The sequence below is a fragment of the Amblyomma maculatum genome, chromosome 7 (assembly GCF_055883805.1).
Source record: "Amblyomma maculatum isolate TAMU_Amacu chromosome 7, ASM5588380v1, whole genome shotgun sequence".
Taxonomy (NCBI): Eukaryota; Metazoa; Arthropoda; class Arachnida; order Ixodida; family Ixodidae; genus Amblyomma; species Amblyomma maculatum.
This window is the reverse complement of record NC_139350.1, coordinates 1,842,471-1,914,559: the sequence shown is the minus strand read 5'-3', so window position 1 is coordinate 1,914,559 and position 72,089 is coordinate 1,842,471. Positions and strand designations below refer to the sequence as shown.

The 72,089-nt window shown below is 45.1% G+C and overlaps 2 protein-coding genes across 2 annotated transcripts; one reads left to right on the top strand and one right to left on the bottom strand.

Moving 5' to 3' along the window:
* Positions 1–38,005: 38,005 nt before the first annotated feature.
* Positions 38,006–48,496, bottom strand: LOC146182591 (BEN domain-containing protein 5-like). Its single transcript, XM_084609563.1, has 8 exons — positions 48,480–48,496; positions 48,348–48,402; positions 46,097–46,144; positions 45,631–45,702; positions 45,397–45,444; positions 44,936–44,986; positions 41,639–41,867; positions 38,006–38,141 (listed from the first exon to the last, which is right to left on the bottom strand). The coding sequence occupies exons 1-8, from the start codon at positions 48,494–48,496 to the stop codon at positions 38,032–38,034; spliced, it is 630 nt and encodes a 209-aa protein (XP_084465689.1). The 3' UTR covers positions 38,006–38,031.
* Positions 48,497–70,102: 21,606 nt separating this feature from the next.
* LOC146182590 (uncharacterized) lies at positions 70,103–71,954 on the top strand. The gene has a single exon (XM_084608870.1). It carries the CDS (start codon positions 70,356–70,358, stop codon positions 71,613–71,615), a length of 1,260 nt encoding a protein of 419 aa, XP_084464996.1. The 5' UTR covers positions 70,103–70,355; the 3' UTR covers positions 71,616–71,954.
* Positions 71,955–72,089: the final 135 nt, after the last annotated feature.

The window sequence follows — 72,089 nt, the reverse complement described above, 5'->3', positions numbered from 1 at the left end:
GCTTGTATTATCGTCCACGCGGCACATTGTGCTACTACAAAAATTCGAGCGAAATATTGCACCCCTACGTGATGTACAGAGCCTGCGGTCGAAATTCGAAAGCCACCTTAAACTTTTAGTTTCACTCTCTCTCTCTCCTGTGTAACGATCTACGTATTAACATGTCTGAAGGCTTATTGGTCACTTATTGGAGACTCATGCATCTATTATACAATAGAACTAATTTAAAAAGTTGAAACATTAACTTTTAGCTTAATACAAATGTTATGGGTGTATAATAGAGAATTGAGTGAGTGTCCACCATCTACACTCATCAATGCAAGATTGGCCCCAGCAGAATCAAACAAAAATTAGACGCAGGAGTAAGCACTTCCAGCATTATACCTCGTGCTAACCTTAAATAATAGCTTGCTTTCGAAATTCATGCTTTTAATAGAAAGGCTCAAATTTCATACTGTTTGTTTTTCAGGCATTTTTTAGGAGCTGATTAAATCATTTATGTATTAATTTAACGAAACATAATGCAGTGTTCTCACTTGTATTTCTAAACCGTCAGCGGTTTATTACATCAATGTCCCGAATAGTTGTAAATTATGTTAAACCCTAATTTATTCTTCAGAGAACCACACAATGCAACATAAATGCAAAAAATGCCGTGGGTGAAATTATCATCTTTTTTTTGTGCGGCGGTAGCAGCGATTTCGGCGCTTAATATTGTCGAAACATGCAACCGAAAAGACAACAAATCTTCAGGAAAAAAGGAGCAATCACTTGCATGGTGCAAATGCGTAAACAAAATGTAAATGGCGCAAATACAACAGGTATTGCAGCTGCTGTCAAACCCGAGCACTTGCCGGTTGAACCCCAGAAGCAATGCTGCTTGGGATTATAAACAGTGATCCTACCAGTTTTCACAATGCTCATTTTTCTGCTAAAAGTTTACACTGTACCGATCACAGTTCGGAAATGCGCGACTTGCAGTCTAAGTTAGCTCCAAAAGTACAAAACTGCGGGGCTAATCAGTCGCGCCTTGGATAATAACCAAATAACGGCTGCCGGCCACTACTGGAAAAGGAAGGGACCATATTCGTTTCGATACGAGGTCCAAAACTGATCAATTGTGAAGTGTTCCTGCAAAGTAAAAAAGCTAATGTATGCTGGTAGTATCTTCACCGCTTGTCCGCCGTTCTTTACAATGCTGTGCAGCCATGTAAACATCACTTTATTTACACTTTTCTAACGCTGTGGGCCACTAGATTTGTATTCTTAAACATAGACAGCAGCCCTCTTCCGCAATCCCATCCGCCTCTTCCTCACATAAGTGCAGGTTCCTTAAATCCTACAACCATACTTTACGGCCATTTAAATCACTAAAAAAGGAGGTACACTGTAAAAACAAAAACACCTTATTAGGTGTTTTCGCATGTCTATAACTAACACCCATGCACCCTTGAAAAAAAGTGGCTTCAGAGTGCCAGTACACCCTCAAAGACGGTGCTTCGGTTGGTCATAACACCCTTTTATGGGGCCAGTGCACTGGGGTGTTTTCATCACCTTTACACCCTATTGCAGGCTGGAAGCAGTGGCATTGCACCCTTACACCCCTTGATAAAAATCAGTGCGGATAACGTCCATATATTGCATTCCCTAATTAGGAATTACTTTTGCCACTACACGTTCCTTAATGCTTTTCCTATGTGCACATTTGCAATCAAGCTTAATGGTATTTCTTTTAACCACCTGCAATGCCAAATGAGCATGTAAAGAGATGCTGCATGCCATTATTTTGACATCTCGAATGGCCCATGCCAGTATGATTGTTTTTTCAAATTCACAGAGCATGTTACAAAAAAATGTCACACAGAAGGAAACTGGAAGTCTTTTATTCGACATAGAAGGGTCAGGGTTCGAGCTAGTGGATGCTCGGGTCCTGGTGGAGGGGGGGGGGCAGGGGGGGCACTTGTGTTCTGTTTCTTCATTGATGCGCGCTATGGAACCTCCTTTATTCAACAATACTGCCACTCTCCACCGAGAGCCTAGCAGACGGGCAAAACATACATGGTATGTACGTAAATACCTAAAAAAATGAAAGAAGCAAAACAGTTCCAACAAATGCAGACAACAAAGTATACATTTTTTTTCAAAAACAGAACCGAACAATGAACACAACAGCATGATGACATTTCTTAAAAAACAACAACAAAACTTTTCGTCCTATGCAACAATAATCGCAGTACACAATATTAATACCATGCTTTGTCAGTGTCAACGCGTGCGCCTGCATAAAATTCGGCCTTAAGCGATGAAATAAAGCGTCGTGCAGCGCATCTTGGCTTCGACACGCAGACGCCCAAAGAGAGGTGCTCTATAAAGCAGCACAAATTGTCGCACCCCTTGTCATATGTCAGATTGAACAGCCAAAATCGACCCATTATTGGAACAATACCCTAAGTAGAGTCGATGACTCGAAGAAGCTTCCGCTGCTGAATGAAGGGGAAATGCTCTTCAGCTTCTTTGATGCTGCTCCCAGTATATCCGACGCACGGCGTGGCAGGCTCTTCTTCCTGTTCCTTGATAAAATTGTGAAAGAAGTGCATAACAGAGCAGCTGTATAAATATGCACTGCACCTGGCAAAAAGCAAATTCAACATATTTTCTACTCTATATTTAGAATACGCCAATGCCCCTTTAGTGTACAGCAGTATGCTGGAAAAGGGCCCTATCGGAAACCACTGGTGGTTATCTCACAATTAACAATGCAGAGTATACTGTTATGGTTAGTTCAGGAGGCACAAAGCCAGCAGTCTGATCAAGTCATAAATGAGAGCACATAAGGTCAACCCATTTTTATTCATGCAGCATGCTGTTGCATGGTAATTTTAGATTATGCAAGCTATTTTTCAAACAAAAATGGCTACACTCATCAAAAGCACCTGGCTTAGAGAACTTCTATGCTGCTCCACGAACTTTTCATTTCACATGAACTGGAATGCTTATTATGATCGTGAAAAATGTAAATCAACAATAAACAGCACTGGAGCACGGTGTTTACTACTAAAATATTAACAGCTGGCTCAATTGAAGGCTTCACACAAGGCCTACAGCATATCCTGCACTGGCCAAGTAGATACTGCAGAACCAAACAAAAAATAACGTGGAAAGAGCATACTTAGTGATGGGGCACTAAAAAAAAAAAAAAAGTGCATGTAATACATAACACATAATGCATTTCTGAACTTTTGCACGTCTTCTTGTGCGAAGTATGAACCAGCCAAGCCCTAGGTCATCGCAATGCTTCCTGAAGTGTTTACATTTAAGGTTTAGTAACAAGGAAAAAGTGTTCTCGCTGCTCTATGTGGCAGTTCTGAAACTTCATCACACATTATTCATTGAAAGTGTACACTGGAGCTTTGAGTTGAGCGACAATTACATGTGCAACAGCAGAGCATTATCAAACAACCAAACAGCAGAAGCTCTAAAAAATGTCAACATTGAAGCATGGCATGTTAAAACATTTTCCACGCATAGCACATTGTATGCATAGACATCCAGAACATCAGTGGTGAGCCTCAAGAGGCGGCAGGAAGCTCAAGTGTTCAAGAAGTTGTAATCGTTATAGCAGCAGGCAGTCTGAGCACTTTGAAATACTAAAGGTTCGAATACTAAAAATATGTTAACTTGAAATGCAAAAATAACAATTTGTATTTATTGAGAATGTTTACTATAAATGAGAATGTCTATGACAGTGCCACATGGTTAATGCATTAAATGTTAGCATCTGTAGTTGAAGGCATTATATTTATACAGCATGAACCTTGAAACACAGCAGTATTTTCTCCCAACCAATGTGGTAAACCTAATCTCACAAGAATTAAAATTATTACATCATTTCAAACTTGGCTAGCAAATTACAGCATTTTTTAAAAACAACTATTAAACTGCATTACCCACCTTCAGAAGCCTGTAGGATAAGACAATGTGGCAAATATTTCTTTTGAAGCAGTCTCAGATTATATATTCCAGACATTAGGAACATGTTAGGTACTAGCATGCATGAGCAGGTTGAGAGACCCCTTTCCAGCAAATGCTAAACTCCACCAAGCTGCCTGCAAGAGCCACCTGATAAAGCACTGCTGGCCCACTGCAGCAGAGTGCTTAGTCAAATGGCACACTGCACCAATCTTGACATTACCAGTGCTTCATCAGGTGATTCTTGTATTCAATACGACGTGGTAAGCATGTGATGGCAGGAGTCTCTTAAAAGTGCTTTTGATTGTACTTACAGTGCAAATAATCCTTTCACAGCAAAGAATTCACAGTTGTGATGAAAACTTGTGTAGTATTTATATTTGAATTATGAATCACTAATACATATTACAAGTTAGACTGTAAACCATTTTAGAAACAAAGAAAATTCGCTAATAATGTCGGTTTCAAGTAGGCTTCCTGAATATTCAAATGACAAAGAGAAAACTTACAAATGATACAAACAACATCCAGAGCTCCCGGCTGGTTCCCAATGTTTGCCAAGAGTTGCAGAATGCATACTGTCTGTACATCTACAGTAGAAATAAGCCACACAACAATGGTGTACATCATTGCAGGTAAAAAGAGACAGCCGAGTTTTGAGGCGATAATTTATTGTCTAATTTAGGAAGGCAAATAAACAAAATTGAAAACATGTAGAGGCACGCAAACTGAAAGCCAAACATCTGACAGCAAAAATTAGCAAAGCTTGTGAAGATTTGAATCAGGTATCGCCTAATTCTCTGCTACTAGTTGACCAGATTTGAAAAGGCTGCAGCATTACAATGGAGAAGAACAATAGGTAATTTAAATTTAGCTAATGCGAAAATTGTTACATATGAAGAAATGCACAGGCTAGTTATGGTTTTATTATTCTTTCTGATGCTCAGCCATGTTTTAGTATATCTATAAAGCAATGCAAAATGGCAAAAATGTAGGCATTTAGCGAAAAACTGCCAATTAGATAGCACATGCAGCAAACAGAAGGAAACAGCTTAATACTTACGCTTCTTTCTTCTTTCACGCATTCCCTCAGAACATACTTCGAGCACCCGGGCAATGTCCTTTTTTCTTGCACGAATGGTGTCCTTCAAAACCAAGACAAGTGTCTTGTAAGGCCAATTTCAACTGCCTCTTTGCCGTCCTTCTTGATCAGCATGTTGACGTCATGTAGGAACTGCAAGTTTGTGTGAATGGTAGCCATAAAGAATTCATTTTACTCAATGTTTCAAGTAACTGAATATTAAAAATCATTGTACGAAAGATAAGGCAATTGATGCCTTTGTACATATCTGAAAAAAAAAAAAAACTGGCATTAGCAAACAGCAAATACAAATATTTACTAAGGTTAGAAAACTGCAAAAACCAGCAGTATTTTGCCACTCATTGCCAAACTGCAAGCAATATTAAGGAAAGTCTAATATAAAAAATAACAAAGCAAAAATTATGATCCTCCTTCCTTCAACTTGGCACACGGCTGAATGGCAATAAAATATGTAATATATCTCTAAACTAAGGGTCCCCGCTTAGCTTTCAAAAATAGGCGTCAATACTTAGAGACAATCTACAGACATGCATCGTTAGCATATGAAAGTCAAATTGTTTTCTGGTCCCTTTAAATCAGTAAACTGCTTTCAACACATACATTACAATTTTTTTTAATAACAGTAAGTCACAAATTTGCCTGCAATATGCGCACTGTGATGAGCAAAGAAGGTAAACATATGCGACTAAGGCTATGATAACCGCTTCATATGTACATTTAAGCAAAAGACAAAAAAATGTAAACATCTGGTCAGAATGAAACTCTGTAATAGCAACATCCGGTACAATATTTGGCCACAGAATTCAAGCTGTCGACCTCTACTTGAATGCTGAGGCATCAGTATCGAATATCCATTTATTCTAGTCTAAATACACTACAAAAATCAAGTAATGCGGTCAAACAGTTATGTTGAAATGTGACCACAAAAATAATAAAAACTGGATGGTTTGAACCACATCAGCTGACTTAGCACGTGTACAAGTGCCGTATTTGAAGTCTTGCTGAAAATAAACTATGTACCTAAATGATTCTTCAAGAACGAAAGTAAACGCCATAACAAAAGCAGCATAATAAAAATGCAAATTCACACTCCACGCAACCGCAAAATATGGTACTCGTAAAATGAAAAATGCTCCCATTGTGATTAAAAAAGGCAAATCCAGACGCGGGGAAGTTAACATAGGCTGATGATAGCGGCATATAGTTTACGCAGTTTGGAATAAGCAATTATGCAACCAGGCCGGCCGGCCAGCGCACTTCGATGCCGAGAGCACGAGTGCAGAGGCGTGCCGCGCTGAACGGCCGCCGAGAACGAACATAGCCTCCTCGAACAAAAAAGTTTAAACAGAAGGGCTGCGGGACGACGCTCCCCGAGCAGCAGGACGGTGCGCGCCTATGCTCCAAGTAAATAAAAAAAAAAGGGGGGGGGGGTGGGGGAGGGGGGGTCGCAGCGCTCCGAGTGAAAGAAGACGACGAAGCATGAAAGAGGTTTCAGGAGAGCGAGCGCGAAGTGTAAGAGATAAGGGAGGTGGAGGGAGGGGGGAGTCGAGAGTGCTAGGAGAAAATAAGGTAGTACGCCAACATGACCTTGCCGCACGAACGGAAACGGTAGAACAAAACCGAGTCGTTGCAAACTGAGCGCAAGTATCAAACTGTCAAAAAACGAAAATCGTTTTGTGAACCTCCTGCGTGCACAAAATGCAAGGAAACGTAGCACATACATTATTTCTGTTCAAGAAAGTTGAGACTGATGTTCTTGCGCGAAATCTGCGTAACTCGCCGCGACATCTACCACATGTGCGATGTCATTTTGGCTGTCTCACGTTTTCATTTCAGCACATTCTGGAGCGTTCCGGCACAAAAAGACACAGAATGCAACAATCCGGTAGGACACTGTTCCCACAAAGCGCAATATGCGTGAGAATAGGCTTACCTTTACAGACGATTGCGTCAGCCACAAAGTACGCTGTCCGCCTTCGTATCACCGGCACCGAACCAACCAGTGCGATTTCAGCGCGAGTGCAATGTAGTTGGCGCATATACCTCTTAGTCACGCAGAAAAAAAATCGTCCATGCCTTCTTCTTTCGAACATCTCAAACATAAAGCGGTGCAGCAGTCCTTCGGCCTGAGCAAAGCAAAAAGAAGCCCGGCCACTTGCCGACACGATAAATGCCCGTTAGCATTAAACACCACATGTAGAAGGCACTTCACAAGCGTACACACTTCTGTAACACATATGCATGGGAAATGCAACACATTTCACGAGGGTACACAATCGAAGAAGCACATTCATCATTCGCCAAAACGTAGTCGAAACGCACCCCACAATGCTAACGGCCATATTGTGAAATTTGAAAAGAGCGTTCGTAGCTACCGGCGGCCTCCTGGCGGTGAAATTTTGTTTCAGTTTCTGTTTCATTTTTAGAAAGCACTCGTGTGTAATTTTAATTTTAGCGTTACTTTTGGTGCTTTATTTAGGTGTTGGGTTATATTAGCAGCGCCGCTTGTGTATAAAAGGCGACGAAGTTACAGAGCCATATACCCCCACCATGTTAGGTGATATTGCTTGCCCGTAACACCCTAAGGCATATTCTCCAACCAAAGCACCCCTTTGGCATGCAAGAGGTGATTTCCAATGGAACGAACACCCTAGACTCAGGGTGTAAGGGCGTTTTGAATCAGACAAATGCCCAAAAAGGTGTTTTTGTTTTTACAGTGTATCATCGAGCCAGTAAACGGGTGCATGTTACAGAATCCAAGGGAATGGATGCTGGCCTCGAGAAAAAGATAATCAGTGCAATAAAAACAAAACCGCCGTATTGCGCGCTTTTAACATAATTGAACCTTGCGCTGTTTGCCCCTTTTTAAAATATTGTCAAGGTCAATCAGTCTTGCAGCCCTTAAGAAAAGCACAATATTCGACTACGAAATTCCTCAGACTACCTTGAACAAAGGCCTTTTCCGACTTTGCCAACACAGCTTTCTATGACTGCAAGTGCCCAGCCGTGTTGGCTGAGGGGTCAGGGCACTCGACTGCTTGTCCTGAGGAAGTAGGTTCGATTATGACCACGGCAGCCGCGTTCAGATGGAGGCGAAATGTAATGCGCCCGTGTACAGTTGAATATCCGTACTCATTAGAAAAAAACCATAGGCGGTAGAAACTTCTGAAGTCCTTCAATACGGTGCCCATATGGCTGCCGATACGACGTCCCATACGGCGGCCCTTCAATATGGCGAGATCGCCTTGAGTCTTTAAACATAAAAAAGTAATGATCACAAGGCCAACATAGGTTACAAGAAACGCAAGCTAAGATTTACCTGGTTGCCTTATGTCCATTCATCTGCACTGTACAAATAGGAGAGCGGTCGTGGTAAGCAAATATCTGAGCAAGTTAGTACGAATGCATAGCTCCCAAGAGCGCCGAAACACGAACACAGAGAGAATAGGGACACAAATGGCGCTCTCCAACTTCGTAACTGCAGGGAGGAAGATGCACACATCCAAAGTCATTGTGCAGAATACCCGAAAAACACAAACATTCCCCACAAAAAAAATTAAAAACAAAACCAATACACCGCAAAACAAAACCAGGCATACACGGAACGAACCAGCATGCACTTATGTGTCTAACGCAGAAGACTCGTGTCCACCATACAATACTCTCTGCACAACGGACAAGCATTGAGTCCATATCTTGGTGTTATAAACGGGCGACTGCCGCTGGTATTACAATGATTCTCAACATATGATCTGAGGCGACAAACAAAACGTCAAACTTCAGAGTTGGAGAGGATATCACGCAGACTAACACATGTTGCGCAAAGCGAGCTACACAGCGACGAGAGAAGACGAATTAGAATGCAACAGTCATTTATTCTCACGCAATATGATCTTCGATGGCAAGAGTCAGGTCCGTTTCGAAGATGTCGCTTAAGTCACATTGCTTCCACCTCACGTTGCCGTAGTTGCTCGTTTGCATGTTTGGCGCGTTTTAGAGCGCAGCCCTCTGGCGCCAGTTCCTGCGTTTCGCGTAGTCGTCGCCGTCGCCGTCGACGTTGTCCCTCGTAATCAACTCCGCAGCCGGGGCAGCCCCCCCCTCTCCCCTCCCCCACTCCCTCTTCCTCCGTGGCGGCTACCGAGCGTATTCTCCGATTGCTGTGCGCGCCCCTGCCGCCACCGTTCGCCGCTGCGTGTATATCCCCCCTCCCCCCCCCCCTCTTTTCCAGCGGGACGGCGACGGTGTTCTCGGTTACCGAAGCGCCACCTCGCTATCAGCGGATCACGGTGCGTGCCTCCCAAGCCTAAACGCAGAGCCACCTTGACGACTCGTCAGTCAACGTGGCTCAGTAGCTGCTATCTCCTCGCCGCTTATAACGTTTCTATGGGCCCAAGCGCTGCCTCCCCCAAACTCCCGATAACTTAATTGCTCTCTCCATTTTTCCAACCACAAAGCTTCCTTCATGACAGTCAAGAACTGTTAGTGGAGTGTTTCTTCAAGGAATATGTGTGAAAAATAAAGTCTGTAATTGTACACAAATGTCATGCTCGAAATCTTTGCTCCGATCTATCGAAAAGGTGAAACTACTGATGAGCTGTGCTCAAATTTTGCATTAGGAAGTAACCTAATCGTCGGCAAATGTTTTTGACTGACACTCCGAGCATGTCCATGGAAGGGTGAAGCGTAGACTGTCTTGGGAGCATCATGCGCAGCCTTTTCAACCACGAAGAGCTTCATTCTTCAGTCTGCGGGCCTCGCCCGCTTCTGCGCACTTGCGAGGGCAGCCGCGTGCAGTCAATAGGGCAGCAGTAGATGCGGTAGATGCGACGCCATCTGCTCTTCCTCTAACTTGCGCAGCCTTGACGCAACGCGTGGCCCTCGATCGGCTGCATGCCTCATGTTAGGCAGCTACGCTGCAGCTCCGCTGTCTGCAATAGCGACGTGATGAGTCATCTTGTTGGGACCATCTCTTGGTTCAATCAACGGTCCCCGACCGGATTTTGTGTAATGGGGCCAGTAATGTTTTCGCATTAAAGCAGACTCGCTCGCGTAATGTTAACAAGCGTACCCCGAAAGACGAGCCATTAGGCGGATCGGAACACCATACACTTATTTCAGAAGAGAGCAATCCCTGTCCGGTTTGAAATAGCGTTTGGCAGATGCGATGCAGCCAGGCCTTCCGTCGAGCCCCATTTTCGTCCGCCACAAGAAATAGTGAGTTTGATGCTTTCAGGAAACCTGTTCTGGCATCCATTACAACAACAACTCATCGCTGAAACCGCTGGCTTCAATTGATACCAGCCGAGTCCATTAAACCACGCGTTCAACCAGAGAATATGCGCAAGCTTCGCAGAACTGTAGACCACATTCCCTGCGCTTCGCTGGTCTTTATGCATCAATGACGATGACGCCTAAATGGCGAGTTTACATGCGGTTTATGAGCGCTGTGAACGATAAGCAAAATATGCAGCCGCATACTGGTTTACGCCATGGGATATTTATTGCCCACGGGGACGCGAAGGAGAGCGCCGTGCCGCGTCAAGGAGAACGAGAGACAGAAGGAGGAGTATAGGGGTTTGACATTCTAGGAAGGTAGTCTTGGTGACGAAGTTAGAATGACCACAGCTGCGTAGCGACAACAGGGAGCTCCATGATTCCAAATAACATAGGCTGTAAACCCTGCTTGATTTTAAATTGTAAACCTGTTTAATTACTTAAAGGGACACTGCGTCACTTTTCGCAAAAATCGGGCTTCCAATAGCAATGTACAGTTTTCTCATGCCGCGAAATTGATTATAACATTGAAAATAGGTAGAAAAAAGCAGAAATAGCCCTTGTTTCACAGAAGTATACGTAGCTGGCACAACAGGGCCCACCGCAGGTTGCGCCGCCCCCTCTGACTGGCCAAGACGTCATATGACGACATTTCTAGGAGTGGGAAAGCTGCCAATGTGGCTCCGGCGTTGCACTGCATGCTGATCGCAGTTCTTCGCAATGTTGTGAAAGTGATCCCCATGGCACACTATATCCACTAGAATAACCATAGGGGATTTCACCGCATGTATCCGTACCAGATGAGCCCACAAACGACGCAGCATCTCTATTGCGGAGAGCAGAGGTGAGCCATGAGCTTGGACTGGCTTTGCATTAAAACTCTGGTACAGAGTCATCATCATCATCATCAGCCTGAATATACGCACTGCAGGGCGAAGGCCTCTCCCATATTTCTCCACTTAACCCGGTTCTGTGCTAGCTGCATCCACTTGACCCCCGTGAACTTCTTAACCTCATCCACCCACCTAACTTTCTGCCGCCCCCTGCTACGCTTTCCTTCTCTTGGAATCCAGTTTGTTACCCTAAGCGACCATCGGTTATCCTCTCTTTGCACTACATGTCCTGCTCATGCCCATTTCGTCTTCTTAATTTCCACTAGAATGTCGGTAACTTGAGTTATTTCTCTGACCCACTCTGCACGCTTCCTATCTCTTAATGTTAGCCCTACCATTTTTCGTTCCATAGCCCTCTGGGTTGTCCTCAACTTAAGTAGAACTCTCTTGGTTAGCCTCCGCGTTTCAGCCCCATAGGTGAGTACAGGTACGATGCAACTGTTTATACTTTCCTCTTGAGCGATACCGGTAAGCTGCTAGTCATAATCTGCGAGTGCTTGCCAAATGCGCTCCATCCCAATCTTATTCTTCTTGTTATTTTCTTTTCATGGTCCGAATCTGCGGTTACTACCTGTCGTAAGTAGACATAATCGCCTACTACTTCCAGTACTTCGCTACCTAATGTAAACTGCTGTTCCTTCCCGAGGCTGTTGAACATTACCTTAGTCTTCTGCATATTGATTTTCAAGCCTACCTTTCTACTTTTCCTGTCTAGGTCATCAATCATTATTTGCAGTTCATCCCCCGAGTTGCTTAGCAAGGCAATGCCATCAGCAAATCGCATATTACTGAGGTATTCTCCATCTACCCTTATCCCTAACTGCTCCCATTCCAAGTCTCTGAATACCTCCTCTAAGCAAGCTGGGAATAGTACTGGGGAGAATGTGTCTCCTTGCCTAACACCTTTCTTTATGGGAATTTTGTTACTTTCTTTATGCAGAACTATGGTTGCTGTAACCGATGGTCGCTTAGGGTAACAAACTGGATTCCAAGAGAAGGAAAACGTAGCAGGGGGCGGCAGAAAGTTAGGTGGGTGGATGAGGTAAAGAAGTTCGCGGGGGTCAAGTGGATGCAGCCAGCACAGAACCGGGTTAAGTGGAGAAATATGGGAGAGGCCTTCGCCCTGCAGTGGGTATAGTCAGGCTGATGATGATGATGATGATGATGATGGTTGCTGTGCAGCCACTATATGTATCTTACAGCACTTTCACGCATGGCTCGTCTACCCCCTGAGTTCGCAATGCCTGCATCACCGACGATGTTTCAACTGAGTCAAATGCTTTTTCGTAATCAATGAATGCTATGTATAAAGGCTGATTATATTCCGAGCATTTTTCTATCACCTGATTGATGGTATGGATATGATCGATAGTAGAGTACCGTTTCCGAAAACCTGCTTGATCCTTTGCTTGATTGCAGTCTAAGGTTGCCCTGATTATATTAGCGATTACCTTAGTAAATACCTTATACGTAACAGACAGTAAGCTGATTGGTCTGTAATTTTTAAGGTCCTTAGAGTCCCCTTTCTTATGAATGAGGATAATGTTTTCATTCTTCCATGGTTCCGGTACCGTCGATGACACCAGGCACTGCGTATACAGGGTGGCCAGTTTCTCTAGCACGATATCCCCCCCGTCTTTTAGCAAAAATGTAGTTATCTGATCCTCTCCAGCTGATTTCCCCCTTTTCATAGTTTGTAATGCTTTCTTGACCTCGTCCTTCGTCACTGGTGGAACGTCTGACTGTTTTTCCCTGCCGCCAATCTCGTTACGATCCTGACTACTTTGGCTGCTGTAGAGATCTGTATAGAACTCCTCGGCTACTTTGACTGTCTTGTCCATATTCGTGATGACGTTGCCCGCCTTGTCCCTTATCGCATACATCTGGTTTTTGCCTATGCCCATTTTCTTCTTTACCGCTTTAAGGCTTCCCCCGTTCTTTACAGCATGTTCAATTTTCTCCATGTTATACTTCCTTATATCAGCCACCTTGCGCTTATTGATTAGCTTTGATATCTCGGCCAATTTTATCTGGTCTGTTCGATTGGAAGCTTTCATACTCTGCTCTGGCGTTTCTTAATCAAATCTTTCGTCTCTTTAGACAGCTTACCGATATCCTCTCTAACTATCCTACCGCCTACTTCTACCGCACACTCAGTAATGATATCTCTGAAATTATTGTTCATTGCTTCTAGGGTAATGTGCCATCCTCGGTTAGAGCTGAATATCTATTCTGTAGCGAGATTCTGAATTCTTCTGCCCTCCCCCTCACCGCTAATTCGTTGATGGGTTTCTTTCTTACTAATCTGTTGCGTTCCTTCCTCAGATTTAGGCTAATTCGGGACCTCACATTCCTCTGGTCACTGCATCGCACTTTCCCGATTACCTCTACATCTTGCACAATGGCGGGGGTTTAACACTTATGAAGTCAATTTAATTTTAATCTCCCCGTTAGGATTTTTCCATGTCCATTTCCGGTTCTTCCGTTTGCTGAAGAAGGTATTCATGATTCTTAAGTTATTGTGCTCTGCAAATTCAACTAGTAACTCCCCCATGTTATTCCTAGAACCGATGCCATAGTCACCTACTGCCTGGTCTCCTGCCTGCTTTTTCCCTACCTTGGCATTGAAGTCGCCCATTAGTACAGTATACTGCGTCTTTATTTTTCGCATTGCCGATTCTACATCTTCGTAGAAGCTTTCAACTGCCTGGTCATCATAACTACCTGTAGGTGCATAGACCTTACAACCTTCAGTTTATACCGCTTATTAAGTCTAGTTACGATGACTGCCACCCTCTCATTAATATTATAGAATTCATCTATATTACCCGCTATATACTTATTGACAAGGAAACCTACTCCTAGTTGTCGCCTCTATGGTGAGCCTCGATAACACAGTACATGCCCATCCTTCAGTACAGTATATGCCTCCTTCGGCCTCCTAACCTCACTAAGCCCTATGACATCCCATTTCATACCTTCTAGTTCCTCTAACAGCACTGCTAAGCTAGCTTCACTAGCTAGGGTTCTAACGTTAAACGTTGCCAGGGTCAGTTTCCATGGTACAGAGTAAGGCATATTGAAAAGAAGTGGATAGTATGATTAGCAAAAGCAACATGGCCTTCAGTGAAATCTTGGGGCGCATATTCTTCGGAAGGAAGGGCAGCGAGAAATGCAGAAGCCGACTGCCACCATCACACGCCTCCTACTCCGCCCCAAATATCATTGTTCTGGAAAAAGGGCCTAAGGTGTGGTGTACCAAATTCCATTCTCCGAGTGCCCAATATCCTACGTTGGAGAAATGAGGAAGTTTGTGGAAGTAGTAAGCAGTACAAAGCTGCTATTAGACAAACGAACAATGAGCGAAACGCGGTCGCCGAGCTCTGTCATGCATGTGAGACATCCAAGAAGATATTTTGCTGGAACCATGTCAAAGCCGCACAGAATGCTGTTTGAGTCATGGAACGTTCAGCACAAGTACGAAATCCTTCCCTCTCTGTACGCTCGTGGTATAAGTTTTGTGAACTGACGGCTGACGTATGTTAAAAGCGAAGCTGCAACTAACTGCAGTCATAGCTTCATGAGAAAACCATGTTTTGAAATGTGTTTTCTTACAAGAGCCTGTTTAGTTTCATTTCTCACTTAATTTCTATCCCCAAACATGACTGAACTAATAGATCAGTATTTTAAATAAGAAGTATTTTAAATAAAATACTTTCCTGCGAACCAGATACTATTATTTGTGACGAGGCAGCAAAGAGTGCGAAATCAAGAGGCTACGTACGAACAACTTCGAGTGCTTCACTGGACGCGTCGAACCTAACCTTGCTCAGTGTGCTACGCCCGATATTCTTAGTAACGCCCCCGCGGGGTTTACACGAGCATGTCATGCACGGGCCGTGCGTGAAACGAACTCGCAAAGCAGTTACAATCTGCTGCACAACAGTGGACTCCCATGCTCGTTCGTAAAGGATCTTAAGCATGTGCGGCTGATCAGTTGTGCGATGTGTAGCACACAAACCGTAGCGCGTACCCCTGCGCAAGAAAAAAAGAGGCGCAAGTACAACGACACGCCAATGCTGTCTGCCCATCCCATCGCAATGATTGCACTCGTGAGCTGATCAAACGCTACGATTGACTGAACGGTTAACGTACAAATGGCACATGAACTGTCAGAAAGTTATGGAATTACAGTCAGAAGTGCAAGCATTTACCTCCCCTTTCTTCCCTTTAGTAAGCGTGGTTCTTGGGAATGTTGACTGACATCATTCTTTTGCGTGAGAAAATTGAAGGAAACCGTGTCATGGGTCAGCCATGCCTTTTTGAAAAAATACGTAGAGGTCGCATTAGAAACAAACTGTGTACATAGCGAGTCACCAAAAGGCTTCAAACCAAATACGTTTCCTTTGGTCAGCTTGAATTCATCTCTTTTCCCAGTAGCGTCTCATTGCGCTGCGAGGTTTTCGTATTCCGAGAAACGATGGAAGACAACATTGCCGCGGCAGAAGGTACTCGTGCATCTGAAAGCATGCAGAACAGTGTGCATGCAGAATAGTGTGCAAGACAAGGTGACACGTTTTTTATGTCCACAACGCACTCAAGACGAAAAACTGCGTACGTCGAAATCTCTCTCGGGTGGCTCTCCATGAATCCATTCAGTTCCTCTGAGTGACGTCACATCGGATGCCATGAGCGGGGTTTCTTTCTCCGCTGCGCTTCTATGGAGCGGTAGCGCAGGGCGCTGGAGATTTGAATGAACGGCCCGCTTTCAGACGGCGATTGCGCCAGTGTTTGATGCATAATCGAAAAATCATTTTACATACACGATTACCGAATAACCTACCTTACCACTCCAGGGTACTAGAATGTTTGAAAACGTCCTCAGTGTTGTTGTGAAAAATCATTACATTAAGTAGGCGACATAATTTATAAACGTACACAGACGTGATAAGAATGATGATGTGGGGATTTTTAAGACGGTCAGTGGTATGGGATCCATACGGAACTTTACATGGCAGGCGCAAGAGCGAGTCGTTTCTGGAATGCTCGTTTCTGCGTTTGCTTGCTTCCTGTTCCTGCGGCGGCGGGTGGTCTTCTAGCTTTCGGCGGTGGTGCAATGGCGTTCTTCAGAGACGTATTTGTGACCAGAACGCTTGCTTTAGGCTCAGAATTTACTCACCGTCTGCTCACCACCATGTTCAGTCGATATCTGGTCGATAACTTCACCTCCCAGATCCGACAGATCTTTGGCACTGTTGGTGCTGGTTCGACTGCTTTTCAAAATAAGCTAGACACCCGCGTGCAGCTTTCAGGCGATACCCAGGCATTCCACATAAAGTACGTCCTCGCCCTTTGTTGGCGAGTCAACACCGCAATGGTTGATGGCGACCGTGTTTGCATATTTTGAAAGACATTGGCTCTTTTGCCTTTGCAGCTCTAGCTGCCCAGAACCCATAAACGGTAGCTGACACTCGCGCTATTTGCCAGCGACTTGACTACCTACAATCACTGCGGCTCAGCAACCCCTGGGATCCAAGTCAAACTGCCGAGGCCGATCTGGGCATCATGATCCGCTCCATTATACGTGAAGAGCTACACAGTGACATTTCCTCAGTCTCTGCCTTTTCTCGTGGGCCTGTTCTCTCTACTGAGTTGCGTGACATCGTCGAGGACGAGACTGCTTCCTTTACTCGTCCCATGGCTCCATAACCACCAGCCTTTCCAAATGTTTCGACGTATGCTGAGATGCTGCGACCGCTGTTCCTTGTCCTCCTGCCCGTCCGGCGACTGCGCGACCCATCCTCGCCGCCCTGTTCTCGATACCATCGGTGCATGGTGCTTAGCGACCACTCCCACCTCATCCAGTTTGCTTTAACTGCGGCGTCCGCGAGCATGTTACACGTACCTGTCGCCGACGCCTGAGAGATAAGCGTGCAAGTTACGGGTACATCCGGAGTGACGACAGGTACCAGTTTCCTACTCGCCAGTATTACAACGACAATGAGCTACGTTGCTCCTCTCCCTCCCCCCCCCCCCCCCTCTAGTCGACTTCCCATGAGAGGTCTACAAACGAACGGCCATCGCATCGTCGCTCCCCATAACTCTTTCGCTGGATTTCGTCGCGTGATGCACCCGGCTTCTTTGAACTCCGGCCGCCGGACCGAAAACTGACTTATGCAGATTCCGTGGGTAAAACTGCACTGCCTTGCATGTCTGCAGTTATTCCTCTGCCCTAATCGAACATGTTCGCTTAGTCGCTGAAGGCAATGTACTGAAAGCTTTAATTGACACTGGCGCCGCGATTTCCATCATGTAGCTTGACTTGCTTACAACCACGTAAATTGCGCATTCTTCACACCGGCATTCCATTACGTACTACAAATGGAGAGCCTATCAACCATTTTGGACTATGTAGAGCCCGAGTCACCACTGACGGCATCTTGCACTACATTGAGTTCGCTGTGCTATCCTCTTGTGTTCATCAACTGATCCTCGACTGTGGTTTCCCCCGCAATGCATCAGCAGTCTTTACATGTTCCCCTTCTACTCTTTAAGTCAATGATTGCAACATTGCTGCAGATTCCGAACCCCCTTGCTCCCGCTTGGTTTTGGTCGCCGATCACGTCCTCTATCCTGGCTGCGAAGGTATTCTTTCTCTGGGTTGTAACGCCGTGAATGATAGTCATGTCTTGATTACAGTCAGCTTCCGTCTCCTGTCAATGGTTTATAATAATCTTGCCACTTAATTATACTGTGCGACGGCTCTACTCTTGCTTCAATTGCTCCCGCCCAGCCTGTCACCCTTCTTCCCGTTTCCACCTCAGGCCGCTTCGATTAATTTCTGCTTTGCAAAGTGCGGCACTTCGCAACACGATCAGCACCCATCTCACATCCGACCGAACAGACGTACCGCTTGCTGTATTGAACAAGCACGCAGCCTCGTTCGACGTGATTTATGACTGGGGGCGCCAACTGCTCGTCAGCCTCGGTTGAAGAGGCGAAGAAAAAGATCCCCGAGCAGTTAATAAAGTTCACTCACTCACTCACTGAATCTTTGGGTCAAACTGCTGCAGATACGCATCGCATCGAAACCGCCGGATCAGGCATCGTTCGACAACGGCCATATCGTGTGTCTTCTACCGAGCGTAATGTAATCTAGGAAAATGTTGATGACATGCTCGCTCGCAACATATTACGCCCTTCGCTCAGTTCCTGGTTATTGCCCGTAGTGTTAGGGCAAAAGATGGACGGCTCGGATCACTTTTGTGTACGTTACCGCGCTCTTAACAAAACCATTCGCAAGGATGTGCGTCGCCTCCCTCGAATTGACGACGCACTCGACTGTTTACAAGGCGCCCAATTTTTCTTCAGCGTTGACCTAAATCCCCGTGTATGAAGATGAGAAAAGGAAGACCGCCTTTGCGACACCAAATTGTTGATACGAATTTAATCTACTGCCTTTTGGCCTCTGCAACAATCCTGAAACATTCGAGCGCATGATTGACGTAACTCTACGAAGCCTCAAATGGAAAACACATCTTTGTTACTTGAAGGACATCGTCATTTTTTGGGGGGGATTTTTTTAATCATATCACTCGCCTTGATGAAGTTTCGACAGCACTTTGCAACGCTGGTCTTCGACTAAACACGAAGAAATGCTGTTGTGCTTCAAACTCTAATAAATAAAGTTTTTTTGTTACCTCGTAAGCAGCTAGAAAATGAGGCCTGACCCTGAGAAAATGGCTGCTTCGCTGCACTTTCCCCGCCCGACTCGGGTCAAAGATCTTACCGGTTTCCTGGCATTGGCATCCTACTTTCGCCTCTTCATTCGCAATTTAGCCTCTATTGCCTCACTTTTATATTCGCTTCTCTACACCAACATGCCCTTCGTATGGTTTGCTGCTTGTGAGACAGCATTTGAAGCTCTAAAACGTGCTCTGATTTCGGGTGCCGTCCTGTACCATTGTGCTGATAAAGCTCCGACTATTTTGCACACCGACACCAGTGGGCATGACTTTGGTGGTGTTCTCCTGCTGCGCCAGAACTGCTCTATCGAAAACGTTGTTGCCTACGAAAGTCGTATGTCGAGGCCTACGGAACAAAACAACACTATTGCAGGGCAAGAATGCCTCGCCATCGTCTGGGATGTTCAAAAATTTTGTCCCTACCTATACGGCGGTCATCATTGACACTATGCTGTTACATGAGTTGGTTCAATTTTCCCGCCTCGCACAACCTTCATCTGGAAACACTGGACTCCTCTCCACGCGCTTTCTCTTCCTTCTCCCCACGTGCCTTCTCTCTCGCCCTCTTGCTTTTTCTCTCTGTCTCAAACCTCCCTCTCCAAGTTTCATCTTACGCGAGAAACCTTTCGTTTGCTTATTCCGCGCGAGGATTGAAACACCATATAGTGGTATATAACCAGACAGGGAGTGTGCTGTTACGTAAGTTAGTTCAATTTTCCCGCCACGCACAACCTCCATCTGGAAACACTGGACTCCTCTCCACGCGCTTTCTCTTCCTTCTCCCATGTGCCTTCTCTCTCGCCCTCCTGCTTTCTCTCTCTGTCTCAAACCTCTCTGAAAGTTTCATCTTACGCGAGAAACTTTTCGTTTTTTAACCGCGCTGCGTGACTGCGGCAGCGCCGCGTTTTTACAAGTTGTAAAATGCACGGATAAATATTATTTACCTTGTGTTTCTGCGACCTGTCATCTATCTGAGGAGTGGTCGCACCCAAAACGCGTGCCATGGAATCAAAATAGACACCATGCCCTATGCTGGTTATCATTAGAAAACTTGTCCGGTCGTCTCGGGCGACGGATTCTCCGCCTTCATGAATAAGATTTCACAGTCCTTTACAACTATGGCAAGCAGCCCGCACAAGGACGCCTATCGTATTCATCATCATCATTTATTAACCCTTAAAGGTCCCGTTCGGGACATTACATAAGGGGGGGGGGGTGGTACAGGGTTGTTCAGCAGTCATACATGAACATAAATATAAAAGTAATATAAAATGTAGAAAGTAACAAGATAAAAACAGAAAATAGAAACAGCAGGTAAAACAAGGTGAAAAAAGACGAGAGTAACAAATTCAGATAATGAAGTCATGGCAGAGTGGCAAAAGTATAAAACGAAATCAGATTACATCTATGGAAGTAAAACCGGCTGGTCAGTTTGCAGGGCTTGGTAGCTGACATAAGGTACAGGAAGATTATTTTTCATTGAGACAGTCGATTAGGAGCTGTCTCAATTTAGAAGGATTAGCCTCAATGACAATGCGTTCGGGGAGGTTGTTCCAGCTTTCTATCGCACTGGGAAGGAAGGATTTATTGAAACAATTGGTGGAGCCGTGCAAACGCTGTACACTTAAAGAGTTAAATAAACAGCGAGATGATCGTACCGGAGCTCGTAGAAGGTTTTCTCGAAGTGCTGGAAAGTTTAAGTACAGTTTGTGAAAAAGACAAAGAATAGAAATTTTGCTGCGGAAAACTGATGATTTGAGACCGAGAGATGATTTCAAGACTGTGATGCTGAGCTGCGATTTATACTGTGAGGTGAAGAAGCGTGCTGCCCGATTCTGGATAGCTTCGAGTGAATCTATCAAGTAGGTCTGGGGAAGATTTCATATTGTTGAGGCGTATTCTAGTTTAGTCCGAATGTACATTTTATATACTAGTTGTCTGGTGGCTGCGGTAGACATGGAAAATGATCTCCTGATGAATCCGAGTGATTTGGAAGCACTACCACGTAGTTTGTTGATGTGGTCAGCCAAAGTTAGGTTGGTTGTTATCTAGATGCCTAGGTACCTGTATGAATTTGTTTGGGAGAGCGCTATGGAGCTTAGGGAGTACGAGAAATGAAGAATGGAACGTTTGCGTGAGATGTGCATGAATTTACATTTCGAGACATTGAGCTGCATTAGCCAGTCGGAACGCCACTTCTTAATTCGGGTTAGGTCATCCTGTAATATTTCCTGATCTCTGCTATTGATGATGCGGCGATAAATGACGGAGTCGTGCGCAAAGAGATGGACAGATGATAAAATACCAGATGGAAAATCGTTAATAAAAATTAGGAAGAATAACGGAGCAAGAACCGATCTTTGGGGGACCCCGGAGATTTCTCTAGTAGTTTCAGATGCATGATTGGCGATGACAATGAATTGCAAGCGGTTAGTTAGGAAACAGTGGATCCAGGATAAGACAAGAGGGTCAATTGTCAGACCTGAGAGTTTGGAAAAGAGACGCTGGTGAGGGACGCGATCGAATGCCTTGGCGAAGTCTAAGTAAATGATATCGGTTTGGAAAGAAGTGTCTAGATTTAAGTGGATCTCAGTTGGAAGTTCGAATAGTTGAGTTTCGCAAGAAAAACCTGTCCTGAAACCATGCTCATTCGGACAGAAAAAACAGTTGTAGTCAAGGTGAGATGCGATATGCGAGTATATTATATGTTCGAAAAGTTTGCAAGAGATACATGTCAGTGAAATTGGCCAATAATTTGAGGGGTCGGAGCGATCAGCAGCTTTGAGGACTGGAAACACTTGCTTAATTTCCAGTCGTCTGGAATCTGACTAGTATTAAGAGACTGGGCGAAAATGAGTTTCTAGATTGGGCTCGTGAAATATTTAGTGGCTCTGAAAATCTTAGCAGGGATGTTGTCTGGTCCATGGGAAGTGGATGTCTTTAGATTATCAATGAGGTTTGAAATTCCCTCTGTTGAGATTGTGATAGGTGGCATAGGTGCATAATTGAGACTTGGCGCGGAAAAAGTGTTTACTGTTGGTTTGTGGGTAAACACGGAGGTGAAATAGGAGTTCATTACATCGAAGCGCTCCGATATTGGAACGTCGGAGCCGTCTTGTGTTTTCAGGGAAATATTGTGCGAACTGTTTTTATTGGGCGTGAGTAAGTTCCAAAATTTCTTAGGGTTTACCCGCATTATCTCTATGAGATCGGGACAGTAGAATTTTTGTTTTGAAGATCGTAATAACTGCGTGTATTCGTGCAGGCTTGCAATATATTCGTCCCACTTCGCACCGCATCCGACTTCTTGGCATTACGAAATAGGCGTTTTTTCTTTCGCGACAGCTTCCTTAGCGCATTTGAGTACCAAGGCTTATTGGCATCCCCTCGAATGCAGATAAGCGGGACGTAAGCTTCTATAGTATATAAGAGAAAGGCGCAACAACTTAGGACACAGGAAGAAACACATACAACAGTTCACGAGCGCAACTACCAACTGTTTAATGGGGTGAAGCAACAACAGCATATATACAGCATATCACATTGGTACTCCTCCCTAGAATCTTTGTCATCTCAAATCTTGCCCTACACGTGCTAATGCAGGAAGAAATGTGCCTTACAAAGTTTGAATTTTTATCATTATTGTCTACATTTTTGCATGCTCCCGTAGCCGGTCAATAACGCAACGGCCAGTTTGGCCTACATAGGAAGAGCCACAAGAAAGGGGCAAGTTGTATACCACTCCTGTGGCGCACTTAACATAGGAGGTGCCATGCCTATTTTTGCAACCCCTTTCACAAACGCCAGGAATGCGGCAGCAAAGCTTTGATAGCTTGTTGGGGGCTGAGAACACCAAAGGTACATGGTGTCTACCGGCCACTTTCTTCAGGTTATGAGACACCTGGTGCACATAGGGGACCACAACTGGCTTTGAAGCCGAGTAGTCAGGTCTTTTTTGGGTGTCTTTGTTTCTGCAGGAGGGTTTCAGCGACGGCAGATATGACCGGACCAGGGAAGCCTACCGCCAAGAGGCGGGAAACCTGATAGTCGAGACTTTCCTGCATGCTATGAGGGCACGCCTTGTGAAGCGCCGACTCCAAACAGAGAGACGCAATGGCTCTTTTTACAACCTTGGGTTGTGAGGAGTCCTATCTTAGTAGCTCCTTGTCAGCACGGGGAGAATACATATGGCACACGTGGTTGCCACAGAACGTAAGTTTGAGGTCCAAAAAACCTAAGTCATGATTATCTGGGAGTTCATGTGTAAAAACCAACCCTCGTCCCAATTGATTAAAAGTAGTTAAAATCTGTGAAACAACCTGGTCAAGAGATGTAAAGGTCCCAGACTTTAAAAGGATTAAAAAATCGTCAACATATCTAAAAACTTAGGGTTAGTTGCAATGAGTGGTCAATATAAGATAAAAAGATGTCGCATAAAATGGGTGCAACACAAGAACCTATGCAAATGCCTTAGCTTCTATAAGCGATAAAATTTTCTCTTTAAACAGACACCAGTTGTCATTCACGGATCTGGCATGTACGCTTTGCCGTCGCAACATCACCCCTCCTCTTCCTCGCCTGACACTTCTGAGCCACACCATTCAGAGCCAACAGCCATGCAGCCTTTGATCGCCGCCTCCATTGCCCCGGTGCCAGACATGGACTGTGATCTTGCTCCCCGCCAGCGTGCGGACCCATACTGCTGAAAGCTGATTAATCGTCTCAGTTGTGTTACTAGACTTCCAAATGCGAGTTGCCGTCGTCTGCTCTAATCGTTTGTAGTTATGCGATGGCATGCTATTTTGGTACTACAGCACACTCGGCCGTGCTTGGGTTCCTGCAAGCGTTTCGCTACGACCCGACCGCTGGCCAACTTGGCTACCAGAAAAAATACGACCCCATCAAAAGCCGTTTCTTTTGGCCTGGCTTCTCAACTTCTGCACGTCGCGTCTTGCATCCCTTTCAACAACGAAAGTGATCTCCTGCCGGTTTCCTGTAACCTCTCAGTATATTTTCATGCTTTTCGCAATCGTTGGCACCGAATTGTATAGACCCCTGTCCTTGACTCCAGCGGGCAACCCCTGGGTTGTTACTGTCATCGACCACTTAACCCCAGACGCTGAAACCGCAACTCTTCCATCCTGCTCCGCTTTCGAAACCGCCAACTTCTTTCTCCACACCATACTTCATCGCTACGGCGCCGCATATTTCCTCCTCAGGAGGAGGAGGATGAAGATGAGGAGTAAAGACAGGGAGGTTAACCTGTAAAAGAAACGGGCTTGCTACCCTGCACGGGGGGAAAGGGGTGAGTGGATATAAAAGTTGTAAGAGAGGGATGGGTAAGTTAGTACAGTCACATCACAAACATGTCACATCATATCACGTCACAGTCATATCACGTAACGTAACATCAAAATCATAGCTTTTCGATTAGGCCTGTGCTTTTCATAAAGCGGAGCAGTGCCTGGGAGGTCTTCCCCGCATAAGATAGCCGTGGCCAGGGGCCTAAAATATTAATTTCAGTCAATTGGCGCCCATCTAGACGCTCCAGCGCATGGTATAGACACTGTCTTTGCTCACTATATATGGGACACTCACAAAGAATGTGGCCTATAGTCCCGTCGCACCCACAGTTTGTACATGCAGGGCTGTTTGCCATACCTATCATAAAAGAATAAGAGTTTGTGAATACTACACTACCCCGCAAGCCGCACAGCAAAGTTTCTTCACGTCGTTGTAGGCCAGGTCCAGGGATTTTAAGCGGCAGTTCGCAAACTGGCCAGAATTCCACAAGGAGAGCGTTTGTTCCCGCGCAAGTGCGCGAAGCCTGCCCGCTGCATCTGTCCTGGAAAAGGGAATCAACACACAATAGCCCTCTTGGTGGGCTGTTCGAGCGACCTCGTCTGCCCGGAGATTGCTCACTATGCCGCTGTGTCCTGGAAGCAATTGATAGATGATGTCACGTCCTCTATTAATTGCATGGTGATGAATTTTTCGTATTTCCGCAACACGTTGCTCATGGGCTCCACGGCGAAGAGCCGCTTTTAAAGGCCCACTGTCCACCCTCCGGTCGAAAATATTTTCTTCCCCGGTAACTGTGAGAGTAACTGTGAGACTTCGCCCCTAGAACGCAAGGCCGCAAAATGTTTTTGAAAAGAGTAACTAATAACGCAGTTACAGCCACCGCAATCACCCGATTCTGTCATGCTTCTCTCCTTCCGTTCCCTCGCAAAGGTTTTTCACTCTCCTGCCCGAGGTCGTCTAGTTTCCGCAAAACAAATTCCCCTTCCTCCTCCGCGTTTGGCGGGAGGTGGGGCGTGGCACTCCGCAAGCGCGAAAAAAAAAAAGCGGCCGAGGGAGCGCGCGTCGCTGGATTCAGTCTGGCCGTGGCGAGGGAAAAGCGCGCAGCGAGCGGTAGACACCCATCCTTCTCCCGTCAGTCAACGAGACGGACCAATGGACGTCGTTCGCGGTGCGTACGTCATTATTGTGGCCCGTCGGGCCAGCGCAGGAAACGGGGAAGCTGGCTTCCCGAAGGAGTGCTTGAGAGAGCTTTGAATTGTATTTTCGATGCTTTGCGGCGCGCGTGTCACTGTAGCATTTTGCACAGACTATCTCCGGTACCTGATCGAAACACTGCGCTCCTTTGCTTAAAAGGGCCTTCCCTGGACAGTGGCCCTTTAAGGCTTGCAGGGCTGCTTTTGAATCTGTGAAAATAGACCACCGCTGATTGCTCTGCTGACATATATGCCTAATTGCGACATGAAGAGCGGTTAGCTCTGCAGCTGTTGAAGAAGTCTGGTGAATTGTCCTAACTTTTAACTTTTGTAATAATTGAGAGTATGAACATAAAGCCTGAAGAATTCACTGAACCATTAGTGTAGACGTGCCAACGATTTGCATGGTGCTCATGGAAGTATTCAAGAGTGACTTGCTTTAGTTCTGTCGGCGATAGCTCAACCTCCTTCCTGATACCGGGTATTGAAAGAGGCACGTGTGGTTTATGCAGGCTCCATAGTGGAGCGGACGATCTAGATGCGGGTGTAAACTGGGACGGCAGAATAGTGCGAGGCGCACCAAAGGTCTCTGTAAACGATGTACGCGGCCTGGTAATAGGAAGACTGGCTAAATGATGACAGGGAATCCGGGAGATGTGTCGGAAATGTGCTCTCAGGACATCAACTTTTAGGTAGCCAGATATGGGAAGCTCCTGTGCAATTAAAATGGTAGTAGCCATAGAGGCACATTTCGGCAATCCCAGGCAGGTTCGCAGAGCTTGAGCTTGAACGCTCTGTAGAATTCCTAAGTTGAGTTTCCAGATATTTCCAAGTGCAGGTAATCTGTAGCGAAGAAATCTCTTAAATAATGCACGGTACAGCTGGAGCATCGACCGCACGGACGCTTCCCATGACTTTCTCCCAATAAAGGTAAGTACGTGAGCAATTGCTGTCAGCCTCTTTTTCATGAATGAAATATGGGGAGTCCACGAAAGATTTCGGTCGCTGATCACTCCCAGAAAGTGATGGTTGCTTTCGTAGGGTATTGCTTTGCCATCAATGCGTACGGTGTAAGGTGACATGTTCTTGCGTGTAAATGCAACTGGCGAACACTTTTCAGTTGATATCTGTAGACCTTGCAGGTGGAGGTAGGCCGCAGCTATAATTTCCGCCTTTTGAAGCCTCGCTCTAGCCTGTGGGCTCGTAACTCCTGATGCCCAGATACAGATGACGTCTGCATATATTGAAAGTTGCGCCGACTGTGGTCTGAAGTCGACAAGCCCCACAAGAGTAAGATTGAAAAGCATTGGGCTTAGTACTCCGCCCTGTGGGACTCCACGGGAAGTGAAATGAGATGTTGGGCCATTCTCAGTCTACATAAAGTGAGATATGTTGGATAAATATCTGCGTATCCAGCAAAAAACACGACTGCTAAGCTCGGCAGCTTCCAGAGAGTCCAAAATGGCCTGGTGAGTGACGTTGCCATATGCGCTCTTTATATCCAGGAACAACGCCGCGGGTAAGCGCTTCAAAATTTTTTGGCTTGTAGAGTGATACCAGGTCCACCAAGTTGTCAATTGAAGAGCGTCCATGTCGTAACCCTGACATATCAGGATATATGCGGTAGCGCTCCAGGTACCACTCAATACGTGTAAGCTGCATTCTTTCCAGTACTTTACCAACGCAACTAGCCAGTGCAATTGGATGGTATGATGTCAAGTTCAGAGGCGATTTGTCAGGTTTCAGGAGCGGAACTAAACGACTGCACTTCCACTCGTCTGGAACTGTACCCTCACTCCATGATTTGTTGTAATATTCCAAAAGAGCGTGCCTAGCTTCTTGTCCAAGATTTCCAAGCGCGGTGTATGTTACACCATCGGGACCTGGCGATGATGACCGTTTGCAAGAAACCAGCGCAGCATCAAGTTCCTCCACGGAGAAGGAAAGGTCCATTCGTGAATCCCGTGAAGCTGGAACATCGTTAAAATGTAGCGTTGCCATTGGAGTTGATTGGCCTGCTACCCTAGCGCAGAATTCTGCTACCTCGACCGGACCACGTCTTTGGTAGAGTGCGAGAGATTTGAATGGGTAGAGCTGTTTAGAGAAATTTGAGACCCCGAACGACATTCCAGATGGGTTATAAAGACTTGCGGGGATCAAGTGTTTCACAGAATGTTCTCCAACGTTTTGCCTGGAGTGCTTGAATTCTGCGCTGAATTTTGTTTTGCATGCGCCTCGCATCTCTGAGGTCGAGGCGCGACTTCGTTCGTAGGTTTCTGCGCTCTGCCCTCCGTCGCAATGATCGCAGGTGCTGTATTCCATATCAAACTCTGTATGTAGGCGTTGGGGTGAAGAAAGACGTCACGTTCATCATGGCCTTCTTAATTTTTTTCTTCAATAGCTGCAGAGAGGCCTGCTGTGCAAGCATCTTCCATAAGTGCTTGAAATGCCGACCAGTCGATGTGGCGAATTTGTGGGACAGAACTGGATGTGGAAAGGCCATTAATGATCACATATGTAGGGCTGTGGTCGCTTCCGTGTGTTTCTATATCTGCAAACCATTGGACGTTGCTGGTGAGACATCGAGACACGAAAGCTACATCAAAACAGCTGCTGTAAGTTGCACCTCGAATAAAGGTCGGTGTACCGTCATTAAGATACTGCAGGTCATGATCAGAGGCAAAGGACACAAGAATTCTGCCCTTGAGATTCATTCGAACACTTTCCCACATCATGTGGTGAGCGTTAAAGTCTTCTATGATGATCCAAGAGTCAGGTGTAATCGCCATTAAGTCGCTCAATCGTATGGCGTCAAAACGACTTGATGGTGACATATACGCACCCACAAGCGTAAACGTGAGATTGCGCTTCTTCACTGTCAGGCAAACGTACTGGTTAACGTTGTTGGGAGGAATGGGATGGATTACATACGTGAGTTCTCATCGAATATAAATGATGACCTTGCTGTTTTCCTGGTGCGTTGGGGATGAAAATGCCTCGTAGCCTGACAGTCGCAAGATCTTTGGCGCATTCGGCTCGCAAATAACAAGGATGGGAATGCGGTTTGCATGAACATATTGTCGAATATCTGCAATTCGGGACTGAAGCCCACGGGCATTCCATTGAAAAATAGAGGCGTCCTCGAGTTTTTTTCCAAATGGTAATGCTGGGGGAGCCATTGTGTCTGCTACTGTAGAGCCGCTAGAACTGGTGCTAGCGCGTCCAGAACCTGTAGCGCATTCTGTGCTGCTTGCGTGCGCAGACTAGATAGCACAGCGCGGATTGCATTCATCATGGACGTGAGAATGGCAATTACCTGTAGGTCTTGGCCATGTCCCACATCTTGACTTTTCTCTAGTTCAGCAGTAGGTGCAGGACATTCAGTTCGCGGCAAGTTTCCTGGCCCAGCGGACGTGGAAGATTTTGGTAGCGGTAGTCAGTTAACCTCTGACGCAGCACCTCCAGCTTCACCGCCCGTCGAGGTCCCTTGATTTAAAACGGCAGGCATAAGAGTAGGACAAGATTCAGGAGTGCTGGAGGCCTTGCTATTAAAATTAACTGCTTTCTTAGATGATCTTCGTCGACGCGAACGACGCCGTCGCACCTTAGCAGCGGCCTCTCTTTGCGTAGATTGATCAGGCACCATTTGCTTCAGCACTGCCCGTTCAGTCTTTAAGAAGGAGCAGTCCTTAGAGGAGGAGTCTTGAGGGCCACGGCAGTTGGCGTGCTTCAGAACAATCGCGCGGCAAGTGTCGCCGTTATGAGACTCAGAGCATCTAAGACACATGATGGAATTTTTGCAGACAACACTCACGTGCCCGATCTTCAGACACTTTCTGCATTGAAGTGGCTCGGGCATGAAAGGCCGGACCGGGTGTCGGAAATGTCTAACCTTCACATGCGATGGTATGCAGTCTCCCTTGAAGGTGAGCTTGATGCATTTTCATCTCCCGAGGCACTGCACTTTCAGTATGGAGATGCTATTTGATTCTGGCTTGATTAAGACTGGTAGGTCGGTGTCTGCGATAGCAACGTCAACATTGTAGATGACGCCGGCCATAGTGCTACTGTCCTGAAGAATATTGGAGCGCACACAGATGTCGCCGAGTTTGTTGATGGCGATTAATCTCTCCAATGCGCTCCTCTCCATACCATCAATGGCAATTATGTTTTTTAAGGATTCACTCTAACGTCTTTAATCTTTCCAGGGACGAGGCTTTCAAGGAACACAGACGTGACTTGCCTGTTGAGTTGGTTCAAATTGTCTGTTGGCGTCTCTGGCACAAACAAGACAGTGTGTGTCTTGGGGCCTCGCGTAGTGATGACCGTTGACGTGTTTGATGAGGACGAATCTTGTCGTCGGTATAGTCTTCGCTTCTCTTTCTTGCTAAGCACCGGCACGAACCCATCGTCGTCGGCCGAATATTCATCATTAGTAGGCGAGTACAGCATGGTGGCCTGGCTGCCTGCGTCACTCGAGTTGTAGAGGCGCTTCCTCTGGGTGACCGCTGCCGACACACCGGGTTCCAAAGAAGGCCCATGAGTGTGCATTTGCATCGCCGTGCGAAAAAGGGACCGGCGCCTCCCGTTTATGGCACAAATTCGAAAAAAACAGCGGAGACGAGAACACAACGTTCTGGTAAAGAACAACTTCTTCCTCCTTTCTCCTCCTCGGCGGTCGTAGAATTTCGCTCCTCTCCTTTATACTCGCAGCAGTGCTTCATGCTTCGGGCACGGTGCACAAAATTACTTCGGCTTACCACCCTCAGACCACAGAATGCTTTCATCACAACCTTTTCTGATATGCTGTCCACCTACATCTACACTCATCACTACAACTGGAACTCTTTACTCCCCTTCGTTACATATGCCTACAACACTGTCGTTCAACGAACATGCACATACTCCCCGTTTCTTATTTATAGCCGCCCCCGGGCCTTTTCATTCGAAGTATCTTTCTTCTCAGCTTGCACACCTTCTGCCGCACCTACCCAAGAACAATTCGTGCCTCGTGTCGCTCACAGCCATGAGCTTGCCAGCCTTCAAACTGAAGATCACTCCATGCGGTCTTATCACATGTTATTTCAGCACGCGGATCGTTTCTCTATTTTTTGTTTAGTCATGGTCGTCACAAAATCACGCTTTATCATTTTCTTTGTCGTGCAAGACGAGTCTAGATGTATCTTGAAGATTGCAGCCACTAGCATGCGCTCCTGCAGTGTTCCAGGTTATGCCAGTCACCATTTGCGGCTTTATCTAGATGTATCTTCACCGCCTTTAAATTTACGCGCGCGACAGGTATTCGCAGATGGACGGCCGCCGAGCACGATTCTTGCTAACGCCGCCGCCGATTGCTTACTTCTTTTGCGGGCGCAAGTCAGCCCAATAAAGAGTTTATTTAAGTGCAGTTCAAGCCTCTTTCTTGGTTGCTAAAGGCGTTGTCACCACTAGATGACATGCGGTGGAGGTGCTGCCCTTCATGTTACGGTTTACCTCTTCAAGCCAAAAGCACAGCCCTGTTCCTGTCACCATGGGGGAATACCCAACAGGCCACCGAACCAGCCGCCGACTTCCAAGGCTTCAACTCGAAGGGTCTGCTGCTGGACCCTGTTCGACCCCGGAAGGCGTTACCATTGACAATGGCCCAGTCTACAGTACCGGTTGTCTTCGTACAGCCCCGGGAGCCCCAATCTTCCAAGGACGGCCCTCTGAAGATGCGGAAGACAGGATGGACCTCTCTGACCAAGTAGCAGAATTCAGTTTCTGGAATGATGCTGCGAAACTCAGGCAACTCTACTTTGCTCTTCAAGGACCTGCCGGAATCTGGTTCGAAAACTATGGGTCTTCTTTGAAGGATTGGGAGACATTCAAATCGCAGTTTTTGATGATCTTTACACGTTCAGTCCGAAAATAAAGAGCCCAGACCTTCCTACAATGAAGAATTGAGCTCCCAAATGAGCCTGTCCTGGCTTATTTTGAGGAGATGAAGCATCTCTTCCGCCACGCCGAAGGCGACATGACAGAGGAGACCAAGGTCAACCTGTTGATGCGCGTGTCAAATATCAGCTATTTGCAAGTCTTCTTCGCCAGCCACAAAAAAACTGCTGCGGAGATCCGCCAGGAAGCAGCGAGTATCAAAACGACCTTAGAAGTAAGGACGCGATTCTACAACCGGGCTCTTGAAATGCTGTCTGCGAGCCATTGCGACACCACACCTACAAGCGGAGATAAACTCCGTGAGATCATCCGTCAAGTCGTTCGTAAAGAATTGCGCCGACTTCTGCCATCGCAAACGCAGCCACCGGTTGCGTCGCTCACGAACGTCACCCGAGCAGTGCAGGCACTGGGCGTTCCTTAAACGACGGTTCTGACAGCTCCGAAGGAAAAACTAACAGGAATAAACTATGCTGCTGCGTTACGACGACCTGCTTTCGAACGAGACTCTCCAAGCCACCCTCCACGTGAACATGTTGCCCCTAAACGCGCTTTTCGGCCCCCGTGCGCCAAGCTTACGAAAAACCTTCCAGCTCCAGGAATTGCGACGCCTGAAGGACATCAAACAAGCGCCCAATATGCTTCCTCTATGGTGAGGCTGGACACAACCTTCGGCACTGCCCGTACCGATGAATCAGCCTCAGTGGATTAGCAATCGACGCGTCACGACCCTGCCCCGGTGAATGGCTGCAAGAAATCGAGAACTATCTGCACAGCGGAAAGTTTGTGTCATCGAGCCGTCGGTTCAGGTTACCATCACCGTAAAGGGCCCGCTCTGCATCGCCAACCCACAACTATAAAGACAGTGTGCGAGGAAGGTCCCCTAGCCCCCGTAGGAAAACTAAAGACAGCAACCTTTGGAGGTTAAACGACAAACTAACGAGGATCCTCCACCGCTAACGACGAGTGACGACGCTTCAACAATTACACCACCGCTACGCACGACGAGAACATCGACTACCACGCGACTATACGTTAAACTAAAAACACCGCCCAGTGGAGTGACAGCCATCCCGAGACAGACAAGACCGGATTCGCAGTCTTATTGACAGCTACAGGGAGGGCTTTTCTTCAGCATCATTATAAAGACGAACACACCCAACCTCTTTTTTAAAAACCCTACCGTGCATCGCCATGCGATCGCCAGGCCATCCGTGATCAATTTCACGAAATGCTTCGCCGGGACGTGATAAGCCATCAATGAGCCCCTGGGTGGCACCGGTCGTCCGTCTCAGTGAAGAAGAAAGCCTAACGGTTCCACAACGGAAGTTTCCAAGTTTTGTTGCGGAAGCAACAGTATACGCTAGTCTCTGAGCCATTTCGCGGCGCCCCGATCAGCCAAGCTGCGCATGCGTGAGGAGCGAGTGACGTCACACGGAGCACAGCTGGACAGCCGCATCGGAGCCGCGCGGGTGACTCAGAGGTGGCGCCGCCGCTGCGTTCGCCGCAGATCCATTGGTCAAACCACAGCCAATTTTTTTTTCGAACAAATTTTCCTCCGACGCGGCGCCCCAGAAGTGAGAAGAAAACATCGACGTCGCCGTCTACCTGCAGCGTCCAGAGGAAGCCCGCCGACTCGCTCGGCAGCGCATCAAAAACCAGCAACGCACCGACGCCCGACGATACAACTTGCGATGACGCGACGCAGAGTACAAACCAGGAGATCAAGTTTGCGTTTGGATGCCGATACGCCGTTGCGGACTGAGTAAAAAGCTCTTGCTTCAGTACTTCGTCCCATACAAAAGTCCTTTGGCACATCGGACAGCTTAATTATTAGGTCATCCCCCAAGGCATGACCACATCTCTACGGCGCCGGGCGCGCCCAGAAATTGTCCACGTTGTGCGCCTGAAACCTTATTACGCCCGCTAAATGCCCTAGTTATTGAATTTCTCATATTTTCTTTGCCTTTTGCGTTTATTTATTAAGCATTGAGGTGGTGCCTTTTTAAGGGAGGAGTAATGCAGCGAACTATTCAAATCTTTATTTGTTCTTTTGGACAGCCGCTGGCATGCGGCCTTATCCCTGCAATTCCCACGTGGTTAATTTTTTATTATTTGTTCATGCTCGTTGTTGCATGACGAAGCTTTACTATTTTAATTGTCGCGCAAGATGCGTCGAGATGTATCTCGAAGATTTCAGCCACTCGCGTTCTACAATGCTCCAGGTTATTCTAGTAATCGTTTGAGGCTTTATCTAGATGTTTCTTCGCCGCCTTTATATCAACGTGCGCGACAGGTGTTCGGATATCGACGACCGCCAAGCACGATCGTTGCTATCGCCGACGCCGATTTCTTAGTTATTTTGCGGGCACGAGTCAGCCGAATAACGAGTTTACTCAAGTGTAGTTCAAGCCTACTCATTCGTTGCCAACTGCATTGTCTCCACTACGAGACAATATCAAACTAAGGTTACTAAGCCATATGGAGAAATTTAAGTAAGTTTAAAATTTTAATATACTGTGGCTATAGAGCTTATTCACGTGACGTCATTGCAGCTGTACTGGCAACCGTGGCACACACAACGCAGCGTCGGAGAGGAGGAAGGAAAGAGAGAGAGTGCCTACGGCGAATCATGACACGGCGTATGTGAAATTCGGGCTCTGGTTGGATGGCGTTTCAAACGGCGTCTCAAGTGTCCGGCAAATCAACAGCCCGCAGCAGGGAGGACGCCGGTAGGCCGGCGCCGAAACGCATTGGAAAAATGTTTTCCATGCTTTTAGTTTCGAACCACCCAATGTTATGGCATCTCCGCAGTACAGGGTTGCCACAACTGCCGCCTGTTAAACCTGATCGTGAATAGGGTCTATACCCACGAAAATGTCCAAAAGTGTCTAAGTAGGTATCATTGTCGATATTTCCAGGAGTCGTGAAGGAATCACAGGTGACAGCAAACTGCGGTTTATTATTTGTAACCAAGCCTTAGGTGCTGGAATGAGCCCTGTGTAGCATTGGGTGATTAAAGAAAATGTATTCCTATGATTGCACGGAACTAATTTTTTACCATAGTAATGTGAGCTGACATAATGTGTAGTTTTCAGCCTTGGGGTGCATCGAATGTTTGCTATGCTTTAATTTAGAAGACTTAAGTCTCGAAACAATTCACACAGCAAGAGATACCGTATTAGAGTACTCAGAAAATTTTAACCACCTGGTGTTCTTCGGGGGCACTGCCGTCGCAACGCATACCGACGCCTTGCTTTTGGCCTCCGTCAGAAAGCTCCCGTCGCGGTCAGAATTTTATCCCGCATTAATGGGTCTAGCAGTCGAGTGCCCTAACCTCTGAGCCACCGCGGCGGGGCTGGTTCAAATGTGTAACAATGTCATAGTCTAGATATACAGCCAAATATAGTAACCACAGAAAAGTACGTGTATGGCACGCGTTCCTAAACTTTTACCTCTTCCTTATGTGTATAAAATCAAGCGCAGCACATTGCTAAACGAGAATAGCGGCGTTGATGTGTTGAAAAAGAGAGTACTAACATTATTGGATTCTTATTTTTCCTGAGCAAGCCGAGTATTCAGCCATGTCTTAATCTTGCATGGGGCAGATGCAAGTCCAAGATCCTGCCTGCTTGGTTCGAGTCATTAGCTGTCACTGAGTGTCCTCTTCCTCTCTAGTAAGGATGCCCTCCCGCTGCGCCGCAAAAGCGTTGTCTATTCAAGTATTTACAGTTGTAGTCTGGCATGCCCGAAAAGCGATCAATTATTTATGAAGGAATTTTTCTCGCTTGCTGCCTCAGTTTCTGTTTCAGTAAGCGTCGAACTACGGCTGCGAAGTCGAGTCACGTGAGGATTATAAAAGCTGCACTGCGGTCGCTGCTTTCCTCTCTAATACTCAACTACTCGTACGAAAGCCTCCCCAAAACTTAAAATGACAAAAATAAATGCCCACGCTACGAATATGTCGCTGTTATTTCGCGTCTCATGTCACCACCTTGCGTACGCGCCATCTTGCAGCTGTCGTTAGGCGGCTGAAACGAAAACCTAAAGAGCAAGAAAATTTTCGTTTGTTATTTTTTTAACTCGTGGAGACCATCCAAGGTAGGGGGAGATGAAGAAGACGGTATGCACTATGAAAGAGAATTGGGCAATGGTTTAGGGGAAGCCTCAGTTCTCAAGCCAAGTCCTGCATTGATTTGTCCAGACTTGGTTTCCGAACTAAGGATCCTCCTCAATTCTTGTTAAGTTATCTTTTTTTAAGTCCTGTAGGTAATTTGCGCCTCGTGAATCTTGCACCCTAATATTAATCTTGCGCATGGTTCTAATAAACCAGAAATGCGCATAAGCAATTCTGGTGTTTCTACTCCTAATGCATGATGAAATGTAGCTCAGGTGTGTGAAATTACCTGCTTAAGTTGAGGGGCACGAACTTTACTGTAGCACCTCGAGCTTGAAAGGCGAATTTACTGCGAGAGGCTGGAAATATTTCTCGGCTATTGTTGTAAACTATGAACGCCACTCAAAACGTGGTCATCTTTGATGAGGCGGAGATAGCGTGCCTTCTTGGAGACCTGTTGCGGGTTTTTAGGGGTTGTTTTCCATGCTTCTGGAATGTATGTCAGCAAAAACTAAGACTAATTAATGAAACACCCAAATTACATTCCAATCCTCCCAGGTAGCACATGCGACCGGCCCGATATTGGAAACTGATTGGCGACGTCTGGTCCACCAGTGGCCCGGCGTTGCCAATGGACTACCAATAATGGTACAGCCACGCGATAACATTGACCACTCTTGGACCAGTAATTTGCATGTCCCCCTATGATTGGCATGCATGGGCTATCAACCTGCAATAATGACCTTGCGTATAGAATTGCTTGCCAACATTGTATACACAATGATATATGATGGCCAATATTACCCAGCCATTGGCAATGTCTTGCCCATAATTCGCGAACCATGGCATACATTGGTAAATATTTTCCTGCCAGTATATATGGCTTGTTGGCATTGAATATAGCTTGGCATTCATTGGTCAATATCATCCCGCCAGTCTTAGTGGCTTGCCAACATTGTATGCATCTTCAGTTCCAGTGGCCGATATTGCCCAACAAATAGTGGCCACTGGCCTACATTAAAATATCATGGCATGCATTGGTAAATATTGTCCAGCCAGCATTCGCGGCTTGTTAACATCGAATATATCTTGGCATACATTGGTCAAAATCTCCCTGCCAATCCTGACGGTTTCCCAACATTGTGTATATCTGCAGATAAAATGGTCGATGATGGCATACAATGGTAAATATTGACCTGCCAGTATAGCTGGCTTGTCGACATTTAATGTATCTTGGCATATATTGGTTAATCTTATCCCACCGGTCACAGTGGCTTCCCAACAATGTATACTTGTTGGTTACAGTGGGCAATATTGCCCAATAAGCTGTCGCGACTGGTCAGCATTGCACCTATCATGGCATACATTGGTGAATATTGCAATGCCAGTATTGATTGCCTGTCAGCATCGAATGTATCTTGGCATACATTGGTCAATATTATCCCGCCAGTTGCCTTGGCTTCCCAGAATTGTATATCTGCAATTACAGTGGTCAATGTTGCTTGACGAAGTGTAATGGCTTGCCGAAATACCATACATATTTACATAGGTTAATCAATATTCTCTTGCCATCATTGATGGCCTGTCAACTTGAAATATTTACTGCCATACGATGGTCAATAGTTTACAACTAGTTGAGATGGATTCCCAATATTGTATCCATCATGGTTTATAGTGGTTGATATTTTATGGGCAGCTGTGATGGCTTGCCAACATTGCACACATCACTGTATGCATTGATTGATATAATCCTGTTAGTATAGCTGGCTTATCTGCATTGAATACATTTTGGCACACATTGGTCCCTTTGGCCCCGCCAGTTTTGGGGACTTTGGGGAAAAACATTGCACATAACATGACATGTTGGCCGGAATTGGCTTGCAGATATTAACGGTCAATTCTCAATCTGCCCTGATATATTTTTAATGTCCTGAACAGTACTGTTGTGACCTTAAAAAGGGGAATTGCGCTAAAAAAGACACGGACGAGAAGAGGACATGGCAACCCCACAATTGGGGACTGGAAAAAAGTGTCAATGATTTTTTTTGTTTTCCAGAAACAAAAAACAAAAGACATCCCTACTGAAAATAACTCTATATAGGACCTATTCATATAGGGTTATTGGACATGGGAGTTGTGGGAAATAGGAGTTGTGGGAAATAGGAGTTGTGGGAAACAGGAGCTGTGGGAAACAGGAGTTGCGGGACAGGAGTCGGGATAGGAGTTGATGTGGGATAGGAGTTGCGGGATAAAGGACATATGGGACAAGCAAGCAATGCTGCCGAAACAGTGTGCCTATATATATATATCCTAACATGGTTTAAATTTCCAGGTGCACTGTTTCTGCAGCACTAACTGCTTTGCATGAAACGGATAAGCAGCTTTTACTTCTCATGGATGAAAATTGTCACACATGCTCCAGCTACAGCGAGCTCGGTGTAGAGGAATTAAAGTGTAGATACAACTTAGGAGTGACGTGCCCGTGTGTTTATTTCCAAAATCACTTGTCGAAATCGTTTAACATCTCTCCGATGTATCTGTTCATTTTTTTTATGCGGGCATTTTCTGGGAGCTCTGATGGGTTTGCAGCGACGTACGCTTGAAAGGCATCTGAAAAAGATTAAGCACAAAATGGTTGTAACATACCGATGGGTTTCAGAACGCTCATTTACATCTCTGAATTCCTCGCTAGCATCAATCCTAAACAATGTTTCAATATGCAGCAAATATTATACAGTCGAACCCGGTTATATCCAACCCGGATATATCGAATTTTGGTTATATCGAACTCACGAAATATCCCCTTGAAAATCCTATGTAAAAGTATAGGAAAGCAGAGTCATATATCGAACTCAATTTCACCGGTCGTTCGATATATCGAACTCCGCACCACGCACTGGAAAGTGTGCCTTCCCCAAAGACGATCGCATCACCCTTGGCCGTTTGCCGCGTGACGTTTTCAAGCCACGTGCGGAAGGAATGAGAAGGGACAGTTCGGCGACAGCAGGTCTGGGCAGCGCCACACCCATTCCCCAAAAGGCGCGCGCATCTGCAGTTGTCGTTTCCCGCGCGCCAACACATGACGCTTGCAAGCCATGTGCGTGGGCGTGCCCATTCTTTTGCTGAGCCATCTCTCTCCTTCAGCACGCGCAACGCATGCGCCAAGCCAGCTCAGCCCGTTTTCAGACAGAGGTCGGACGCTTTCTCCAGCGTGTGTTGCGAACCCTCTACGTGCGGCAGCGCAGCGCGGCGGCGGACGTGGCTATGGCGCCTGCGGATGTTAAGAAGCGCCAGCTCTGTTTTTTATTTCGAGAGTCATTCTTTCCTATCGTTGGGCTGTACACGCGGCGTAGCGTAAGATATGGCGGCTGCGGACGTTAAAAAGCGGCAGGAATTTTTTTCTTTTTTTTTTGCGGGATGTTTATTTTATATATTTTTTTAATCGTTTCTCCTTGCATGATGAATCAGCGAAAGCACGCGGTCAACTGCTGCGATCATGACGCCCGCCCCAAGCGCGGCATGATAAATCGAACCAGGCTTGTGCAATCAAGCCATCACGGGCACTCTGCCAAGTTCGCTCCCCGCCAGCGCAGGAGCTATAAAAAGATAAACGCGCCCTGACGTTATTGCTGCGCAGCATCTTGGCACGCTGCCAATGAGCTGTGGATGAGACGACCGAAACGGACTGACGCGCGCCATCGACATGCAAGTAAAGATGCTCGCGATTTCCTGCCGCCGCGGCGACACAGAAACCTTGTTTTGAGCTGCCGCGGTGGCTCGAGCGGTTCCGACAAGTTTGAAAATTTTCGCTCTGTCGCTGCCGCTCGTCGCTTGCATGTGAGCGAGCTAGCCTTAACGCATTTTTATTTTTTTAAATTCTCGGATGCAAAAGTGGAGGGTGGGTTCATTATGCGAGTGGGTTGATTACGCGACAAATACGGTATCGTTTTTTCGCATCGGAAGTGCCGTCGCAAGTCGATTTCTGTATATCGAATAATCGATATATCGAACTATTTCGCGATCCCCTTAGAGTTCGATATATCCGGGTTCGACTGTATTTCTTGTAATTGTAAATTGGGTTTCAAAACTTTCCTGACGTACTGTACACCTCTGAAATCTCCCGTGCATCAGTGCTAAACAATGCTGCAATACACAGAAAACAATCTACTTCCTGTAATTAGTTTTTGCCAAACCTTGAGAAAGTGGCGGTTATTGATCCTCTCTCTCTGGAAACCAATATGTTAAATAGCTAAGATTACAGGGGCGAGCATGCAAAAATCAAGCAGCCCTGTATTAATGTGCCGTGAACATAGATGAAGTGTGGCAAGATTGGTTTAGTTCTCTGGCAAGCACTAACAAAGAGTGAATTAAGGTACATTTACAGTGGCATGTGCTATTTGCAACTTTTTGCAATCCTGGCCCCTCCCTATATTTAGAACAAAATTTAGCTGGTGAGTAGGTGATAGCAACTTCTTTTGGAACTGCTATTCCACACTAGTCGAACCCAGATATATCGAACTCAAAGGGGATCGCAAAACAGTTCGATATATTGATAATTCGATACAGAAATCGGCTTGAGACGCCACTAGTGATCGTGAAAAATTATACTATTTGTTGCGAAATCAACACACTCGCATACTGAACCCACCCCCCACTTTTGCCCCCCAGAATTTGAAAACCAAAAAAAAAAAAGCGTTTGGAGGCACGACCTTCCGTTTCAGCCCTTGCATCCACTGCTCATTATTGGCAACGCACCAAGATGTATGCAGCGATAACATCACGCCGTGTTTATCTTTTGACTATACTTTTGATAGATACTGCAGTAGCAGGGAGCAAACTTGGCAATAGAGCGAAGTGCAAGAGTGTGCCCACTCTTCTGCCGAGCTTTATCTCTCCTCTTCCTCTCATTTCCCAGTCTGGGTTCGCAGCAGCCTGCACTACGCATGCGCGGACAAGCCAGCTCAGCCCGTGGCAGACGCTTTTTCCAGTTCTCCAGTGTGTTGTGAACGCTCTCCGTGCGGCGGCTGACGCGTGTCTCGTGTCCTCGCGCTGCACGTGCGTTATCTACGACGGCTGCGGATGCAAAAAGCGGCAGTGTTTTTTTTTTTTTTTTTTTTTTTTGCGGGAGCTGATCATTGCCATCGTGCTGAACATGCGGTGCAGTGTAAGCCATGGCGACTGCAGACGTTAAGGACTGGCAGGCGTTTTTTTTTTTTTTTTTTTTTGCGACAGACGTTCATTCTTACATCTATGAATCAACGAAAGCACGCGGTCAGCTGCGATCATGACACCGACTTTTAGCATTGTTCGTTTCAAACGGCCGTGACATTTAGCATCTTGGAGCGCTGCCAATAAATGAGCTGTGGATGCATGGAGGGACGTGATGGTTGAAACGAAGGGACACGCCTCCGAACACTTTTTTTTTAATTCTCAGGGGCAAAAGTGGGGGTGGGTTCATTATGCGAGGGGGTTGATTACGCGACAAATACAGTATCATTTTTCACGATCTCAAGTGGTGTCTCAAGCCGATTTCTGTATATCGAATTATTGATATATCCAGGTTCGACTGTATTTTACTGCGCCGTTCAGTGCCTCTATGAAAAATTCCGATGAAGACAGAATGCCTGAAGTAAAAGTTACACTGGATATAGCCATAGATTGCACTCACAGTGGGCGGCTGCCACACACCATTTTGTGTGTTAACACGATATGTTTCAAGATATCATTCAGTAAGAGATTGTCCCAAACAAGGTAACTGGCAACTTGCCCCTCCCGCCCCCATTAAAGGTGATTTGACAGTTACTAATAGCTCTACCCTCTCATGCAATTGCTTGATCAATTATTTGGACAACTTTGAAGCAATAAAACCAGTCACCTTGCGATTTTACTTCTTGATGCTTCAATTTCTGTCACTGATACGTACTGATATAAGAATTTTCTGCTCAAGCTACCCAGTTATGCCACATTTCTGTTGTCTTCCCCATTTTTGACATGTTTCCTAATTAGTGGCACAGTAAATGCCATTAACCACACAGTGCATGATGACTTCACTCTTAGAAATTGGATCTTATGAGCCAAGATGAAGCACCACAGTTGTGCATACTCACTTGCAACAGCTTCAAGTTTCACTGGAGTCAAGGCCTTTCTTCCTTGCGTAGCTGGCCCGTCTTTGTTGGAAAACCGCCGGCTGGGGTTCCCTGTCACACTGCGATTCTTGAGGGCTGGCACGCCCCAAAGAACCTTTGTAGCCTCCTTGCAAAACAGCGAATCTCTTGTTCTTCTCAAGAGCCAACTCCACTGCTCTGAGGTCACGAAAACTCCTTTTCCGAGATGGATCTGTATCAAAGAAGCATTTTGCAGATATGAGCAAAAGATAATATATAACTATCATTAGGGTACAGTGATTACCACTGGATTGAGAAAAACAGGATGCATTAGAAAAATTCAACAGGTCTCAACTTTTTGCTTCAATTACATGGGGCAAGATGCACTAGCACAGGAACAGTGATTTAAGTTGGTATTTTCTTCGTCTATTTTCAAATTATGAAAATAAAGATGTTATAGGTTTAGGACGTAAAATACACCGTGGAAATAGATAAAATAGTCCTGAGAAAAACTACTGAGAACCAAACATTCAAGGTGTGGTTGTTTTAGTATTGCTCAGCATGTTCACACATCTCCCATTCTGATACAGTCGAACATCAATATTGGGATTGTGTGGCAGCTTTTTTTTTTTTTTTTCATAACAGCAGCAATGATGCAGCCAGTCTGCGTCGTCGTGTGTAAAGCTCGCCAGCTTCAATATCACTGATTTGGTGAAGTGCTTTCTTGCCGATTGACTGGGTCTAATGCATCAAATTAAGCTTATAAAGGCCCAGATCAAGGCCTACATTAAATAAATGAATGCAATGCTAACGCGCAGCTGAACTGCCTAGGAAACCACCCTAAAGCAGCAATTTAGCTTGCGTTATCCCACTTAGTTCTTCATGCGGGCTCTTACAAGAGGTGGGTGGCCCCACGGTATGGCCTTGCACCAAATAACGAACCACAATGTAACGAAATTCGCGATGTAACGCCATCAGCCCTAACGCAATAGTTTTAACGGCTTCCCCTGCAGATCCTCATTACTTTACAACTTGCTCAATCACCAATTCCTGAATTCGCGACACTATCATCTCACACCTACTCATTAGCCTATACTCGTGAGCTACCACATTCATCTTTTTTTTATTTCCCAATCTCTGCCCTATTGAAAACCATGTGTTTTTTCGTGATTTAACAAAGTAATTTTATGCCACACTTTCAAAGTCCTCGCACATCACATGCATGTATCAGCAGCCACGTTAAGATCCTAACATGAGAACTTTAGCCGAGACACAGCGCAATTTGCATTTCTACGACATCGACGCAAGTTTGAGGGGAAGGTTCAATAGGCGAGAGACTTTTTTTTCATGACAGTTGTCCATCCCTCCACCCTTCAATCGTCAAAGAAAGCATGCGGTCAGCCACGATCATAATGCGGGCTTTTAGCATCATTTGCTTCAAAAGGCGTTTACTGATACAGACATTCCAATGATTTTATGGCAGCGGACAGTGCTCACCCCAATCACTGTGTGGTAAAGAGAAATCAAGGCCCATCCTTTGGATGGCGCTGAGCAACCGAACCAGCTGAGCAAGCCACTACCCCGCACTCCTGTCTAAGCCACTGGCACTCTGCCAAGTCCCCCCCCCCCCCCCCCCCTCACTGGAGCTAACACCCACAGAATGCACCAGTGAAGTTATCACTGCACGTCATCCTGGCACCCTGCGAGAAGTACACTGGACTATGACGGTGCGCAAGGAAGGGAGATGCTAACTACGAGTGTTTTTTTTTTATTTGTTGGCGGGAACAGTGGGAGGCAAGTTCATTAGCATGTAAATAGAGTATGTGTATGTGAGGCCTGAACAATTGCCACGCACAGGTAGCCACAGGTAGCCCAGAAAAAAAATGATGCATTTGCGTCCGTTTGCTATCACCCATTATCCTCTTGATGTACAAAACATCTGGTACCCTTGTTAGTGCTATTATTGCCAGAACTTCTTGCTCATTTCCTGAATTCATAATTTACAAATTCCTACCTACTAGAAGTGTTCCACTAACCTTTTACCTTGTTTGGGCAGCTAGAACATGGGAACCTTGCCGTAACGAAATTCGTGGTTTAACAAAATTTTCACCTGCAAGTAGGACTTTGTTATATCGAGTTTTGATTGTATCGGACACCCCACCCAAGGGAAGCGTACAAGCCAGTCAAGATGTGAACTGAGCGAACGCACTAAAGGTGTACTCAAGTGCTTTTTGAAAAACATCATTCTCATTTTAATTTTGCCCATTGGGTTGTGAAGAATGAAGTGTTAGTCACAGTCAATATAGCCAGAAATTAAGCCTACAGATATAACACTGTGGCCATACTTATGTCTTCAAGACTAAACCTCATCACTCTGCAGTGGCCAACGAAAAACAGCTACAGTCAAATCTCGATATAAAACATCAAAGTTCGATAGACACCATCTCAGAGTTCCCTGAAGTCTTAAAAGCTTGTCTCGGTCTTTCAAAATGATCAAGGCAGTCGTTGGGGCAATGCTTGCAGTATGCAGAGGCCGAATTTGCTTTTTCTCTGCATCGATTTCTTGCAGTGAAAATTTCTTTCGTATCTTCTTGGCGCCATCGCTGTCTGCAGTCATTGCCAGACCTCGCAAAAACTTTGCAGCAAGATAAGATAATCTGTTACAAAAAAAAAAAAAAACATCTTCCCATACGCATGAATGGCACGACCCACTCACCAGCGAGCGACATACAAAACAGAAAATAAAGAAGGCTAGATCTGCTGGCTACCGCGCATTAACCGTAGCTTTGTGGTAGCCCTAGGAGCTGGCACCAGTTTTAGTGATGATGGAAGCTACAGCCCACGGACCATACACTGAAACGTCAGTTTCTATGTCACGCAAAAGTTGCGGCGCTGTTAATTTAGCCGAATTCGTAATACTGATGTTCCTATATTATAGAAGAAAATATTTTAAAATGTACATTATTCTGAAACATACGCTATATTGAAATTCACAATTCTGAAATATTTTTACATTAAAAACATAGGAAATCTGTTGGCGATTTCTAAAAAGTTCGTTAACTAGACTAAAGACTAAACCACCCTAAAAACAAGCACACATGGCTTGGCCATTCCTGGAGTCCGGAAAAAATTTGAGTCTTCTCATCGGATCATGTGAAAGCACTCCATCAGGCTGACCATTGGAATTTGCATAAGCAAAACATTATGCTGCTGAAAGTTCACATGAAAACATACCCATCACGCAAACTAGCACCTTTAGAATTTCAGCTAGTGGTTATGGGACTACAAAAATGTTCTTACCTGGCCATTTACGTTGGCAAAGAGGGCTGGTGGCAGACTGTGGTCCATAGGCTGCAATTAAACAAAAAAGAGCACCAGGTAACTTATCAGCACAAAACTGTCTTGCATATCATGACTAAAAAAGCTGCCCCGTCTGTACAATATACATTAGGGGCTAAAAATGTGTGCAACCAAGAAAGCCTTGAATAATGAAGCACCTGACTTAGCGACTCTAATGTTTGCATATTTGCAAGAAATGAGACTCGCATGTACACTGACACAGAATGCTGAAAGCCCTACAGGCTCTAGCACTCGCCACCAATCCACCGCAGCCATGAGTGAAATAGTCAATTTATGAACCTCAGTGGGAATGGTTGCTAAATTTTACTATTTACTTGAATCAGTGACATAGCAAGCATAATTTCAGGCTTAACTAATAAAGCTATAGTATGCGACACAAGTATGCTCTGCAGCTACCATACCTGGTCGGGTGACTCTTTGGCAGCCTCTGCTGTAGTGTCATCAGTAGCCTGAACCAAGAATAGAAGAGTGATGCTGTGATAAGTTCCCAGGTAAACTGTCAGGGATTAAAATACACCACTGACACAAAACAATCATCTATTTCATAATTAAGTCCAGCTGAGTACCACATAAGCCCCACAACTGGAACTAAAATGACTACTACTGTCTTTATCACATGCTTTTGGTCTTTTTACCTGGCTTAGCAGAACGGCAGGCCCTCGATCACACACAATGTTCATTTCATGGCCTTGAGCCTCTTCCACAAGCTAAAAAGAAACAACATAAAACTGCACTCAATTGAGCATCTAGGACACTAATACACCACAGAAGCTAAAATCACTACACAGTTTCCTGTTTTACATAAGAATTTGTATGCATGCAGTAGCAAATGACAAATACAGCAGCAGCTCAACACCAATCATGTTACTGTAATATGCACATGTGCAGTGAACTGGCAAAAACTTGATATTAGACATCCAGTGGGAAAAAAACGCAGTCCTGTAGGTAGCACAGCCCTCCAAAAACAATGCTGGTATGACACACACTGAGCTATTAATCTAGACGTAAATGACAGCCAGAATTTACTTATTACACTGTGCACATTTTTAGACTGTGGCAAATGACATGCTGCAGGCACGATTCCAATTTCTCTTTTCATACCTGGCCGGACGGCTCCTGAAAAGCTTCATACTCGATTTGTGCCACAACCTGATGACAGAGCAAAGAAAACAGCAGGCCAAAATTAGTGAATGAAGCTTTAATACAGCTACAAATAAATTGTAAGAGGCAAAATTCCAGCACACAGGGGTGCTACAGCTGAAATAGGATATGTAGAAATTTTTGGAGCAGCAAAATTTTAGTTTTGGAGCAGTAAAATCCATATTTGGAACAGCTCAGAGGAAAAAATACTGCACCTTGCAGCACTAATTCAAATTCAGGAGCCGTTAAACATTGAATAAACCTTAAAAACTTCAGTAAAACGCCAAGTTGCGCGAGTTAGTGCATAGTCAGGCAAGACAGCGCAACAAGGGAGACAAGAGAGCAGAAAGAAGACTGGACCAGCGCTGAATAGCAACTGAAGATTTTATTGAAAAGAACACAAATACATACTCCCTTCACAACCAAGAGCATGCATGGGCAGAACTAACAGCACTGATACCTGAAAACGTGAACAGGATCGTTTGCTCACATATGCGGGTATTCACGCACCTGCCCGTCTGGCCTATATATCTTTTTCCACAGGTAAAGGGAACATCATACCCTGTGCCATGGTATGATTTTCCTTTTACCTGTGGAAAAAGATATATAGGCCAGACGGGCAGGTGCGTGAATACCCGCATATGTGAGCACTATGTTTCTTTGGATGGGGCCCCTTCTTCTAATTTGGCCTTACACTCGGATCTCAGTTCTAACTCAGTTCCAACTCAGATCCATGTAGTCTGCTCTTTAATGATACCGGGATTCTTTACAAGCCCGGCGATAAATTAACCACGGAAATCAGCGAGGCATTTCACATTCACAAAAATCACGACACGTGTTAGCACCCCATCTATTCTTATTCATGATTGTGAACTGCGGTATCTTGATTGTTAATTTTCACGTTTTCAGGTATCAGTGCTGTTAGTTCTGCTCATGCGTGCGCTTGGCTGTGAATGGAGTATATATTTGTGTTCTTTTCAATGAAATCTTCAGTTGCTAGTCAGCGCTGGTCCAGTCTTCTTTCTGCCCTCTTGTCTCCGTTGTTGCGCTGTTTCTTGCCTGATTAAGAAACCTTACTTTCAGCACAAAAAATGAAGAGGTGTGAACATCGAACCGTATGAACGTGATCCAAAGGAAATCTAGCAAGGGCCGCCTATCAGCGGTTCTGCGTGTACCTATCTTTGCAAATAAGTGGTTTGTACTGCAAGGCATGCATAAGACTGAAAAAAAAGAGTGAGCCATAAAAACGAGGAGGCTCATTTTTCAAACTTCGGAAATCGAAAAAAAAAAATTGAGAAAAACTAGAGAATATGCATTTTTTTTTGCATCTAGCGCAGTTTTACAACCTTAATCCCAGGATCTAATCTTGCTTGCGAGACTCATAAAACAATGTTTTACTATCTCCTAAATCCACAGCTTGTGTCGTGTAAGGGCAGCTCCAGAAAAGCTCAATTTGAAGCCTTGGCTGCGAGCTTCCTATAGGCTGGCGATGACTCTGTGGTTATTTCGGGATGGCATGATGCTGTTCTAATGCCCATTCATACTTTTATCTCTTGCATTCACATGCCTCTTCCACTCTTGCAATACCGTTGCACTTTGAGGATGCTGCATCACAGGGGTCACAAGTCGTGCGGTGAATTACCACCATAACACAAAGGTGTTATTTGTAACAAGTGCTACTGTGTCTTGCTGCAAAAAGGGCCACGGTGTTACTTTTGATTTTGGAGCAATTCTTCATCAGTCCCATGAAGTTTGCGAAGTTTGCTCACTTTGGCATAATACTTCTGCATGCACCATGTCACTACAAACTGTGTATGCTAGACTGCATCTTTATTTTTGATGAGAACATTAACTATAGCAAATATATTAACTATAGCATTAGCTATGCCTTTATCACTGCTGTCATTCATTCTGAGTTCTCTTGAAAGACACGTCAGCCAACTTAATAACAGACAGAATTTTGTCTTTTTTGTTCTTTACTCCATAAAAAACTGGACTCTCTAGCTTACAGGAAATTACCACGATCAAAAACAAGTGCAAGTATACATAAGCTGGCCTCAGATGACAGCCATTCATAAAAGTGCCATAGTGAGTCAATCGCAGAAGCACGTCTAGGTTGTGAAAACTGTCATTGTAGCAAAAAAATATTCAACAGCAAAATATCAAAACGCCACTAAACATGCATTAAAGCTTCCATCCTCACTGTATTTACCTGGTTGGGGAGGACAGGTGGCACACCCAAGCAGCACACCAACAATGGACCAGCGCTGGCGTTACATTGGTAAAAAACGGCACGAAAGTCGGACCGTCATTGGCATTTAGGCCAAAAGAGACTTTTTCCAACCTTGGGCCGACGTTCATGCCACGATTGGACCACTCTTCAGCCTACATTTGTCCGACATTATGCCATGATTGAACCACTGTACTGCCCATATATTCATGTTGGCCCGCCGTTCACCCATGATTGAACCACTGCACTGCCCATATATTCATGTTGGCCCGCCGTTCACCCATGATTAGACCAGTGTTATGCCGATGTGATAACATTGGCCCGACATTCATGCCATGATTGAACCTGCATTCAGCCAGTCTACCAAAAGTGGACATGCCACAATTAGACAATCGTTTAGCCTATCTGTTAAAGCTGGCCCAGAATTCAGGCCATGCATTTTCAGTGCATTCCAGCTAATATTTGCATTATACAAGCCACATGCTTTACTACTGCCAAACTGCACCCTTTATATACACATGCATAAAATGAGGCGCAACAAAAATCAAAGTGTTATCATTTATTTAAAAATAACATATTGTTAGGGTTTATTTAAAGAGCGATTCTGCACCTTAGCCTGATGTGCTAAGTAACAGATGGTGAGCTTCTTCTTCTTCTTTCTCTATCCCGGCGAGCCTCTTTTTGCACTTCCTTCTCCTCTTCTGTGCGCATCCCTGACATTTCCCCCTTGGCAGACGAAGCCCCTGGGCTGTCAGAGTCCCGAGCGAGAGTGGCAGCGCTTCATTCTTGCGACATGAACTACCTGTGTACATTCTTGCGACATGAACTACCTGTGAACTACATGAACTACTTCCTCTTTGCATCATATCACGGACCTGTTCGTCAATTATCTTACGTTCTGAAGGTGAAACACGGTATGGTGTCTGTCTAATCGGGTGTGCAGATCCAGTGTCGATCATGTGATGGGTGCGGGAAGGCGGAATCGGTGGTGGCTGATCTCGAGCAAAGTCGAACACGTCCGCATGTTTCATAAGAACCTCCATCAATATTCGCTGGTCGTTGGTGGGTAGCGATTCATTTATCATAGACTTAAACTGGGAATCAGCATGATCGGGACGTCTAGTTGAACGAGCAACGCCTTCATTGAACGCGGCGATGTGCATAGAAAGGCGTTCTTCAAAGTCGGCGAGTTTGAAACCACGCGGCAATACGGCGGGTTCATTGGTATGGTTGACAGTCCAAAGCGTGGTACGGCCCTCGTTCACTCGAACAACGCTGCGGGGCACCAACACACTCTTTTTGGCACCGGAAAGGGAAGTGGGTTCCACCAGAGCGTCGAAGGCATTGGGAACCGCACCCGAAGACACAACTGGGACGAAGATGGCGGACATCGCCGGAACGACGGTATCTTCGAAGACAGAAAACACTTGGACCGCCCGCGGCGATTCTTCTATGAGGGCCGATCGAAGGCTGGGGCTTATTGATATCTCTCCACTGTTGAAGTCGAGAGTTGCGCCACACTGCTGTAAAAAGTCAACTCCTAGAATAACGTCGTGCGTAAAGCGAGGGAGCACCGTAAATTCAGTTCTAAACTCGTGTCCAGCCATCGCTACATTTACATAACAAATACCAAGCGGAACCAACGATTCTCCCCCTACACCTCGAAATATGACAGTTCTATCCCAGCCAAACATAATTTTGCGGCCGAGACGGTTCTTAAAATCTAAGCTCATCATGGAAACTGTAGCACCAGTATCCACTAAGGCCATAACACAAACACCATCCACTGACACTTCCAAGCGGTTCTTCAGCATAACGACCGGTAGAGGAATTGGCAATATCGATGACCTGGCGACCGCACCTCCATCGGCCGCACACGCTAGTTTCCCGGTGGCGGAGAAGAACGGCGGGGAGAAGGCGATTGTCGGGAGCGGCGGGCAGGAGGAGTCAGGCTGCGATCAGAAACTGGCGAGTCGTTGCATGGTGGTACGTAGCGGTAGGAGCCCGAAGGAGGGGGATAGGTCAGGTCATGGACTTCTGGGCTCACAGTAGAACGGCGATTTGTCCATTGGCACTGGTAGCGTGGTGGCGGGTACCGGCGGCGGCAGAATCTGGATATGTGGCCAAGCATACCACAGCGGTAACAGACGGGTGGTTCACGAGCACGGTCCAAATAATAGCCCTCGGTAACAGGATCGCAGCGATCAGCAAAGTCCAGCCGCTGGGGTTGTTGCGGAGGAGGTGGCGCCCTGTAGTGGGAACGAGCTAGGGGAGCAGGGCCATATGAGTCGTTTTGGTGGTCACGGACGGGAGGAGGAGCGGTAGAACACCAAGAAGAGCGCTGGCACACCGGGTAGAGGCAACTCATGAGCAGCCTCAGGTGCCAGCAGGGCCCTGCAGGGCAGCACTGGAGGTGTGGGCCGGGTGAGGCAGTGAGGGTGCCGTACTGGACGTCGCCGAAGCACAGGGGTTCGGTGTGGTTGCCAGGCTGGCGGCAGAACTTGTATTTAGTGTTTCGGCAAAGCGCCGCTTTCTACCGCCACCACGGTCCACTGACCCTGGCAACCACTTCTTAATGAAGCCGTGCGCTTCAGCAACATCCACGCCTGTCTTTTGGCAGATGACATCTGCACAAGATAAATGGACATTTTAGGCCAACAGGAACACTTTGTTGGCTCACAGAAATCAAGCTTATTTCACTGAAAGAAGAACAGAAGAATAAAAGGTAGCGCAAAAGGACGAGGAACCAGCCCAGCAACAAGTTTTATTGAAAAAAACAGAAGAGGACACACAAGTAAATGTTACACGGAATGGGCCTCATAATTCAAGGACTATAGGCAACCAAATGCAACTTTAGAAAAAGCTCTCGCAAGAAAGCTCTTCTAACCAACTGTATATAGCTACTATGACACTATGGTCCACCTTTCAAGGACTAGAGGGGGAACACAAATAGCTGGCCAGTGCAACATGACTGCAATGCTGCGAGAAAAGATGGACTTGACTGGTTTGAGGGCTTTTTCAAAATACATCTGCTGTTCATTCTTTAGATGCCCACTGAGGAAAACTGCAACCAGCCCCACAAACAATTGCAGTAACAAAATATTCATCTGTTATAAAAAAGAAGTCGTAAGCTGGGTAAAGTGGTAACAGATTTTACAGATGGAAACAAAGTGCAGCAAAGCCTGTTACATGTGCTTTCGCTCATGTTTTAAAATTAAAAGCTACTGTAATTAATAAAAAAATATACCTGTGACCACGCTGCACAATCTAAGGCCGATAAAGGAAAGTTTTCCTTTCCGGCCGTGCAGACTGTACAGGCGTTGTACGGACACCCCCATGATGGCCGTCATGGCGTTGGCCGCCACCTCCTTTAGCCCTTTTCCCCCCAGGCGGAGCAGCTGCTGTCGCTGAAAAGAAAGAAAATCATAGTTGCGCAAATGCTATTAGACATAAAATAACAAGTACTGTTAGTTTATTTCTGAATAGAATAACTGAGATAACTGTGTGACCAATTGTCAGCAGCTCATACAATTGTGCCTGCTATTTAATGCATCATTCTTGTATGATGCAACAGCTCTCTACCACTGCAAACAAAGACATTTTTTTTTCTAATTTGCTAGGAGCAGACAAATTTAGGTGCTGAGCAAAAGTGGTCGTTCTTATCATGTTATAACTTGAGGCTTTTAGCAGATATGTGTGCTGGATGTATTTGGGCTGCAGTCCCTAAGGAATTCGGGCTAAGAGCATGCTGTAGAAGAGGGGTTTGCAAATTTTAACCATCTGGAATCCTTAACGTGCACTGACATCGCACAGCACACGTGCACCTTGCTTTTCACCTCCATGGAAAAGTGGTTGCTGCAGCCAGGTTAGAACTCTTTTTGGGTTCAGCAGTTGAATGACTGAGCCGCTGCCACGGGGCCCATTATCCCGAAACTGAGCATGATCTAATATTATGTACCCCAAGCACATGAGTAAAGCTGCATGCCTAGCAACCACTTTTCTTTAAGCAGTCTTAACATTCCTGTTTTTGGCAGCAGATCAAGTAATGAAAGAAAGCATGATATGGGCAAGAGAGGAAAAAGTGGGGATAAAAAACAGCTCGAAAACAAGGACTTGACACCACAACATAAACAAAACACAGGGCTGTGAACTCATGGGCTGTGCATGAGCTCCCACATGAAGACAGCATACAGTTCCGTGACCTAAGAATTTCAATTTTGAAAGGGCACATATGTTGGATGTATAATCCTAGATCACAAAAGGCACTCCTCCCCTATAGTAGTGCTCATTGGAAGGTAGTAAAATGAGCAGTTGCCATGAATTGCCTCAATTACACGTTGGAAAAATCATGTTGTCATCAAATATCTCAGAGCGTTAAAATACAAGCACAGCGTTTGCACATGTCCGGCTATCCTCCAGATACTTAGCAGTTGCAGACAGCCTGCTAAAAAAGAAAAAGATCAGTAAAAAGCAAGATAAGCAAGATCAGAGGCTGACAACACAAGTCATTCCGTGCATTCGCAAAGTATCCCATAATTTAAGAAGGTTGCAAAAAGATACAATGTAAACATGCTCTTCTCTGCATCAAGTAAGCTCTAAAAAATTTGTCCAATGATGATGAAAGAGCAAAAGCCGCATTGTAGTATCAAGCACCAACTCTCGTTCACCCGGTGCACTACAAAGGTAGTTTACAGTGTTCCACTCACTTGTAATAGAGTTTACATTGGTCAAACAGGACACTGTTTTAATGAGAGAGCCAGGGAGCAATATGATTAAATCAAAGACGGTAAAGGAAGTAATCTTGCCACTGAATGCAGAAACTGTAAGTGTAAGCTAATTTTTCGAAAAACCAAGTTTCTTGGGTGCGAGAAAGATCAGACTGAAAGAGATATTGTTGAGGTATATCATATCAGAAAAGCGGGAGATCAATGTGTCAGCCCCCCTCATTGTTTCTGTATGATAATGAAATGGCCTTTCAGGACAAACACGGTTGACTACCACATGGCAATAACAGCACCATACTTAAGCTTGTTTTTATTTTATATAAAATTTAGTTGGAAGTTCGTCCTGTTGTGTGTTTCTTCATGTCCTCATTTTTTTCGTGCTGTGAGCACTATACGTTGATGAATCAACATCAACGGGCCCAAACATCAGTGTTGTTGCACAGTTTGGTGGTGTAGTGTCAAAAGCGGTTTGAGACCATATACAAGACCATGTAGTAGTATCAATTCCTGAAATGAAAATGTAATTGCCAAAAGCCCTGCAGCACGAGCAATTGTAATGCTTCCTGAAGCAAAACTGAAACTTTATGCATTAGACATGCAGGAGTGTCGCTGCAGATGTGACACCCACTGCGGACATGTTGCAGTGCTCAGTTCAAACTGCAAGCACTTTTGCATCAGATTTACATGGAAAGAAAAGGACAGTAATAGACAAATGTGTAGAGGTTACTTTCTTAGAGCAATAAAGAGAAATAAAGCACAGTTCGAATTTAGTGCCATGGTCACTGCAACAAGCCTCAGCAAACGTTGCCATCCTCACTGAGCTTCCACGCCTCTTACAATAATTTCCATTTTCAAGTGAAAAAGTGTGTAATTTCCTCATGCTGCAGTGCTTTTGAAACTTGTTTATTGAAAAAAAGTATGGCACGATTGATGGAATTGAACTCCCCACTGCCACTAACCACCAAATCGCAATTAAATTAAAGATTTAATAACTGAGTTTAGTTAACCATGTAATTACTAAAGTTTAGCCGTACATTGTGCCTGTTGCATCAGGAAATGCGTTCCTACAATCTATTTTTTCTAGCCTCCCCTTATTCAGAATTTTTGAAAATGTTCACTGAAGCACCCAGTAATCTGTATATGCAGCTTTCATGCACAAGATATTTACATTAATAAAACATGCAGAAGTGACAACATACTCAAGCAAATCAGTAAGAATTATGAATATGATGAGCATGTTATCCACAGAGCATGGCATGCACCTTTTTCACAAACATCTGAATTACTTTATATTGCAAACCCTGACTAGGTACTGATTTTTCTCAGTTAAGAATTATTAAAAAGCATTAGATTACCAGTGCAGCTGCCACACCATCATCCTGCAAGGCAGCGTCGGCTGCCTCCAGCTCCTCTGCAGTGTAGGCGGGCAGAGCAAGGGCGAGAGGAGGTGCTGGTGGGGAGACTGGCTGCGCAGTGCCTGGGCCTGGCTCTCGGTCCGACCGCAGCAGCAGGCTATCTTCAATGCGCTGCACGCGCTGGATCAGCTCCCGCTGCTGCTGTCGGACCTCAAGCAAAATCCTCAGAACCCTGAGCACTGCAGCTGTAATTGAAGCAATTAATAATAAATTCAGTGAGAGTACAGCTTCCTAAGGCCGATAGCATCACTTATGCCCTAGGCACCAATAAAACAGTATGAGTGTAAACAGCAAGAAGCAACATGCTGCTTATGCTCCTAACTTTCTACAGCTTTCACAGAGACACTCATAACACATGCATCTATTCCTTGCCAGCCTAATGTAAAAGTTATAAATGTCATCACACTGATGAACACTTAGGTTAAACAGAGCTCCTCTACGTGTGACAGATAGCAAAAGAGCTGCGATATTGTTCTGCAAATGCCTCCTCAGTCTGGGCTTCTGCCAATGGTTATGGCACTTCAGAAGCATTTCCACTGCTACTGCATTGCAGAAAGGATTAATGTATTCTTCTACTCTCATGAGAAGCACATGCTAATAGGGAGTCAGGAAGCAGAGCAGGCCTTCGCCTGTAATCTAGCTTTGCATCATTTGAAAAGTGTTTTTCATGGCAAGATGATATTAGAAAAATTTTGGAGGTAGGAGTCTGTTCTGTGTAACTACAAGTACTTTTGGGAGCTAATGCATTACACTTGCTGCAGCAAAGATCTCTATTGCACTGTTGTCCTTGGCTGATAAACAAAATGCAACAAAAAGGTGAATCATGTGTCAAGTTCCACATCAGAGGACAAAGTAAAGATTAAATCCAAGATGAGCCCACCACCATGTGGACGTAAATAAATACAGGAAATATATAAGATACAATAACATTAGCTCTTGGGCCAGTTGGTGCATGTTGAACATAATTACAGGGGTGCCAGCGAAAACACAAAGGTGCGTACACAAGAACGAAGAGGTAGCTACAGACGGATGCTGGACTATCAACTGTGGTTTATTGAAGAAGCATTGCCGCACAAAAATACACATCCGACACATGCGCATCTGCAGCACCACCACAGATGCGCATGCGTCAGATGTGTGTTTTTGTGCTGTAGCTACCTCTTCGTTCTTGTGTACGCATCTTTGTGTTTCCGCTGGCACCCCTATATTATGTTCAATATTTCAGATAGGCTTTCTTCATACATCTCTGCACTATCGAACTGCAGACACTGCACACAGTTGCCTATTGCTTATGACAAAAAGGAACAACACAGAATTCTGAAAAAGGAACGCTAAGAAAAATTTGCCACAGTAATTCATCACATTCCAATGCAAAATGCAGTGCATAAAGGGTGATGCACAGTAACATGTTTCAAAGGCTAGGAGCTACACTATAGTCACCTGCAATATCACTAAACAGAAAATTTAGTTCTGATCAGACCTCTAAGCAGGTAATCTTGTTTTGCATACCTTTTACAAAGTAACTGCGCAAGCTGCAAGGTACCACTCCTAGGCTTTCTTTTTGTTTATGCACTAATCAGGGGTTCTCAAACTGGGTTCTGCAGAGCTCAGGGGTTCCACGAGCTTCTACTGCCAAAGAGCAAAAGTATGCCTATGCCGCACTGATGCCGAAGCAGGGGGCAGCCAATAACCTGTGAGCTGCTGCGTGATTCTATGCACAGTCCAGCTGGGTTGGACGCGAGAATTGAATGTAGTGCTGGTCTTGTGACTAGTTTACTGTTTCTAGTTTTGCCATCTGGATTTTGCTTATAGTTTCCAGTATAAGTGAGAGGTAGGCATTGAATAAAAAGGTAGTTGCCAAAAGCAAGAATACAAACAAGTGCTTACAAAAGTGAACTAAACAACAAAAAAAACCAGGGTGGGTTCATGATCAAGCAACACCAGATGATAGCGATTTGAGAAGGAGGTGGGGGGGGGCAAATATATTGCATGCCAACTGGGATTTGCGAAGACTCCCTTTTAATATCTCCTGTTCCACGAATATGCTGGCAACATTTAAATGAAGTATTCCATCACAATGGCATAAAGCAGACATATGCCTCAAACGATGCCCAAATATTAATCCACAAGCTAACTCGCTGGAAAATCAGCTTGAAACAACTGCCTCTTTCAAACAGCAAACTTTTGCCAGCATATATGTCAAACATGATCATCTAGTGACTCATTGTTGGCATCTGTCAGCAAGATAAACATGACGTCATACATGGCATACAGTCCTATGTGAGACGCTCTGAGAGTATTAGAATAAATAGTGCAAGCATTTTTGTGTGCACTAAATGAAAGCATTTTGTGGTAAACACTGTTCAGCTTATTGCCACTTTAAGTTGAAGTATGCAAATAAAAATGGAATTTTAAGTCAGAAAATGTGGCACCATCTCTATAAAGCGGGCTGTTTTTTGCCGACCAACTGACATTTCTTGCTAGGCACAGGCGAATGTTTGAGAAATAAAAAAGGTCGTAATTATTGCTTATCACACATAAATCTTGCTGTATGCAAGAAAAGATGAATGGCAGCGGATGCTGCAGAAGGTGGTTAGACTGCTGAGATCTTTCCTAAATGAGAGCGTGCCACCCTGTTGGTTTTGGGTACCTTATAAGGGAGTGCACAGGGGCTGCATGATGTCCAAATTAATTTTCTTCCACATTTTACACTCCATCTGAGGCACTGCATTCGCTTCCAGCTAATGAACTTTTAAGATACTATCAAAGACAACAAAAGTTAAAATATGAGCCCCTTTGACCTGTATGCCCCTGGAAGTGAATAAATTATTCTGCAAGAAGAAAAAGCACAGAACATGGGACCACTGCACGCAGTACATTAATGGTGATGGCTTTCTGGTGATCGTAGGCAGAGAGAGGCAGCAGCAATGCCAGGATCCAAAAGATGACAACAAAAGTTACTAACTACAGCAGCCAGTGCAGTATGAATGACAAAAGCTGAAAGCGAATCGAAATACTAGGTTGTATGTTTTAGCATTACTTTGGTTCAGTAGGGACTGTCTTTGAAGAATACCAGTAAACATTTTCAGAGTTATCACTTTCAAAGAACATAATTTCAGTCTGATCGTGAACTCCGTGTAATACCTTCCTAAATATTTATTCTCTAGATATTTCTGGCAATGCCAACTTCAGTTCACTAGCATAGGATATACTGAGGAAAATAAAATTTGCTGCTTTTTTTTTAAGGCTAAACAGGTCTAACCTCTAGCTGAGAGCATTACTTGATAGCAGAGAAATAGGAGTGAAAATCAGACAGGGAAAAATTGGTAAGACAGGACAAACATTTGTCCCATCCTCTCACATTGTCCCCATGTTTGGCTAGCATTCCTGTTTTTTTGCTCTAGGTTATTTTACATTAAAAAAAGAAAACAAAGTGAAAATATCACCTTCAACAGTCCCACTTTCATTGGCAGCCTCCTCGGAGCTCAGGGCTGCACTTTCCCTGCCGACAGCTTCAGACAGCGGCACTTCAGCGCCTTCATTCAGAGGTGCTGGAACACGAACATCATTAGTGGTAATGCAGGAGGCACAAAAAATAATAAACAAACTGTCCAGATTAAAGGTAGAACGAGAGGAAGATGGTTTACACGGTATGAACGAGCACTGAACAAGGGTAAGTGGAGTACGCCTCAGTTCGCAGGTCGATCCAACGTTTCGATAAGTGGACTTGTCTTCGTCTAGGCGGAGACAAATTCACTTGTCGAAACGTTGGCTCGACCTGCAAACTGAGGTGTACCCCATTTACCCTGTTCAGTGCTCCTTCATACTGTCCAGATTAAAGTGAGGTGGTGCTTTTGTTTGACCATTCTTTGCCAGGTAACAGTAAAAGGCACCTATTTCAAACCCCAAGTTGTGTTAATTTATGCAACCCAGAAAGACAGCAATTCCCAAAATAGACCTCCCAGCTTGAGTCGCATGGAACAGTGGCGCCCGTGCACACGCATCAATCATGCACACTATAGCAGAAGAGTGACTAGGATAAAAAGTCCCCCGTCTGTCAAATATATCCCAGCAGCACTGTTTCACTTTTGTTAAATTCACAACATTCTGCCGCTGCCATCAAGAGCCATGGTCCATGCAAGCATTTTTGAAACACAGCAGTGCCATTTGTGAAGAGGCATTACTGCTACTGTACTGCACTGTGAAAAGGGCTATGCAGGCATCATATTATAGCAATTCTTCAACACTCCTGACATTGTGCACAAAGCAAAGTACTTGATGTAGCCATGGAAAATGATCAATGTTAATAAGTTTTTACCTCTCAAGTACAGACAACCATATTTCTGGCATTCATCACATAAAACTACTGTGATGCAGGAGGTTTTTGGCAGTATATAGTATCATTCAATAATTCGAAAATTTTTCTTGATCCCTTGAAGGCCAAATTAACAAGATATTACTATTTTTTTCCTTATTCAAGGAGCCAAAATCACTCAATACTTAATGAGCATGTGACACGTGTACATCTGGCCATGCTTGCCTAACTCAAGAAATTTAATCATTCCAATTTCAAGCAGTCTACTAGATATTTCAACACTGCATCTTTACCTCTTGAGTAAACTAAAATTACCCTAGAACTGCGGGCAACTGGCAGTTTGCCAAGAAATGGTTACTGACATCTGTATACTGACATGAGAATATACGGTAAATGTGTTCTATTTCTCTGAGAGTGCAATGAGCTACAGTTTTTTTTTTGCAGCTCTTGCAAGCACCTACTGCCATATATTCACAATCTGAACTAAAATCAAGCTTATAGATTAAATGTCGATGACAATTCATAACATACGAGGTGATGGCAGCTCCACTTCCACGGGCCAATCTTCATGGCCCTCGTTTCCTAAAGAAAGAATTGCACATTAATATCATCTTCAGTATGCAAATAATTTTTTGTTAATTATAACTCCAGGAATTATAATTACCAGAAACTGCCGACGTCTCCACAGCAGATGTGAACTCATATTTTCGCATCTTCTTTTCGGCGCTCTTGTAAGAGCCTGCAAAGAATATGAAATGAATGAAATTTGTACTACACCTGCACTACACCCATGATGATTAGACAACACAGGAACTGGTTGAAGATTTATATATTGGACCAAGATAACTGCGTAGGCAAAAAAAGTTTTCTAAGTGACAGGGAGATTGCCTTTCTTGAGAATGCTTGGAGGTTGCATAGATATCTGAGTGGGCTTTAGTGTTGTGTTATATGGTTTATCTGCATCAACACTTTCACACCTTTGAGTGTTTCTTTATATACCAAATCATTGGTAAAGAAAACCCTTAATTGTAAGTCAGCGCTTGTCCCGTGTTTTCCTTTCTCTGATCCCTCTTTCTTTTCTTACGCTGTAGTATCATGACCATAGGTTGGTATACAGCTAGTTGGTATAGCTGTGCCAACTAGCATGGCCAACTCAATGTTTTGCTAGGTTTACCTGTTGTAGAACTGGCCATGTTGACTGAAATTTCTGGCATAGCTCACTGCTCATAAACGTTAAAGTTTGAACATTGAAGTGCTGTTTATTTCATTTTCTTAAATGGTTAAGGCACAGACAAGTGCAACTACTTAGGCCATTGCCTCAACGAAGTGGTTTTCGATCAGCCTATGACAGATCAAGCAACCATCTGCTGATCAGCTTCATTGGCATTGCGGGTCTGAAAGCACTAGACTGCTGATAGTGCTGCTGTAGCTGCCGGTATGACGCGGCAGATTGCCGCATAATAAGCTATATGTAAGACATCTATTGCCCAGCCCAACTGATCATGCCTTTATGCCGGCAAAAACACATATTACATTTATTGTTTGCTTGGTAGCAATGTTCGTCAAGCACTCCCCTAAGATGCACACTGCTAATATGGCTAGTCATGTATAAAAATAAAAGAAATCTGTTCTTTGACATATTGCCTCATTGCTGACGCTCTGCTGTCTGTCATGACATCTTGTGAGCATTTAATTATGGCGGTCACTCTTAATGGAAGGGGCTTCCTGATCACAATTACATATCGCATTTTTTAAAATATGCAACAACCCCGGTCATCGAAACTTGGAAGTAGGATCATAGACTTCCATAGAAGCACAAACATGCAATTGGTTGAACGACCTGCCCTTCTTTATAAATTTCATTGATATCATTCCTCAACGCTTGGCCATAACACCTACACATCCGAAAGTGCATGATACTGCTGTATGTAAAAGAAGTTCTAGGCTACTTTGCCGAATTGACGCCTGTTCAGCTGCCCTTGTAACTGCAGTCACCAGTCAGTTCAGCCAACAGACTCCATCCATGTTTGAATGCCATTGAAACACTCATGTGGCAGAGGCATTCTTTTATATTTACAATTAAAACGTGTTTCCAATTTCTAGGGTTTAAAAACTATGCAACACATGGCTACGGAGGAGATGGCAGAGAGCCTTCTTCCCAGGCGGTGTTATAGAGGTTGAGAAGGTACTCTTTTGCGTTATCTTTTGCGTTAGCAGAGTAAGTGATTCCATCTTCACCAGGAGCCGGCCGAGTGGCGTTAGCAAGAAGTGCAGCTTCAAGCTCGTGTAGTGTAAAAGGGGCATCAAGGTCAATGCTTGCACAGAAGGACAACATTGTGAAAGAACACTAATTTACATCAAGTGGGATAGTTTAACAAGCACTGATACTATATTGCACAAGCACATTCTGCACTGCTCCATTTCACTGCATGCACGTAACACAGGGACTCGTCCCAGCAGCAAAGTGCCTGACGCTTAGCTGCTGCAGCACGCTTACTTAAAACTGGAAGAAAAAAAAAACTGAACCGCATTAAACTTTTCTGTCTTAACTGTAATTATTTTGCATGTTGACTCCAGCAGTTACGCTGAAAACTGTAGGACTTCAAGAATAAGGCACTAGTATGTTTCAAAAGTCGCCTTCGATCGGCTTACAGAGAACAATTCATTCCTCTTTGTTTTTTGATAACTGGCTAAGTGGCTGCTAAATTACAACTTCTTAGTCGTAATTTAGTCACATAGAGTTGAAGGCTCAAAGAATTTCTTAAAGAGCTCTTTACGATTGCTAGCCAGATCATCATCATCTTTACATAGTCTACAATGTGACTATACTTACGGCAAGAGGCAACCACTGTCACTGGGCACCGTGTCCATTGGTGCCCGCTGGAATTTCTATCAGCCTGGCTCTTGGCCAGGCGAATCACTGCCGTTGGGCTGGCCATAGGCCAGAAGCAATGGCTGTCGCCATCAAGCCAGCCCACCGGCACAGCTGCCAAGCTGTCCTCCTCATCAGGGAATTTCACCAATGCGAATGGTTTCGACATGCTGCGTGGAGAAAACAGGACAAAATATTAATAGAGAAGTGTAAAAAACTTTTTGCAGCCCAGTGTCTAAGCCCTACAGCCAAGAGAATTATTGTGATATTCTCTAAGTACTCCTGTTAGGCTAGCCATAAACTATAGTGCCCCTCTACAACTGACGTCGTTACTCTCACATCCACCTCGTTCTGTGCCGCACCACACTCCTGAACTTTCATCAAAAGCAAGTTGACAGTTACGTGTGTCACAAGTGCTTGCAATCTGGGATTTATTGAAGCAATCTTTCTGCCTGTCGTCATGCGAACGAAATGCACATATCACAGCCAGCATCATAGCATAGAACTTGAATATTGCACTGAGTGCACTTTACCAGGAGCACGGGGATGAAAAAAAAAAAGCAAAATGCAAGAAAAGGCCAAACGAGCAAGAGAGACAGGAAACACATTGCTTGAGATTTTCACCCAGTATTTCATGTCACATGTATCCTAACCATGAAAATCAGGTGAAAATTTCCTGCTCGTTTCGTGCTGGCTGGGAGCTACTGGTTTGTACTGGTGTCTGCTGAAACCAGCAGACGACCCGACGATCTTCAGTTGGCTTGAAGGTGTACAAAAGCATGCATTTGAGTTTATGCAGTCCCATACAAAAGCTTGTTGCATACACTTACCGCATTTTTACGCATTTCACTAAAAAAAAAAAAAAGAACGGAAACTATGTACCAATATTTAAAACATGGTTCTGGTAAGTCTAGGCTACATTATAAGAATTATAGTGGGCTGAAATACAACGGTAGACGATCGAAGAACAGGCAATTTTCCAAACAAGCTAAGCATATGTCTGTTTTTTTTTTTTTTCTCTCGAGCAGTAGCCACATAGTGGAATATCGCTATGAGGTATTCCAAGCGTCAGGGACACAAGAAGTTTTATCATTTAGAAGAAACATTTCCTTTATTATAGCATAGTGCACGTTACTGTTTACTTCTGCTGTCTGCTAGCGCAGCAGACGACGCACGCGTCTTATGACAAATCGGCATTAACTCTCTAAGTGCAGCGAATACAATTATGTACAAGAAGTTATTTTTTAAATAATGTAAATAATTTTTATTATGTCACGTATTTCTTGCATTACAGTTTGACAATTGCAGGTTTCTAGCACCTATGACCACGTCCTACGGCTTGAGCCATAGGCTTGAGCCACTTGAGCCTCCACAAGCCAAAAGTGGCTGTCCTGAAGTCTACGCAGTGTAATATCTTGAGGGAGTGCCGAATTTGGCGACAGATGTTCGTGCCTGTGTACCAATGCGTGTTTACGAGCGCGATGCACCGCGAGTATTTTGCGCTTTTAACATGTTTGGTATGAATTATTTTAGAGCATTTCTACGTAAATTTGAGCGATATGACAATCTGGCAAGACGCAAAAATGTAAAACGACTCTTCTACAAGGCCTAGCACCGCGCTGCAATTGTGAGTAAAAGCTTATTTCTCTCTCGTGTTGTGGGTCTTCACGACTTGTGTAACGCGTTAGGGCTCAGGTCCGGCGGTTTTGCTAAGACTCATTTAAATGAATGGAAAACAGCAACGCAAACGGGCACAGCGGTTCTCAGGCACGTAAGCCCGGCAATGATGACCGCCGCTGATCAAAATCGAGTGAACTACCAAGTGAGGTGATCACTTTTGTTGGCCCGTAGTTCTGCCTAAGTATATTTGACTTATCTGTGACCCGTAAAAACACATGTCCGATTGGATTGTTGCTACCTGGCAGATTTGCGAGGACTAATTTATGACACTGGCGAAGACCAACAGTAACGCAAGCATGTCCGGCAGTGATGGCCACTACTGATGAAAACGGAGTGAACTACCGAAGTGAGGTGGTATGACCCCGTAATTCCAAATGGGCCGTATTTTTGTACGCAAGTAAAAAAAAAAAAGAAAAAATAATAATAAAACGTGACCTTAAAAGCCTCTGATTGTTAGTGCTGCCCGTGAAGCGGTACTATAATAGTTACGTTTAAACTACGAAGCAAGCCTGGAGATATATAAACAGGCAAGAAAAAAAAAAAAAAAGCAGGAGCTCCGGCCGAGCTAATGCGCTACGCCGCAGTAGCAGTAGAGTACGATGTTCGTTTTCAAAACTAAGTTATGCTTGCCTTTACTGGTTATGGTTATAGTTCGAGGAGCTACATCGCAGTGCAGCTTTGCGAGAAAAAAGCTCAGCATGCTCAGAGGAAAGTTACTTTCGCCGGCAGTTTCGCGGGAGGCAGAACGCGCAGTGCTGATATTAATGCTATAGTCGATATATTTAATTTATTTTCACCGCTTACCTTGGTACAAAAAGGAGTACTGCGCTCAGAGCGGCAAGGACGAGAACGGAGCAAAGCACAGACAAAGGGATTTTGTGAATACTTCTATGTTAATACGTCATCGTAGCACATCTAAAACAATCCAGAAAATCTTTTTTTTTCTTCAGTGCTTTGCTGTTGCTGTTCTGCATATGGCAATTTGTTATGATGAGAGCATTGTTGTTTTCGTTGTGTTGCTACCTTAAACTGCACTCTCACATCAAAAATTGTTACAAGTTGTTTTTTTGAAAATGGATTTTTATGAAAATTTTAGATGCTAATCACAAGCAACTCTTCCGGGTGTGATAACCTTCAATGAAATGTGTACTATTGTGTAACATGTTTCAGATTTGCAAAGTAATGTAGGGAGGGGCTTCGTTATGACAGACAACAAAGGAGCCAACAGCCATTGAAACAAAGGAAAGCATAAGGGATTTTTTTTTACCATTCTCCTATGCCTCCCTCTGTGTCTGTTGGCTTCTTTGTTATTTATTGTTTAGATTGGCAGCACGGACATTGCATCAGGCACTGCGTTTGAAACTAGAAGCTTGGTGGAAAGCTGAATGTTTCCCTAATCTGCTTATTGGTGCCTGTTTCGACATGCACTGTGGAAGCTATGTCTTGGACTTGGTCATGGTGTCTGTGATGCCACCTGAATCCAATGTACAGAAAGGTTATTACAGACTTGCTTGCAGAGTACTGGTGACCGTGAACTCTTGCTAGCTTTCCGGTAATGTGTACCACAATAATTTTAATGGCATACACTGTGTAGCAGCATTTGGATGCTCGATCTGTTGCATACACTGCGATACTATGTGGGCTGTTCTCAGAAGCAATTAGGTAATATAATCCTTGCGACACTTGCTGCAGTGTCACACAAGTGCCCCACTTCATCACTTGGTTATTGACTGCACTGTTTACAGTAATGCCAATCGAAGCCCAAGTAGGCTAGCTTTCAATGATAATTCGTTTTTTGGATGTCTTGATACTACTATAGCTACTGCAGCGTATAGGTGTGTCTTGTGTGGCATTCCATACAAGACAAAAGCATTCAGCACTGAGCAGCCAGGTCTGGCTAACGGTGTGTATACCTGTAACCTCACTGGTAGCACCAGCACTTACGGCCTCATGCTAAGGCCATGTACTTACACTGCTCCTAGAAATGGTGTTCTCAGTGTTGAGTGAACACAGTTGGTATGTGTGGGTTTAGGATCAATATGCACTAGTGCACACAATGTGTGACCCACCTTCACCCTTTCTCAAGTTCTGGTGGAGCACCATTCATGAAAAATTTTCATTAAAGGCTATGTGATTATACAGTCAAGCCCACTTATAACAATCGCACGGATGTTGTTCGTTGTATCCAAAGTTCATGTGAAGTGGACTCCCCTTATTTCAGCCAAAAGAATGCAAACTTCTACAAAAGTGGCATTTGTTTTTTTTCCAAGAGTCGTTTTTGGACATCTGTTTATTCAAATCGGACACTATCAAGCTGCCTTCTAAGCTTTGCAGCGTGATCATATGCTCCTGCCCGAAACAGTCTGCGGACCAGCTGCTTGATGAACGCGGAATAGCGATAGCTAATGAGGCGCTTATGCTATTTCGTAGTTTGCCCCCCAACTCTTCGATTCTCCACAAGATAGCAGTGCCCAAGCTACTACAGTGCATGTGTGCACAGGACATACTACACATCTGTTTTCTTGTGTGCCGCCTCCACGTGGCAGCAGTGCAGAAGCTCGAGATTCGACTCTGTCAATGACACACACGCCGGTCTTGGTGGGCGAGCACCGCATACCTCGACTATTATTCATAACTCAAATCGGAGATGGTGGTTTTTGACTGGTCCTTTTACGTGATTGCCACTCATTTGCTTTTACATTAGGTTCTTTACCCATCCAGGGTACACGTGCACCGACAGACCTTGTAACCTGTCCTATGGTAGGTGGACACTAGATGCGCCAATACCTGGGATGTGCTCGTTGTTCTCCGCATTCGCAGCAAGCGTGCGTCTTTCAACTGCAGTGGTGTGGCGGGTCACCAGGCTTCCCCTTTCTTTTTATTGTAACAAAGTGGTATGGTCATGGTTGTTCATTTAATCTGAGACAGTTTCGTAGCCCTAATGCATATTTTGACGGTACCCCGACCCTCGTTCATAACGAGTGAGCGTTCATTATAAGTGCATCTGTTATAAGTAGACTTGACTGTACTACACTTGACCTGATCCCGTGTGGATTCTCACCACATGTGTGGTTCATGAGTGGCTGCTTTCAAAATGTAAATAACAGTAGCATGGTGTTGCTAGCATGTTTTTCGGAACAAGTCCTTTTCTGTGCAGCTAACTTCATGGCGCCATCTGATTTGGAGCTGGAGCACACCTGCGGTAGTACCACAATCTCAAACTAAGGGGTGGCCAAGCGAACTGCAGAGCTTATGTAGGCATAAGTAATAATAAAGCATGATTCATGAAATAAAACCTCTGCCGTCATCATTGTTTTGGTTGTATGGCCCAAGGTAGCTGCTGCACCATGATTCCTAGGCCAAAAGGACCCCATGAAAACAATGCACCAAAGTCTGACTTTCTGCAGCTCACGACAGAAACCCAGCTGCTACACATTCCATCAGCTACTGTTACTAGTAGCTGCTGGTGGTTCTAATACTACTGGGAACCAGTAGGATGCCAGCAGGAAACGAGTGGGAAAATTTTTACCGTGGTTTGCGATAGAAAACTCAGTTAAGTGGGAGGGGACAAAAAGTTACTTTCTTGCTTTTAGCAACTGTACTGTGCTGTTAAGTTTTTTTTTTTTTTCATGTTTATTGAATACATGTTTTCTTCCAGTTGTCACCTCCCCCCCCCCCTCCCCACTTCAGCAGTAATGCCCTTGAGGTGCTGCAGGCACCTGTATAAATAAATTAACGAATAAATAAATAGATAAATAAATAAACTCCTTCTGGAGCAGATAACTGGCAGGTTTTGCATTGCTTCTGGCAGCGCTGAAAAAGAATTGTGTTCGCTCATCTGTTCTGCTCACATTTGTCTCATCATACAAGGACTCGCAACGAAACAAAGCACTGCCGTGGAAACATTCGTCATTCAAGCACAAGACATGTAGGCTGGTTTCTATGACAGCGCATATATTAAATAGCGATTAGCGTTACAAACGCGAAAATTGCGATGAAAAGCTGTCGACTACTTCGCACTTGCCTGTCATCGCAACCATGACGAGCAGTAGTAGCATAACATTCGTTTAGCGCCAAAAATTATAGGCTTGTTATAACAAGCCTATAATTTTTGGCGCTAAACGAATGTTATCCATGCACACACCCGATATAAACGAAACCTCTCAGAAGCGATGCACAGAGACGCGTTAATCAAAATACAACCAATGATGTCTACGGACAGATAAGGGCTACTTGCGAGTCGGGCTCATTGTTTCTCGTGGCATTAAGTTCACGAGTAATTAGCTGTTAATTGACCACTAATATGCAAGGGGATGAAGATCAACATGCATACTTACGTAAAAAGTTCCTTCGTGCTCCTGTGGGTCACCCAGACGAGTCGCCACGCCAAAGTTGAGCCTAAAACAAAGCAAGCGCTTCCGTAGCCGACGGAGACGAACCACGAAATGACCGGGGGAATAATGGGATAACGGGTTTGCGCGCTAAAGGGATGCCCAGGGATGCCTACAGGGATAGTGCGTAAAGCAGTGGAGAACAGCTCTTTGAAGCTGAGTGCTGACAACGGCACCATGATTTGTTTTTATGTTCTTACTGCACTTCAATTTTTTTTTAAAGAGCTACACATCGTGTTTTTTTTTTTTTTTTCAAGTTACGAAAGCAAACACACGCGTGTTTACCTAATGCCGTAGTGCTGAAGTAGATGAAGTTGTAAACGAATGGATGTTATAAAGGAAATATGCATTATTTATGCTCATGGGTAAAATTGCTGTGGCTATATCTAATTTACGTACCGCTCGTAACGTTAAATCATTTTACTTTTTTCTGCACAATGTTGGCTTTCTTTCGTGACAACTGTTTACTGTTTGCAAGCCTTTTTTTTTTTTCTTCTTCTGCACAGTGTTGGCGCTTTTTCGTGACAACTTGCATCCGGGTATTTCTTTTTCTTTCTCTCTATCTCTCTCCATGCGTCCGGATCGAGGAGGTTCTTTGCATAGTGTAAGAGAGTAGTGCTTCGAAGCCTGGGCCGCGAAAAAGCTCGGCTGGTGTGCTCGGAAGAGGCCGCCAGAGTCAGTGGACGGAGCAGCGGCAGGCGCGCTGAAATTTTGTAACCTCAGTTAGCATTCAGGCACCTCTAACATGATATATGCTTCTTTTCGTTATGTAAACACCTAATTCTGAGCTGGTATAAATTTTCACACTGCCTTCTGCGCAAATAAACTGTATTCGCTATTCCTGTATGGGAAACGTCTGTGCTCGAGCAGAAGACGCCTGGCGCGCGCGGGGCATCGGAAGCGCATACAGTGATATGCAATTAAAGTGTCATCCCGTTATAGTGCGCCGCCAACACTCTTTCTTGTACTTTTTGTATCGGCATCAGATGTTTCGTAGACAGCTTATACCTACGGCGTATATGTATACTCATACGTGCTTGCCGATAGTTGATATGCATCCAAGCTTACACCAATCACATGCGCAGTCGTTTTCCTGCGCTTCATCGCTTATACTTTTTTTTGTATCTTACGTGGTGTTTTAGAAGTATCCTGGTATAGATGGATGCTGCTTTTCACAAACGAAAACTCTGAAATCAATTATTACACCATTTAACATGTGCCGTAACACGATATACGCGTGAAAGCAGCGCCAAACCGCAACTTCTATATGTTCTCAGCTCAGTACCGTTATATAAGCAGTTGCTCTAGCTGTTAAAGTATACATTGAAATCTAGCCAAGCGCGAAGGAGACAGTTGTTTCGAGAATTAGGGGTCTAATTGTTGAGTGGAATGCGAAAGTAGTAGTTTCATGCAAGCGAACATCATACGCGTCGAAATGAAGCGCCTGTGGCAGGTTCGCCCAGTTAGAAGCGCCAGCAAAACGAGCGACCCTCAGCACCGGCACTGCCCTTGGCGGCCGCTCCGTGCGGAACAGTACAGTTATGGTGACCATAGTTCAGTGCACTGGCGCCCACACTAAGTGGCTGCTTCGGCTTCGCACGGCGCCTTCGGAGCACCTCTTTCTTCCAACGTGGTTCCGAGCGCGCGCTCGCTTGTCATCGCTGTGTTTTCGTGGCGTAGAGGTGCGGCCCGTATCCATCTGTTGTCTTTTTGTGCACCTGTTTCGGTCCTCGTCTCTCACCGCTGAGCGTTGCGTTTCGTCATGAGCGCAAAAAGGCGTAAGTACCGCATCGTCGAGAAAGAATACCGGGAGATCTTGCAAGAGCTCGGTATTCCGGGGCGGCCGGTCGATTCTGCGTCGTCACGCTTAGAACGCGGGGACAGAAAACAATCGCAGAGTGAAGCACCGTTACTCGACGTTCGCACCCTGCCACCGTCCGAAGCAACCACGCGTCGGAGAATCGGAGTCTGCGCCGACGACGCTTGCACCAGTAGAAGCGGGCCACCTGCAGATCTACCAGCACCATTTGTGCGCGAGTGTGATAATGCATCAGGGAGCAGCACATTGAGCACAGCCAGCAGGCTAAGTGATGAGGCTTCAAGCTCAGACCTTTCTATGGATGATTCATATGCTGCAGAACATTCAAGAAATGATCATGCCACAAGCTCGGAAGAGTCAAGTGATGAGACATCTAGCAGTCCAGCGGCTGAGAATGTGGGTCAGCCTGATGAAAATTTTCTTCATAGTCTCTCGGCGACTGAGGAGTTGGCTGTCATAGCTAACAAGCACAACATCACACATGCTTTGCTTAATGATATGCTCGACTTTAGCCGTCGTCGCGGGATTCCGGAGCTCCCAAAAGATGCAAGGACCGTGCTGCGGACGCAAAGGAGATCACAGCTGGAGCAGAATGACACATTTGCTCATTTCGGCCTTGCCAAAGGCATCCAGCAAGCGATTGGGCAAGGACCTGTGCCCGAGAACATCAGGCTGCATGCTAACATAGATGGCCTGCCGTTGTATAAAAGCAGCCAGACTGGTTTGTGGCCAATACTTTGCCGCATAACGAACTTCAAGAACTCTGCACCATTTATGGTCAGTGTGTACTGTGGTGCAGGGAAGCCACCTTGTCTGGAGCAATTTCTCGCTCCATTCCTAGACGAAGTCTACAGTCTGAGCAGCAGCGGTTTACTTGTGAAAGGGACTAGTGCCACTGTGACACTGACAGCTGTGATCTGCGATGCCCCAGCAAGGAGCTTTGTAAAGGCAATTATAGGACACGGAGGCTACCATGCTTGTGAAAGATGCAGCCAAAAGGGTCGCTATGTGGAAAACAGGCTGACATTTCCTGACCTTCATGCACCGCAGCGAAGTGATGTATCATTTCGTGCACAAGAAGATAAGCGGCACCACACTGGTGTTTCCCCTTTCACCAAGTTGGATATTGATATGGTGGCATGCTTTCCTACGGAATACATGCACCTTGTCTGTCTGGGTGTAATGCGGCGGCTGTTAAGAAATTGGGTCTCGCAAGGGCACGCTGCCCGACTGAGCAGAGATGAGCGAAGTGAACTCAACAACAGGTTGCGAGAAACAGCTAAAGCCTTTCCAAGTTCCTTCCAGCGAAAACCCAGAGGAACAGAGGAGTTGGATCGTTGGAAAGCGACTGAATTCAGAACATTTCTGCTCTACCTAGGACCTGTTGTTCTGAAATCTCTCCTGCCCAAAGAAAAGTATGAACACTTCCTACAGTTACATGTGACTTTGCGAATACTCGCTGCACCTGAATACCATGTAGTTCTGAACAGCTTTGCCCGGGACTTGCTGAGGTATTTTGTTCAGCAGTTCGGTGTACTATATGGGGTGAAGCAGCTGGTGTACAACGTACACAGTTTGGTGCACTTGGCAGAGCAGTGTCTTCAGCATGGGCCTGTGGATGATTTCAGTGCTTTTCCTTTCGAAAGTTACTTAGGAAAGGTTAAGAAGAAGCTGAGAACTACGAACAAGCCACTGGCACAGCTCAGCCGCAGAATGTCAGAAGCAAGGGAGTGCACACAGACTTGTACAAGAGTTGACCGACATGTGAAAGTGGGCGACTGCTTCTTAATAGACAACTGTGCTGTTCTCATTGCTGAAGTGCATGAAGATAATGTCAAGGCTGGCATCTTGCCAAATGGCAGAGATTTCTTCAAAACACCAATTGAGAGCTCTCGGCTACACATAAGGCGTTACAGCGCTCTCAGTCAAGAGGCTAAGATGTGGCCTCTCTCGTATATCAGGAACCAAGTTCAATGCTTGAAGCTTAAATACAAGCGAGGGCACATTATTTTTCCTCTTCTCCACTTGCAGTGAAATCTCTTATTGCTGTTGGTTTGCTTTCATGCCCAAAAGCAACTTAGGCTATGAGAACCGCCATAGAGGAAGTTTGTTTTGGTTTGTGGGTTTAACGTCCCAAAGCGACTCAGGCTATGAGAGACGCCACAGTGGAGAACTCCGGAAATTTCGACCACCTGGGGTTCTTTAACGTGCACTGACATCGCACAGCACACGGACGCCTTGCTTTTCGGCTCCATCGAAAAGCGGCCGCCGATACCGAGATTCGATCCTGCATCCTTGGGAACAGTAGTCAAGCGCCGTAACCACTGCGCCATCCCGGCGGGTACCATACAGGAATTGTCTGGGAAGCTGTTCCACTTTGGGGTTCTTTGATATGCACTGACATCACACACTACATGGGCTCCTTGCTTTTTGCGTCCATTGAAAAAAGGCCGCAAGATAAAACTCACTTCCTTGGGTTCAGCAGCCAAGCGCCCTAACCATTAAGTC

Bases quoted from the DNA above. Each gene is read 5' to 3' on its own strand.
- LOC146182591 (XM_084609563.1), bottom strand. The intron at 44,987-45,396 runs GTATGGTAGCTG...GTTTAATTGCAG, and splicing joins CCAAAGAGTCACCCGACCAG to CCTATGGACCACAGTCTGCC. The intron at 41,868-44,935 runs GTAAGAACATTT...TCTTTGATACAG, and splicing joins TTGCCAACGTAAATGGCCAG to ATCCATCTCGGAAAAGGAGT.
- LOC146182590 (XM_084608870.1), top strand. From the start codon at position 70,356: ATGGTCAGTGTGTACTGTGGTGCAGGGAAGCCACCTTGTCTGGAGCAA.